Source organism: Myotis nattereri (assembly GCF_964212035.1).
Source record: "Myotis nattereri genome assembly, chromosome: 4".
Taxonomy (NCBI): domain Eukaryota; kingdom Metazoa; phylum Chordata; class Mammalia; order Chiroptera; family Vespertilionidae; genus Myotis; species Myotis nattereri.
Genome location: NC_138079.1, coordinates 95444961 through 95517049, shown reverse-complemented (window position 1 = coordinate 95517049; position 72089 = coordinate 95444961). Strand labels below are relative to the sequence as shown.

Sequence of the window (72089 nt, the reverse complement as noted above, 5' to 3'; positions counted from 1 at the left end):
CCCATTTGACTGATGAGGAAACTGAGGCCCAGAGAGGTGAAGCAACTTGGCTGGCATCCAGTTAGCGTGGCAGAGTGTAACCTCCAAAAATGGTCACAGCAGTATTTCCAATCCCACGTGCCTTTCCAGAACCTTGTTGCTCCCCACCAAGAAGCAAAGTCTATCTCTTCTCTGCCTGAACTTGGGCAGGACCTTGTGGCTGCGTCAGTTAATAGGATGTAGAGGAAGTGATGCTGAGTAACTTCCAAAACTAGGCCATGCTGGTGCTGCAACCTCCAACTGCCTCTCTCTCTCAGGATGCTTGGTCTCAGAACCCAGCCACCTGCTGTCAGGAGGCCCAAACCAACCATGTGTAGAGGCCCATGTGGAGAGAATCTGAGGCCCGGTCTACAAACAGCACCAACCGCCACATGTGTGCGTGAGGGAGCCTTCAGGTGATCCAGCCCCTGGCTTTGGAGTCTTCCAGGCGGGGCCCCAGATAAGGAAGAGCAGAGACAGGTCATCAGGGCTGTTGTGCTGTGTCCGAATGCCCAACCCACAGCATCTGTAAGCATCATGCGTGATTGTTCGTTGGCATGTTTGGGAGCACTTTGTGTGGCAGACACAGCAGCTGGAGCAGCTAGGATGTGCGGAGTCAGGGTTGGAAATTTGGAATTCCAAGCTCTGTTCACTCACGTCCCCCCTCCCCCCTCTTGCTATCTGGTGAAACCCCAGTATTATCAGCAGGTAGCAGCCTCCTCTCTCCCAGCCTCCCCAGGCCTCTGACTAATCTCAAGTGCAGTCCTTTTTGTTTGGAAAAGGAAAATCAGAATCCAAAGACAACTGTTCACAGAATGTGCAGAAGCCCCTTGGTGACAGCTGCGGTTCTTTTAACAGAGAGAGCCACCAGCCCACTGATCCCTCCCCCGACCCACCCATGCAAACAACCCAGATCAAACAAAAAAGTAATGAGAACGTCTTCTCATTCTGCCACCCATGCTGTTTGCTCAGATCACAATAGTTCATCTTTTTAAAAAAATTTATCTCTATTGTTGGAAGTATTACAGATGTCCCCCTTTCTCCTTCGTAGACCGCCTCCTCCCCACTCCCGCCTCCTCCCCATGCCTTCTTCACCCACTACTGTCTGTGTCCCTGGGTTAGGCATATATGCATATAAGTTCTTTGGTTAATCTACTCCTGCCCTACCCCCTTCCCTCTGAAAATTGTCAGAAGGCTCATCTTTTATTTATTTATTAAATATTTTTATTAATTTCAGGGAGGAAAGGAGAGGGAGAGATAGAAACATGAATGATGAGAGAGAATCATTGATCATCTGCCTCCTACACGCCCCACGCTGGGGATTGAGACTACAACCTGGGCCTGTGGCCCGACACTGGGAATCGGGAATGGAACCATGACCTCCTGGCTCATAGGTCGATGCTCAACCACTGAGCCATGCCTGCCAGGCAGAGGCTCATCTTTAAAAAAAAAAAAAAAAAAAAAAAAAAAAAAAAAAAAAAAAAAAAAAAAAAAAAAAGGTCTCTCCATTATAAACTTTTGAACAATAATAGATACAGAGGCAGAGCTGCCTCAAACTGATTGTCAAACTGCAGCGGGAAGGCCGGGGAGGGTTGGAGGGCAGGAGGTAGGGGGGTAAGAGATCAACTAAAGGACTTGTATGCATGCATATAAGCATAACCAATGGACATAAGACACTGGGGGATAGGGGAGCCTAGGGGACTGTCTAGGGCGGGGGGATAAAATGGACACATATGTAATACCCTTTGTAATACTTTAAGCAATAAATTAAAAAAAATTATTTTCAAAAATAAAATTCTTCTTAAGAAGTTAAAAAAAAAAAAAAAAGAGGTCTCTAAGGATCTGCTATGCCAGGCATTTCCTTTCCTTCCTCCCCCCTCTCCTCCCTCCCTCCCTTCCTTCCTTTCTCTCTTTCTGTCTTTTTTTTAAAAGATTGTTTATTGATTTTTAGAGAGAGAGGAAGTGAGAGGGAGAGAAAGAGGGAGAAGTGTCTATGTGAGAGGGAAACATTGTTTGCTACCTCCTGCAGGCTCCTCACCCGGGATTGAGCCCTCAACCCAGGCATGTGTCCTGACCAGGAATCAAACCAGCTACTTCTTAGTACACAGGACGACACCCAACCAACTGAGCCACAAGGCACACCGGCCAGGGCTAGGCATTGCCTTTTCTATGCCTACCTTGCCTCCCTCCAAAACAGTGGGGCCCATGCCTTCCATTTTGTTTAGCATTAAAAAAAAGAAAAAGAAAAGATGCCCTAGCTGGTTTGGCTCAATGGATAGAGCATCATCCTGCGGACTGAAGGGTCCTGGGTTCAATTCTGGTCAAGGACACATACCTAGATTGCAGGCTTGATCCCCAGTAGGGGATGTGCAGGAGGCAGCCAATCAATGATTCTCTCTCATCATTGATGTTTCTATCTCTTTCCCTCTCCTTTCCTCTCTGAAACCAATAAAGATATATTTAAAAAAGAAAAAGAAAAAGAATCACACTTCACTTCTGGGCAGGCCTAGAAGCCCATCCATGTGTCTTCAGGCAGGAGAACCAAGTTGGCCTGAATGTGAATGTGTTTTGTTCATTCTAGGCATGTGGATTAATTAGGACTCATTACAAGGTAGGAAAATAATAAAAACAAAACAAAACCCGACACCACCACCACAAAAAACCACACACAGCCTGGCTGGTGTGGCTCAGTGGTTGAGTGTTGACCCATGCACCAGGAGGTTATAGGTTCGATTCCCAGTCAGGGCATATGTCTGGGTTGTGGGCTTGATCTCCAGCAGGGGGTGTGCTTGAAGCCGCTGATCTATGTTGATGTTTCCCTCTCATCAATGTTTCTATCTCTTCTCCCTTCCTCTCTCTCTAAACACACACACACACACACACACACACATCAATCTCAATTTAAACTGTTTAGAAATAATAATTAAAACAAAGAAATGTATTCACTTTCACATCCAAAAGTTCCAGTGTATATAGTTAGACTTTGGATGAGGCTGGATCCGGAGCTCAGATAATCACACCATCCAAACTCAATCTCTGCATTCCTCAGCTTTGCCTTCTCGGTGGCATCTTCATTTTCCGGCTCTTCTTAGGGGTCCCTGGAAACTTCAGGTTCCTCATATTGAGACAGGCCAGGCAGCCAGGACAAGTGGAATGGGGAAACTGAGACAGACAGCTGAACAAAGGGGCAGAGCAGTTCACAGCAGATCCAGGAGGTCACCTCCTTAGCCATAACATCTACGCCTCAGTTGTATTTCAACCTCAGGCCCAGAGAAGCAGCAAAACCAGGTCAGTGACACCTGGACCAGCTGCAGTGACTAAGGACCCCCTGTCCTGACACTGACCAATCAGTGGAGACCAGGACCCTGAAGGAGCACTCCGAGAAAACTGATGAAGATTCTGCTGAAACCCTCCCCTGACACCCCTCCTAAGATTCCAGCCTGTAAGAGAGGGATAAAGCCTCAAGACAAAGGACCCAGCACCTGCTCTCCCTCTGGGGAGCAACCCTCCCTTCCCCTTCTCTTCTCCCACAGGCATGTATCTCCCGACCTAAACCCTAAGGGACCCCCACCAGGCTTGCAACCAGAGGAACAATGGGCAGCCACAGCTCCTCCCAGGCTAATCCTCTGAACCTGACCCCAAGGTGCCCTTTTCTCTGACTTCCCAGAGAGCTAGGGCAGCCCAGCCTCGGCTCTCCTGTTGCTTCCTTTATGCCAAGCCCTTTCTTGTTTCACTGTGCCCAGCTTTAATACATATTCTCTCATAGTCCACTGGGGACTGAGCCCTCAACCCAGGCATGTGCTCTGACCGGGAATCGAACTACGACCTCCTGATTCATTGTGAAATTTTTCCCGCATGAAGTCAAGAACCTACACACTACCGGCTGGCCCTAGGCAGACCTGTAACAATACTACCAAACCGAATGTGAGGGACAGAGTTCCTCTGCCCGATAGCACTAAAGGAATCGGGGAACGGAGCCTTGCTTTCTCTGGCTGGTCGTTCTTGGGTCATGGCTCTGCCCTAAGCCAATCACCATGGCCTGGGTAATGGAGCATACCAGTTAGCTCCCTCTTCCGTGGTCGGCAAACTGCGGCTTGCGAGCCACATGCGGCTGTTTGGCCCCTTGAGTGTGGCTCTTTCTAAGCCTTAGGAGTACCCTAATTAAGTTAATAACAATGTACCTACCTATATAGTTTAAGTTTAAAAAATTTAGCTCTCAAAAGAAATTTCAATGGTTGTACTGTTGATATTTAGCTCTGTTGACTAATGAGTTTGCCGACCACTGCTCTAGGTCAAAGGCTGTGAATTTGACTACACGAGGGATTGGAGAGAAGGGGGACACAGGACTGTTATCACAGGAAAGGGGAGAGGATTTGGAACATCAGGAGCCACTGCAGTGGTTCTCAACCTTCCTAATGCCGCGACCCTTTAATACAGTTCCTCATGTTGTGGTGACCCCTAATTTCATTGTTATAAATTGAACATAATTAAAGCATAGTGATTAATTACAAAAACAATATGTAATTATATATGTGTTTTCCGATGGTCTTAGGCGACCCCTGTGAAAGGGTCGTTCGACCCTCAAAGGGGTCGCGACCCACAGGTTGAGAACCGCTGCTTTAATACAGTTCCTCATGTTGTGGTGACCCCCAACCATAAAATTATTTTCGTTGCTACTTCATAACTGTAATTTTGTTACTGTTATGAATCGTAATGTAAATATCTGATATGCAGGATGTATTTTCATTGTTCATGACCCACAGGTTGAGAACCGCTGCTGGAGGTTGGTATTGGGGTGCATTGAGAACAAAACTTAAATATCTACAACCCTAATAGAGTCTAACAGGCCATTCACAGAAGAGAATATAGAATGGTCATCATAAACATTTGAAAAGATGCTTAACCACACTGGTAATCTGGGAAATGCAAAGTAAAACATCAAATGAGATATAACTTTTCCACCTCCCCATCCAGTGGCAATGTACATCCAGGTGTGAACAATAATATAAACAGAACCACTTTAAAATGGAGTCCGAGCTGCTATCCCAGAGGAAGTCTTGCACATCTTATGTCTCAAACCTTTGGAATGTTAAAACAGGACAAAATGACTTTGGATTGGTCTAGGCAACCTTGTCTCCCCCAAAAAACCCGTTTGTAAAAATAACGAGAAAGCAGTTATTGTGAGGACTGGACTGAAAATTAAAACAAGGTTTAGAATTAGCATCACTATGTTACGTTATCAACACCAATAGAAATGCTGTAGGCAGTTAGGCAGACATGAGCAGAGCAAGGATGACGGGCCAGGTACAGAGGGTCACCAGGATGGAAAGCCCCAGGGGCTTAGCAGTGGACAATCAATTGTAGGGTGGGACCTTGCCCCCAGGGTGACCTTTCCTCCCCTAGTATGACCGTCAGGGCCAGCTGCATTGAATAATGACACACACCCCCCCCCCCCCCTTCTCCTTCCAGCCAATCAATCAGTGGAGACCACAACCCTGAAAGGACACACCTGAAAAATTGCTGAATATTCTATTGAGATCTTCCCCTGGGACCGCCCCTAAAGTCTCTGCCCTTAAAACCCTTAGGACAGAGCACCCAATGCACTCTTCCTCCTGGGAGCACACCAGTGCCTTTTCCTACCCTTCCCCCTCCCCTCCCCCCCTCCCCCAACCCTCCCGCCCCCACACACACATTACTAGTACCATCCTCACTCCCAAGCTCCAAGGGCCCTTCCTTTACCTCCATAGCTCCTTTCCTAAGCCCGTTTCTTCTAGGAACTACTTCTGTGATTTACCCAATAAATGTTCTCTTACAGTTTGGGTCTTGCCCTGAATTCTTTCCTGGCCAGAATCCAAGTACTGAGGTTGCTGAACCCAGGTTTGGTCTGACCCCACCCATCAGACACCTGGTGCCATTCCACCTCCTCCATCAGAAATGCCTTCCTTCTATTGATGTAATTGCTCCCCTTCCCTTTATCATAAATGCCCATTGCCTTTGTCCCCTAATAAAAACACTATTTGGGCTTCTGCCAGGATTGGTGCTTCCTGAATTGTTATTGATCCCAAATAAATGCTGGTTGCCTCTCACTTTGAAAGGGCTTTTATTTTTAGGTTAGCACAGTGTTGGCAAAAGTGTGGGGATCGCGTGCTCCTACACTGATGATGGGGTACAAACTGGGACATCCTCTTGGGTAGGCAATCTAACAATATTTCTCAAAGGTTTAAATCGTCAGTTGTAGAAATCCCTAGAAAGAGCTATGAGTGCCCAAAGACATACACGGAGTGGCCAGATTATTATGACCACCTGACATTTGTAGGCAAATTAGCTATAATTTCATGCTGAAGTTGCTAGAGGGCCAGACCATTATAAATAGGGAAGCAGGTTGTTTACCACGACAGTAGAAGTGCTTTTTTCCGAAGATATGAGTAAACAATGCAATTTAACAGCCTTTGAACGTGGGATATATTTGAACGTGAGTGGCCAGATTATTATGACGACCCCCATCGTACTTCCTTGGGCCACCTTTTGCCTTCAATACTGAGGCAGTTCTTCTTGGCATTGACTCCACGAGATGTTGAAAGGTGATGCGAGGGATCTGACACCATGCCTGATGAATAGCACTGTCCAGTTCTGTGAGATTTGATGGTTGTGGAACCAGCTGCCTTATGGCTCTTTTAACTTCATCCCACAAATGCTCAATTGGATTGAGATCTGGTGATTGTGGGGGCCACCTAAGCAAGGTAAAGTCTCCCTCATGTTCTTGAAACCACTCCCGCACAATACGAGCACCGTGGCATGGCGCGTTGTCTTGTTGGAAGAAGCCATCTCCATTGGGATACGCCATCAACATGATAAGATGAACTTGATCAGCAACAATACTTAGGTATGTTGTGCCATTCAGACGTTGTTCCACATGAATTAAAGGGCCCAAATCATGCCAGGAAGACATGCCCCGAACCATAACACTGCCCCCACCAGCTTGAAGGGTTGTACTCGTGCATGTGGGGTGCATGCTTTCATGCTGTTTCCACCAAATTCTCACTCTGCCATCTGCATGATGCAACTGGAAACGTGATTGATCAGACCACGTGACTTTTTTCCAATGCTTGACTGTCCAATCCTTGTGTTCCTGAGCGAATTGGAGACGTTTTACCTTGGTAACTGCAGACAGCAAAGGTGTTCGAACAGGCCTTCGGCTTCCATATCCCATACGATGCAGTGTATGGCTAATTTGCCTACAAACATTAGGTGGTCATAATAATCTGGCCACTCACGTTCAAATATATCCCACGTTCAAAGGCTGTTAAATTGCATTGTTTACTCATATCTTCAGAAAAAAATCACTTCTACTGTCGTGGTAAACAACCTGCTTCCCTATTTATAATGGTCTGGCCCTCTAGCAACTTCAGCATGAAATTATAGCTAATTTGCCTACAAACGTCAGGTGGTCATAATAATCTGGCCACTCAGTGTATGTACAAGTGACGATGCCATCTCTTTCCCATGTTAAGGCTTGTGTTCTTTTTTTTCTTTTTAAATAGATTTAATAAGTGTTTGAAATAAGGCAGGTATGCATGGTGCCTTCCAGCCAAGAAACCCTCATAGCAGGGGCACTCCTCAAGGCCTCGCCACTGCCAGCGTTCAGACCTTGCAAGGGCCTCCATTCTTGCATCCAGATCGGCATGGCTCTCTGGGGACTGCTGGCCTGGATGCACACCTGTGGTTTCATCTGGGTCAGGCCACCCCCGCCAAGAGGGCAGAGTTGGGATGAAAAATGAGCCTGGACTATGTGGATCCCCTGGCATCACCCCAGGGAAGAGCTCGGGAGGCCAAGAACTGGAGGAGTGAAAGAGTCGGCCTCCAGGGAAGCGGAAATGATGACTCAGCTTTGGGTCATGATTTTCCTGACTTTGACTTCTTAGTCAAAGGTGTTGAGTCATCACCTTTTTGCCTTTGATATTCAGACTTCTCACTCATCCCAGCAGGGCATAGGAAGTGGGTGAAGGGAAGCCCCCAGTAGTTAGGGCTGTGCTCCCAGATGCCTCCCCCTCTCCTCACAGTCAGTGTCTGCTACTTACTAACCATGAAACTTTGACAAATCACTGAGCCCACATTCCCCACCTGTATCCTGGAGATGCTAATACCTGTCTTGTGATGTCCTTCACCTAATCAGTACTTTATTTATTTATTTATTTATTAGTATTGGTTTCAGAGAGGAACGGAGAGGGGGAGAGAGAGAAAGAAACATCAAGGATGAGAGTCATTGATCAGGTGTCTTCTGCACACCGCACCCTGGCGATCGAGCCTGCAACCTGGGCATGTGCCCTGACAGGGAATCGAACCATGACCTGGTTCATAGGTTGACAATCACTGATCCACCTCCGCCGGGCTAATCAGTATTTATTAAGCACCTCCTGTGTGCTATGCACAGGGAATATGGTAGTAAGCGAATCAGACAAAATCTCTTCCCTCACGAAGCTTACATTTCAGTGAGAAAAAAACAGCAATGAACAAATAGGTACATACAATGTAATGTTAGTTGGTGATAAGCAGAATGAAGAAAAATTAAATGGGTTAGGAGGGAGAGGGTTAAGGGGGCTGCTGGAGACAGTTCCTATTGAGTGTCTAGCTGCACAAGGCCTGGCACATAGTAGGGCTAATGAACAAATATAAATTCCCCTCTTTGCAGTTTAGGAAGTAAGCGCCACATAGTTTTCAGGACTGAAAGGACCTTCCCTCCCTGGAGAAGTTGCAAGATGACTCCCACACAGGGTTCCCAGTCACAGGACAGTGAGGAGGAAAGCTGCGTGTGTGAAATATATTTTTTCATTGAGGTGAATTCACATAACATAAAATTAACATCAACCATTTAAAAATGAACAATTAGTACGTTCACAATGTTGTGCGAACATCATCATCTACTTCCAAGACAATTTTCGCACCCCAAAGAAAACCCTGTACCCACTAGGCCAGTGATGGCAAACCTTTTGAGCTCAGCGTGTCAGCATTTTGAAAAACCCTAACTTAACTCTGGTGCTGTGTCACATATAGAAAATTTTTGATACTTATTTTATATATTTAAATGCCATTTAACAAAAATCAACCAAAAAAATGAGTTCGCGTGTCATAGGTTCGCCATCACTGCACTAGGCAGTCACTCCCCATTCTTCCCTCTCCCCAGTCCCTGACTAATGTTTGGTCACTCAGAAAAAGCAAAAAGTTTTTTTGGGGAGAGCCAAGGCACAACAAATACATTCATTAAAGCAAAATTAGTACAGGTCTTACATTTGAGGTTATGAGCAGCATGGCTGAGGTCATGCCTGCCTAATTATTGTGCCTAATAATTACCTTGACTAATTAGACCAAAGGTTTTGGAGTGTGTTTCTATTCCCAGACACTGAGTCATCAGTGACTGAGAATAAATCATTTCCCTCTATTTGTGTCTTGGATCATCCACATGGAAGCACCCAGCCAACCCCTCAGGGAAATTCCACAGGCTTCATTAATTAATATTTGGAAAACAGTATAATTTGTGTATGTCAGGCCTATAGGAACATGACATCAGTGTGTTTTGTATGTTGGATTCATTTATTTAATTATCCAACTATGCTCCAGGTGCATTTATTTATTTAAAATGTTTTTATTGATTGTTAGAGAGAGAGGAAGGGAGAGGGAGAGAGAGAAACATCGATGTGAGATAGAACCACAGGTTCCCTCCTGCATGCACCGATATGTGCTCTGATTGGCAATCGAAAGGTCCCATGACCTTTCCGTGCATGGGACAACACTCAACTCACTGAACCACACCAGCCAGGGCTCCAGGTGCATTTAATATTTATTAAGCTCTTAGTCTGAGCCAGGCCCTGAGATAAGACCTGGGGGTGTAATTAATAGTGAACAAGACAGATGGGCGTCTGTCCTCATAAACGTATAGCCTAGTGGTGAAGACAGATGATAAGTAAAACAACAAACAAAACCATCACAAACTGTCAAGTGCTATAAGGAAAACTAATAGAACTCTGCCACAGATAGTGGCAGGAGGGGTCTACTCTTGACAAATGATCATAGAAGGCTTCTTGGAGGAAGTGACCTCCACGCTGAGACCTGAACTGTGGGAAGGAAACAGCCAGGTAGAGTTGGTGTTCAGTATGTATGGGAGATATGAAAGTGGGCAAGGTTAGTAAGTGGTCATAGATTTTTGGGTTTCAATCCTGCCCTACCACGGACTTACTGTAAAATGGGAACAATTACAATACTTGTGTCATGGGGCTGTCAAAAAGACTCAGTGGATTGATAGTTACGAAGCACTTAAAGCTTTGCCTGACACGGACCCAGCATCATGCATGCACGTAAGGGCCCCAGAAACTGTGGCTGCTACCCTCCCCGTACATCCCCTTGCTCACCTGACCTCACCTCCAGCATCAGAGAAGAGGGTTTCCAGTTCTCTTACCACCTCCCAACTCCACCTGCATCTCTCCTCTTCTTCACCGAGCAAAGCTCTTCAACTCAACGAAACACAGGCTCACCCTGGATTTGCTCTGGTTCACCTCCATATCCCTGCTCATCACCTCACTGGGCCTTGCTGACAGACAGCAGGCCCCCACATTTGTTGAGGGAACAGATAGATGGAAGTGTTGTAGGCGTGGGAACAGCGCCAAGTGTCTGACCCCAGGGGTTCAGCAATCTCGGTACTTGGATTCTGGCTAGGAAAGAATTCAGAGCCAAGACCCAAACTATAGGAGAACATTTATTGGGTAAATCACAGAAGTAGAAAAAGTATTTCCTAAAAGAAATAAGCTTAGGAAACGAGTTATGGAGGTAAAGAAAGGGCCCTTGGAGCTTGGGAGTGAGGAAGCTAATGGTAACTTGCCTGAGATAGGGAGAGAGAGAGGGGGAAGGGAAAGGAAAAGGCAAGGGCATGGTCCCTGGAGGGAGAGCGACCTGGGTCCTCTGTCCTAAGGGTTTTAAGAGCAGAGGTTTTGGGGGAAGTCCCAGGGAAAGATGTTAATAGAATATTCAGTAGCTTTCCAGGTGTATCCATTCAGGGTTTTGGTCCCCACTGACTGATTGGCTGGCATTCAATGCTGCTGGTCCTGATGTCAGCGAAGGCTGGTTTAGTTGCTTATCTAGGCCTGGAGCTGAAATACAACGGAGTCCTAGATATTATCTCTAGGGAAGAAAGGTCAATGTGTCCAAACCACATGACCAGCTCTATGCTAAGGAGGAAAAGCCACTCTGGGGGCGAGGTCCCATCTTACAACTGATTGTCCTTTGCTAGGTGCCTGGGGCTTTCCAACCTGATGACCTCTGTACCTGGCCCATTGTCCTTGCTCTGCTCATGTCTGTCTAACTGCCCATAGCAGGATGTGCAATGTGGGAGAATTTGGGAGCCTTTCTGGCTTTTTTCACTTATTGTAGTTTTTGGGGTCCATCTGCATTGGGGCAAGTACAGTGTTTCTGAAGTCCCTCGGGCTGTAGATGGTGTCCACGGCAGAGACCCTTCTCAGGAACACACCCCAGTGGCTAACCCAATATTTCTCTTCTCTCAGCCCATCTTCTCTCCCCAAGGGCCAAGTGCCAGGCAGATTAAGCTCTCAAAGTGAAGGAAGAGGAAAAATACATGGAGATTTAAAGCATGAGATGTTGAAATAACCCAGTGGGAGATTATATATATATATCTCCTATATAATAAAACCCTAATATGCAAATCGACCAAACGGAGGAACGACCAGTCACTATGACATGCACTGACTACCAGGGGACAGACACTCAACACAGAAGCTGCCCCCAGCCCACAGGCCCTGACTGGCGGTGGTGGCAGCAGTGGGGGTGGGGCCGGCGAGCAGGCAGTGTCAGGCCACCAGCCCAGGCAGGTACCAGCAGGGGGCCCTCTGGATTGCCCTGCCGGTCGTCCCACAGATCAGCCCTGATTGCCAGCCAGACCTTGGGATCCCACCCGTGTACGAATTTCGTTCACAGGGACTCTAGTGTGTATATATATATATATAATATAATATAAAAATTTTTTTTGATTTGTTTTTTATTGATTTTAGAGGGAGAGGAAGGAAGAGGGAGAGAAAGAAATATTGATGTGAGAGAGAAACATTGGTCACCTCCAGCACACACCCCAACTGAGGATCAAACCTGAAACCTGGACATGAGCCTTGACAGGGAATCAACCAGTGACCTTTTGGCACACTAAACGCCATTCAACTATGGAGCCTCTCCGACCAGAGCCCACCATCTGCCTCCCTCCAGTCTCTTCTGCCTCTTCATCACAGCCACCCTACTCCAGACACCACCACTTCTTGCTGTTCTCCCAGCTGCCACAATAAAACTAACAAAAGCAAAATTTTTATTATGGAAAAATTCCAAAAAGATACAAAAGGAACGAGAACAGAATATGAAAACAATTTTAACAATTCGTCAGCTCATGGCACAGTTTCACCCACTCTGCAGCCTCCTGGAATTTTCAATTCCTCCCCTCCAGGTTTTTTTGTGTGTGTATGTGTTTTTATTTATTTTTCTTTTTATTTTTTTTTAATTTTTGGCCTCAGGGACAGGTTAACCTGACTTTTCACCAGTTTACCCTGCAGATGTATTGTCTGTTGTGGTGAAATGTTTACTCTAAGATTCCTTCAGGAATTTGCTTTTGAAACCAAAATTTTGAGACTCAAAACCAAAGTTTTGAGACCTTAAAATAAAAGGCCTCTCTTTTGCAATCTCCCAAATGGCAAGCCTCAGCTTCCAAGATTATTATCTCTGCCATGAATTTCAAAAGACTGCTTAGGAACTCTGAAAAGGCAGGAATTTGGCTCTTCCAGTGATTGCTTTTTTTGAATTGGTTTGGGTCTGGCCTCTCCCAGGGTTGTATCCAGACTGATTCAGGCCTCAACCTCACTACTTGGTTTTGGGGAGAGAGGGATTTCTTTTAAAAAGGGAATAAGCGCTAGCCGGTTAGGTTCAGTGGTTAGAGTTGGCCTGTGGACCAAAGGATCCCGGGTTTGATTCTGGTCAAGGGCACGTCCCTCCACTGCAGGCTCCTCCCCGGCCCCGCCCTGGTCAGAGTGCATGCAGGACGCAACCAATCAATGTATTTCTCTCACATCAATATTTCTCTCTGTCATTCCCTCTCTATTCCACTCTCTCTAAAAATCAGTGGGGAAATATCCTCGGGTGAGGATTAAAAATAATAAATAAATAAATAAGTAAATAATAAATATGTTGCCCATTGCTATTTTTATTGTTGTTAAAATGTAATTTTAGTGAATTTAAACGATTTCTCAGAATGTTCACAGGGGAGGTACTCACAACCCTGTTTTCCCACATGTTTTAAGCTCTTCAACTACAATTTCATACAAACTTTCACAGGCCCCAAGCTCCCAACTTGGTGGTTATTTTTCATTTACTATGTCACTCTTCTAGGTGTTTCTTCAAGAGCAGCTTCTCCAGGCTGTGCACCAGTGCACACGTGCAAACCAGTGTCCTAGATGTCACCTGAGGTCCCATGTCATTTCACAGCCCAGCGCTCCTGCTTAGCCTTGCATCATCTGGTTTCCTGGATCACCAGCATTGGCAGTAATGGTGAAGTCAGTCACCTGTTTTAAAAAAAAAAAAAGTAAGAGTTTTTTTTTTTTTTTGTGTGTGTGTGTTTTTCTTTCAGGCAGTTCCACTGAAATCTCCCAATATTTTTCAATACCCAAAGTCTCCCAGAATCAGGACTGCGCCAGACAGGATAATTCAGGCCCAGGCGCGATAAAGTCAAACTGAAGGAGAAGGAAGGGTGGCTAGTGGGGAGGGCCACCTACTGAGAATAGAAGCGCTGGTGTTTATCCTCACCTCACCCAGCAGCCTCCCTGGGGACCCAACGTGCCACCGCTGGGCTTAGCTTCCAAACGGGCAGTTTTCCTGGTGACAAAATCAGAGTCGCCTGTGTGTCCTTACAGACAGAGGCGAGGGGCCTGGTGTTTTTTTAAGTGGCCCAAATTATCACAGTTGGGTGTAACCTGATTGTTTCTTTCCATCCGCTTTTTATTTGAGAACAGTCTTTTACATTTACAGAGAAGTTGCAAAGACAGTATGTACACAGATTTCCCACACACACTACACCTACTTTCCCCCACGATTTTCTGGTATTACAAACATATCGCATTATTACTGTCTATTTGTCAGAATGAATGAACCAATATTGATATATTATTCTTTTTTAAAAATAAGTTTTATTGATTTAAGAGAGAGGGGGATATAAAGAGAGAAACATCAATTGGCTGCTCCCTGCAGGCCGCCTACTAGGGATTGAGCCTGCAACCCGGGGATGTGCCCTGACCGGGAATGGAATTAGCAACATCTTGGTTCATGGGTAGACGCTCAACCACTGAGCCACACCGGCTGGGCACTATATTGTTCTTAACTTCAGTCTGTGCTTTGCTCAGATTTCCTTATGTTTTACTGAATGCACTTTTTCTGTCCCTGGGCCCCACCCAGGACATCTGTCCATTTAGGCAACATGTTTGCTTAGATTCCTCTTGGTGTGATGTTTCTCAGACTTTGTGTTTTTTGTTTTTTTAATTGAGATATAATTCACATATTATTATATCTACCCTTTAAAAGTGTACAATTCAGCCCTAACTGGTTTGGGTCAGTGGATAGAGTGTCAGCCTACGGACTGAAAGGTCCCAGGTTCGATTCCGGCCAAGGGCATGTACCTTGGTTGCGGGCACATCCCCAGTAGGGGGTGTGCAGGAGGCAGCTGATTGATGTTTCTCTCCCATCGATGTTTCTAACTCTCTATCCCTCTCCTTTCCTCTCTGTAAAAAATCAATAAAATATATTTAAAAATAAAAATTAAAAAAAAAAGTGTACAATTCAGTGGACTTTAGTGCATTCAGAAATTGTGCTATCGTATATTTAAAAAAACAAGCCCAACCAGCTTGGCTCAGCGGTTCAGCGTTGACCTATGAGCTAGGAGGTCACGGTTTGATTCCCGGTCAGAGTATACTTGTATGCCCAGGTTGTGGGCTCGATCCCCAGTGTGGGACTTGCGGGAGGCAGTCAATCAGATTCTTTCTCGTCATTGATGTTTCTATCTCTCCCTCCCTCTTCCTTGCTCTCTGAAATCAATAAAAAAATATATTTAATGAAAAAAAATTGTGCTATCTAATTCCATAACATTTTCTTCACCCCTGTAAGAAACCACATACCCATGTAGCAGTCACTCCCCATTCTCCCCTCCCCGCAGCTTCTGGCAACCACTCATCTACTTTCTGTTTTTATTAATTTGCCTCTTCTAGACATTTCAGAGAAATGGGGTCACACAATTTGTGGCCTTTTATATCGGGGTCCTTTCACTGAGCACAAAGTTCTCGAGGTTCATTCATGTTGTAGCATCTATCAGGACTTCATTCCTTTTTATGGCTAAATGAAATTCCATTGAATGGGTTGACCACACTTAGTTTATCCACTCATTAATGGATGGATATAACCCCCTTTGGCTGTTATGACTGTCTTTATAGTTTCACAGAGTACCACTTAGATGTTTGTCCTGCAGTTGAGATCTGTCTCATGTGTTTCTCATGATTAAACTGGGGTTAGGGTTTGGGGAGGAGGACCATGGAGGTAAGTGCCCTTCTCATCACTCATATTGAGGGTGTGTGCCACTAAAATGATTTCTCACTCTTGATATGAACTTTGATCACCTGGCGGAGGTAGAGTCTGTCAGATTTCATCACTGTTAAAGTGCCCTGATTTCAATAGATAGTTGCACCAATTTTCTCTTCACTTTAACCACAAAGTTATAATTCGAATATTAATTTTTGCTGCATAGATATATTAAAGCAGTGTTTCTCAACCTTCTGGCCCTTTAAATACAGTTCCTCATGTTGTGACCCAACCATAAAATTATTTTCGTTGCTACTTCATAACTGTAATGTTGCTACTGTTATGAATCGTAATGTAAATATCTGATGTGCAGGATGGTCTTAGGCGACCCCTGTGAAAGGGTCGTTTGACCGCCAAAAGGGTCATGACCCATAGGTTGAGAACCGCGGTATTAAAGGGAAGGCTAGTTTTAATTTATTTGATTTGGATTCATACTTCAAATAAAGACCTTTTTTTCCCAATAGAAGACTTTTAATTATATTAAAAATGTCACACTGCAGTGATTTGCAGAGATTTTTAAACAAATCTTTAGTACCCAGTGTTGGTGACAATGTAGAGAAACAGACATTTTTATAGGCTATCTGGGGCAAGGGTGAATGAAGATGAGGAGGACATTTGGCAATCCAAAGCCTTGAAATGTGCCACCCAATTCCATCAATTCTACATTTAGAACTTTATATAAAGAAAATAAATATGTACACAAAGATTTGGCCAAAAACAAACAAACAAGAAACCAACCCAATTTATTATAGAATTATTTGTAGGAACCAAAGTTGAAAATAACCTAAGTGCCCAAAATAGGAAATTAGCTTTAAAATTGACACAACCCCGCAATCCATTGCCAAACAACTATTTAAAAGGATGTAAATACATGAAAAGACAAAAAAAGACATAAAAAGATTATCACAACTTATTAAGTAGAAAAAATGATTAAAAAGTGTGTACACAAAAATTCTGATTTTATAGAACAATAAAATATATATGTCTTTGCATAGAAAAAATAATGGCTCGATCCCCAGTAAGGGGCATGCAGGAGGCAGTTGATCAATGTTTCTCTCTCATCATTGTTTCCATCTCCCTCTCTCCCATCCTCTTTGAAATATATATATATATATATATATATATATATATATATATATATATATATATTTGGTCTTTATCCCTGGCTCCTGGCAAAGACCCCTAAACACCCTTGGAATTTCCTGAACTACAGGAGGGTTTTCTGTTTTTCATAGTGAGCCCCTTTATATCACACCTGGGTTCACACTAATGACATAACTTGGGGTAGAGCACCTGGATACAGAGCCTCAGGAGGGGGCTGGTCACCAGAAAGACCAAATGGTTGGCACTTGAAGCTCCACTTCAGGGAGGGGGGAAGGGGGGTTGGATATTAAGTTCTATAGCAACTCTTTTGTTGACAATCCTCATCCAAGGCTATTTTCCCATTGATTTTTTAGAGAGAGTGGAAGGGAGAGAAGGAGGGGGGAGAGGGAGAGGGAGAGAGAGATAAAGAGATAGAGATCCATGGGAGAGAGAGACATCAATTGGTTGCCTCCCCCGTGCACCCTACTGGGGTTCAGGATCGAACCCGAAACCCAGGTACCTGTGTGCCTGGGTTGCGCCCTTGACTGGGAATTGAACCCATGAACCTTTAGTGCTGGGGCCAATGCTCCAACCAACTGAGCAACATCGGCCAGGGCTCTATAGCAGCTCTTGGAGAACATTGAATGAGCTGGGCTGGTAAACACCTGGAGGTGCTGGGAGGGTGGGCTGTGCCTGGAGAGACGTGAAAGCTCAGGGCCCGCCTTCCCCCATACCTGCCCTGTGCATCTCTTCCATCTGGCTGTTCCCGAGTTGTCCTTTATAATCAAGTGGTAATAGTAAGTAAACTGTTTCCTGAGTCCTGTGAGCCCTATAGCAACATGAGAAGGGGCTCATGGGAACCCCTGATTTATAGCTGATCGGCCAGAGTACAGGAGGCTTGAACTTGGAATTGGATCTGAAGTGGGGGTAGTCTTGTGGGATTGAGCCTTTAACCTGGAAGGGGTAGGGGGTCTGACCATAATTCTAGGTTGTGTCAGATTGAATTGCTGTTGGTGTCCAGAGAATTGGGGAATTGGTTGGTATGAGAACCCCCCCCCCCCCCCCACACACACACACACATTTGGTGTCAGAAGTGTTCTGTGGGTAGAAACAGACCTTAGGAAATTCTTTGTGTCTCAATTTCTCATCTTTAAAATGGGAATAAAAATACCAACCTTATTGGGTATTTGTCAGGATCAAATAAGTTAATACACACAAAGGATTTATTATAAATATTAAAATAGGTGGAATCCCATGTGTGGTAGGGAGACCTTTATTTAAAAAAAGTAGACAACGTATTTTTTTTAATGTATTTTATTGATTTTTACAGAGAAGAAGGGAAAGGGATAGACACTTAGAAACATCAATGAGAGAGAAACATCAATCAGCTGCCTCCTGCACGCCTCCTACTGGGGATCGAGCCTGCAACCAAGGTACATGCCCTTGACTGGAATTGAACCCAAGACCCTTCAGTCCGCAGGCTGACGCTCTATTCACTAAGCCAAACCAGGTAGGGCAAGTGCTATTTTTTTAATAAGAAAAGAAAACGGGACACCCTTCCTGTGGGGAGCACACCCACGCTTTCCCCTTCCACCTCTCCTCCCCCCAGGAGCGGCACCTTTGCCTTCTCTCTCCTAAGCTCCAAGGGCCCTTCTTTTGCTTCTGTAACTTGTTTTCTGAGCCTACGCAGCCCAGCTGGCTCATTCTACTACCTCTGCAACTTTCTAAATAAACTTCCTCTTGTAATTTGAAACAAAACAAAAAAAAAGAAAAAAGAAAAGAAAGGAAGGAAGGAAGGAAGGAAGGAAGGAAGGAAGGAAGGAAGGAGGAAGGAAGGAAAGGAGGGAGGAAGGAAGGAATTTAGAGTAAATGGCTTGTGAAATGTTTCTGACCTACCAGGCCATGACTGATGTGCCCGGTTTGGACGGAGCCTGCGCGCCTGCACATGTTGGCATCCCATCATGTTTGCTTGTTTTTATGTGGTGGGCAGCCTCTAGGGGGGTCCCTAAAATCCAAGACCCTTCTTATTCATGTCCTTGTGTAACTCCCTTCCCTTTCGTGTGAGTTGGGTTTACTGACTTGCCTCAAATGAATAGCATACGGTAAGGGATGGACCCCACATCCAAGAGTAGGTTGTAAAGAGTGTCTTCTGTCTTGGGCGTCCTCTTTCTCTTTCTCCCTCCAATGAAAGAAGCCAGCTGCCACGTTGTGAGCTACCCCAGGGAGAGTTAATTAACATAACTATTACCCAAACTGCTTTCTTTCCCAAAGGGGATTATAAGGAGCCCCCTTTTAAACTCCGCCCAACCCCCCTCACCCCAGGCAATCTTTTTTTCTTTTTTTAAACATATTTTTATTAATTTCAGAGAGGAAGAGAGAGGGAGAGAGAAACATCTATGATGAGAGAGAATCATTGATTGGCTGCCTCCTGCATACCTCCCCAGTGGGGATTGAGCCCAGGCATGTGCCCTTGACTGGTATTGAACCCAGGACCCTTCAGTCCACAGGCCGACACTCTATCCACTGAGCCAAACCAGCTAGGGCTTAAATATGTTTTTATTGATTTTTAGAGGGAGAGGAAGGGAGAGGGGTAGAGAGGTAGAAATATCTATCGGCCACCTCCTGCATGCTCCCTACTGGGGATGGAGCTCACAACCTGAGCATGTGCCCTGGCTAGAATTGAACCAGTGACCTCTTGGTTCATGGGTGGATGCTCAACCATCGAGCCACACTGGCTGTGCTGTTTTCTGTGACTATAGATTAGTTTGCATTTTCTCTAATTTTATGTAAAGGGAATGAATTAGAAAACACATACAGTATTCTTCTTCTTTTTTTTCTTTTTGGCCTGGCTACTTTCAGCATAATTATTTTAGATTCATCTATGTTGTGTTCATCCATCTTGTTGCTGTGCAGTAGTAATAGTCCCCTGTATGGACATACCACAGGCTCTCTGTTCACCTGTTGATGGGCATTTGGGTTGCTTCCAGTTTAGAGCTATTACAAGTAGAGCTGATATGGACATTCATGCATAAGGATGGCTTTCTTTTCTCTTTGGTAATTACCTAGGAATGAAATACATCTGGGTATTTATCCAAAAAATATAAAAACACTAATTAAAAAAGATATATGCACCCCTATGTGTTCATTGCAGCATTATTTATAATAGCCAAGATATAAAAACAAACTAAGTGTCCTTCAGTGAATGAATGAATAAAGATGTGAAATATATATATATATATATACATATATATATATATATACAATAAAATACTACTCTGCTATAAAAACAGAATGAAATCTTGCCACTAGTGACAACATGAATGAACCTTGAAGATATTCTGCTAAATGAAATAAGTGAGCTGGCCTGACCGGTGTGGCTCAGTGGTTGAGAGTCAACCTAGAAACCAGGAGGTGACGGTTCAATTCCAGGTCAGCACTCATGCTCAGGTTGCAGGCTCGGTCCCCAGTGGGGACGTGCAGGAGGCAGCCGATTGATGATTCTCTCTCATCATTGATGTTTCTATCTCTCTCTCCCTCTCCCTTCCTCTCTGAAATCAATAAAAATATATTTTAAAAAAAGGTTGGGGGTGGGTGAGCAAAAGGGGATAAGGGAGTCAACTGTATGGTAACTGATGGTAACTAGACTTTTGGGGGGGGGGGTGATCACTTTGCAATGTATACAGATGTCAAATTATAATATTGTGCACCTGAAACTTATATACCAATTTTTCCTTCATAAAAATACAAACTCTTGAGTTATTTTTCAAAGTGATTGTACCATTTTACATTCCCACAAGCATTCTATAGGACGTTTCGCAACCCTGGCACTAAACCACTAAATACCAGTGGTCCCAGTCATGGTGGCAACTTAACCCCGACTCCCTTTACAAATGTCCGCCCCCCCCCCCCCCCCGACCACCACCACCATGGAGCAGAGCTGCCCCAGCTGAGGATCAGGAGCTCTTTGTTCCAGCGGTAGCCAAAGATAAGCCCGCCTTCAGGAGCCAAGGAAGAAACATGTGTGACCCCAAGTTTGTGAACTGAATTCATGGAAGCCGAGGTAGAAGACGGTTACAAGAATGAGGGGTGACTGGCAGCGGTACAGTGTGGCCTGGCCAGGCATTCTGTGGTTCTTCGGTTTTTGAAAAGACCAAAATGCTCTTATTTAAAGAATGAAGGTTTATAGGCATGGTGGTTAGAGCTAAAGTCAGATGATCCATTTACTTTCTATTTTTAATTTTCTCTCTGGCCCTGGAGCCTCCCAGAGCCTCCCTGGGGTAAAAATAAGTGGTGTTTGGTAATCCCGAGCTGAAAGGTGGTACTTAACTCAAAAGTACACCTGAACTCAGCTAATTTGCACTAATCACCTACCCCAGCCATGGATCAGAGGGGGAAACATCCCTATGATGCAACCACGACCAGGCATTGCAGGGTGCCACCCACGCCCAAATACTTCTTTGATTTCTAAAACCTTCCTCCCAGCCCCCTATTAAGCTGGACGGGGCCTCAGAATCCCCTGGAGGGCTTGAGAAACACAGACTGCCTGGTCCCACCGCTAGAGATTCTGATTTCATGCAGCTGGAGAGGTGCGTGAGAATTTTCATTTCTAACAAGTGTCCAGGTGGGGCTGACGCTGCTGGTCCAGGGGCCACGCTCTGACACCCGCTTTCCTATTGGAAGCCTCAATTTAAAGTCTAGCTAATGGGAGTCAAACAACCCTATGGTATGTTTGACTTTCCATAGGGTTGATGTCATTTTTTTGCACACTTGTCCAGGACAAGACAGCTCTCCCGGGAGCAAAGCATCGCCCAGCACGGGAGTCCAGACATAGTGGCCCGGTTCTTCTCATTTGGCATCACCAGCATTTTCTATCAGTGTGACATTTACCCATCTGAGTCCTTTCCTCAAGTGTAGAAAATGTGGACTCACCTTGCTTGTGACTACTGATCCTGAGCTCATGAAATACCTAAATAATGAGGCAGAACAACTAAGAGGTTGGTTATACGTACAAGTGTTCAGTGCAGAAACGTGTGGTAGTCGTCTCGAATATTGAAAGCGGGGAGGTCCTTGAAAGACGGCAGTTTGACTTTGTGACAAGACTGTCAAAGACGACACAACCCAGAGAAAAGCCTCAGAGCTCTCCAGGATGAAATCCGCTTGGTGATCAGACAGGTCCCCGCTACGGTGACATTTCTGCCTCTGCTGGAAGTTTCTTGTCAATTTGATCTGCTGATCTATGCAGACAGATTTGGTTGTACCTGAGAAGTGGGAAGAGTCAGGACTACGGTTCATTACCACGTCTGAGCAAGTGCGCCTGTGTTCCTTCAGCTACAACCCACAAAGTAAGCAGCATGGTGGCCGACGGAATCCTGCCCATGACTGGAGATAAGACAAGAACACACATTCTCATATGTGTTTCCTGAAACCATGTCAGCTATGGTTCATGTTTTATTTCACTGGTTCATTTTCAGATGGGGAAAACTTAACTTTATACTTTACTGAACTGTGCACATGGTATCTGTTTGACTTTCCATAGGGTTGATGTCATTTTTTGCACACTATTCAAAGGGAACCAGCAGATTATATCAGAACTGTAATGTCAATTCCTTTGAAGGTGGTAACTGGAGATGGAAAACTTTTGCTATAAAGTTAAATGCCTTCCCAAATCACACCTCATGGTCAAGTATCTTTACTCAGAATAGAGGTAAAGCCCAGCCAGCATCGCTCAGTGGTTGAGCATTGGCCTATAAACCAGGAGGTCACGACTCAATTACGGGTCAGGGCACATGCCCAGGTTGTGGCTCGATGCCCAGGTTGTGGCTTGATACCCAGTGTGGGGCATGCAGGAGGCAGCCGATTGATGATTCTCTCTCATCATTGATGTTTCTGTCTCTCTCTCCCTGTCCCTTCCTCTCTGAAATCAATTAAAAATACATTTTTTTAAAAAAGAATAGAGGTATATTTTTAAAAAATGAAGTGGCAAAAGGAGTCTGAATATTCAGTCTTTGTTTAGGTCCTAAAGTAATTGATAACCCACAATCAACAAAATATTCCTATAAGGTCCTTTTGCCATTTATTTCATTTGTATAGTTTCCATATGGAAAAAATCTCCAATGATTTGATTTCAATGTATATAATTTACACTTATGAAGCTGTCACTATTTGTACTGTTTAAATTCCAGTGATTCAGAACTCAATGTCTTTTTCTGTCTTACAAAATCAAGCTTTAAATGACAATGTCAAATAAAGTTAACCGTGTATGTTAGAGATAAAAAAAATAAAGTCTAACTATGGCAGTGATCTTCAACCAATGTGATTTTGTGCCCTCACCCCAAAGAGACAAATCTTGAGACATAACTGATGTGGGGGGACTGAAGTTGGCATCTAGTGGGTAGAAGCCAGGGATGCTGCCAGCACCCTACAATACACAGGACAACCCCCACAAGAATTGTTTCACCCAAATGTCAATAGTGTCAAGGTTGAGAAACCCTGACCTATAGGGGAATGCTTAAAGAAATTAGAAGAAAATTTTCACAAGAGAAAGATATTACCCAGCCATCCCTTAAGAAGAATGCCCCTTAGACCTTTGTAAAACTTGGGGAATTGTTCCTGATATGATGTGAAAGAAACAAATAGGATAAAAGGGGTGTTTTCAACCTACCAGCTGTTTCTTTTAAGTTTCTTCAGACTTTATCACACTATCTTGTCTGTTTCTATGTTTACGTATACAACCTCTGTCTTCATTTCCTGGGATGTAAGGTCCTGGTATATTTTAGGAAAGCATTAAATAGTTGGTGGACACTCGGATGGGTAAGCCTGATGTCTTTTTTTAAATATATGGTTTATTGATTTTAGAGGGAGAGAAAGGTAGAAATATCAATGATGAGAGAGAATTATTGATCGGCTGCCTCCTGCACGCCTCCACTGGGGATCAAGCCTGCAACCCGGGCATGTGCCCTGACCGGAAATCGAACCGTGACCTCCTGGTTCATAGGTCGATGCTCAATCTCTGAGTCACACCGGCTGGGCAAACCTGATGTCTTGGAAGAAAAATCAGTGCTGTGCTGGTAAGTTTAATAACCGACTATCTGAAAAGAAAATCCCTCATTTGTAGCATTTGCTTATTTCCATGGTGTAAAGACTCCCACTGTGGCTGATTTATCAGCTCCCTCACGGTGTCACTGACAAAGGAGTTGGGTAAGTGTACACAGCTGGCTTGCCACACCCATAGGAGCCAGCCCCAGCACAACATTGGAAAGAATTATATTAATCAAAAAAGGCTGGAAGGGAAAATGCTAAAATGTTAATGGTGGAGCAGTGGGATCATGCATATATTAGAAACCATTAAGCCCCAGCATAATAACTAATGAATATGTGAGGATGGCTCCTTGTCTAGTTAATGTCCTGCAAGAAAGACTGGAATAACATGCCCATTAATATGACGTGGCTCCCAATTTCTGGTCTCTATTCAAATTCCAAACTCCTGACTGAGAGAATCAGCTGACACAATCTATGTCAACTGTGGTGGGAGTGGGGGGATATACCTATTTGGGGCAAGTAGTGCAGGTGTTCAGGTTCTGAACTGCATGAAGGCAGCATATTTGGGCCCATGGACCCCATAGACACATATGAACTTGCATAAAAGAATGCAGATGGGCTCAGAGGTTTGGGGCTCTGAGTCCCGAGGCAGTGGGGTAACACCCTTTGTTATAAACCCCATGGACCGATGGCCATGTATGCACTCTGGAGAGCACATGGACACGCGGTCCTGTGATGCAGACACATGTGACCTCCTCATTTCTCAGATCCCCAGTTCTGCCCCCTCAACCCCAGCACTGAAGCTGTCGGCTGTTCAACACGGAGGAGAGGGCACTGGGGTATTGAGGTTGCTGAGACATGGAAGTTCCGGGGTGCCTTCAAGTGGGTAAAAGTGAGGGTATATTTGACCCTCAGCAAGGCTGCTGCCTACATGGCCACGGAAGGCACTGAGAACTCTTTTAAAAGATCATTGGATACTCAAGAGAGTTAAAAACATATGTTCAGCCCTAGCTGGTTTGGCTCAGTGGATAGAGTGTCGCCTGCGGACTGAAGGGTCCCGGGTTTAATTCCAATCAAGGGGCACATGCCTGGGTTGTGGGCTCAATCCCCAGCTGGGGCCGTGTAGGAGGCAGCTGATCAATGATTCTCTCTCATCATTGATGTTTCTATCTTTCTCTTTCTCTCCCTTCCTCTCTGAAATCAATACAAATATATATAATAAAAATAAAAACATATGTTCGCACAAAAACTTGCACAGAAATACTCATAGCAGTCTTAGTTATCCTAGCCCCAAAAGTGGAAACAATCCAAATGACCATGAATGGATGAATGGAAAGGGTGGTCTATCCATACAATGAAATATTATTCAGCCATAAAACAAGAATGAAGAACTGATACAGGCTACAACGTATGTAAACTTCAAAAACACTGTGACCAATGAAAGAAGTCAGACACAAAAGGCGACATGTTTTATGACTCCATTTCTACGAAATACCCAGAATAGCAAGTCCATAGGCAGAAAGTGGATTAGTGGTTCTCAGGGGGTGGCGGCTAAGGGAATGGGGAGTGACTGCTGGTGGGTATGGGGTTTCTTATCAGGGTCATGAGAATGTTCTGGAATTAGATAGTGGCGATAGTTGTACAACATAGTGAATATACTAAAACCACTGACCTGTACACTTTAAAATGGTGGACTTAATGGTGTGCAAATTGTATTTCAATAATGAAAATAATTTGAGAGAGGTGCACTTTGTTCTAGTTTGCACATAGGCTAGACATGTATGGGCTGACAGTGGTCCCCAAAACAAAGCATCTAGGACAGCGGTTCTCAACCCGTGGGTCATGACCCCTTTGGAGGTCGAACGACCCTTTCACAGGGGTCGCCTAAGACCATCCTGCATATCAGATATTTACATTACGATTCATAACAGTGGCAACATTACAGTTATGAAGTAGCAACGAAAATAATTTTATGGTTGGGTCACAGCATGAGGAACTGTATTTAAAGGGCCAGAAGTTTGAGAACCACTGCTCTAGGAGTTCATCTTGGTGACCTAGGCATGGGGAGCAGGAGGTCGCAGAAAGAGAGCAAGCTTCTTTTATGGAAAGACAGTGTGGCAGACCCCAGTGGCACCTGCCAGTGTCTCCTTGGCTTTCGCCGTGCCCGTGAACGTCATCCCTCGGTTAGTTTCTATGGTTCTCTGGCTGAGGCCTTGCTCCAGCTGCAGAAGTGTGCTCAGCCTGCGCATGGGGTGGCTGGGAGTGCTGGGACATTAACACCACCCACCAATCTCAACCAGGGATGGACCCCAGCGTCCTCACTCCTGGAGGTCCCCAGAGGGATAGAACCCCTACTGCCCACAGCAGTAACTTGCCCACTAGTACACCCCGAATTGGTTCCTCTCCTTCCCTGTCTTTGGGTCACCTCTCAAATCAACTACGTGCTCTCTGATCCTTGTTCCAGGTTCTGCTTCTGGGAGAACCCAACCTAAGTATTTTTAAAATTTCTTTCATAGCAGACACGATATTCTCCTCATCAGAAAATAAACATTTTTTTTCAAGTCTTGAGATATCTAAGAGCGATCACCTCATCTCTGGAAGAACATTCTAGTTGAAGGAGAGGTTGAGGTATTTATCAAGTGCCTACCGCATGCCAGGAACTGGCCTAGAGATTGGAGATGCAGAGATGAACAGGGCAGCGGGCAGACATGGCCTCTGCCCTCATGGAGCATTCTAGTGGCCGTGAGGAGATTTGCCTCGTTCATCCCAAGAGTAGGAAGTATTCACCATGATGAGAAATCTGGGTGAAGTGGGAAAACGCGATGGGGGTGTGATTGGCCCAGCTGGTCAGGGAGGGCTGCTCGAAGGAAGTGCCATTTGAATGGAGACCTGAGTGACAGGAAGGAGCCTGACAGATCGAGGGCCTGTGCTGTGAGAACAGCCAGCAAGTGCCTTCCTACTCAAGATGCAGTCTGTGGACCAGCCGCCTTGGCATCGATGGGAGCTGGTTAGAGATGCCGACTCTCCGGTCCCAGCCCAGACCTACAGAGCCAGGCTGCATTTGAACATGATTCCCAGGTGATTCCTGCGAGTCGCAGAGAAGGGGATTGACTATGAGGGCCTGCATTACTGGTGTTTCAGGATGCAGGTGTGACCAGGAGCGAGGCTCTGGGATGCAGACATCTTGCCTTACAGAAGCTGTTTCTTTATTTGTGACACCTGTGTTGGCAAAGCGACCTGGGCCTTTTGTTTTCAGAGCTGTTCCACTTTTTTATTTTTCGAATTAAAGAGTCACATTTATTGCAATCCAAGTGCCACTTTTTTAAAAATTATTATTAAATCCTCACCAGAGGGCATGTGTAGTGATTTCTGAGACAGAGAAAGAGAGAGAGAGAGAGATAGAGAGAGAGAGAGAGAGAGAGAGAGAGAGAGAAAGAGAGAGAGAGAGAAACATTGATATGAGAAACATTGATGTGAGAGAGAAACATCGATCGGTTGTCTTTCGTACACACCCAGACTAGGAATCATACCCATAACCTAGGCATGAGCCCTGGTTGGGAATTGAACCCGCAACCCTTTGGTTCCGGCAAGTGCAGGACTCAGCAGGGAAAGGGCGCAGAGGACGATGCTCCAACCAACTGAGCCACGCTGGCCAGCAGAGCTGTGCCACTTTTAAAACACTTTTCAGGAAAATCAAGGAATCATTTAGCAGTCAGAGCAGGAGACCTGAGAAACAGTTTACCACGAAGGGCCTTTCATGGTGATATTACCACTATGCTGAAGCAGGCCTCTAACCCGGGCTCTAAGTACCGCCCGCAAGGTTGTGTCAAGTTGGGAAGGCCACAGGCAATCTTCTGAAAATGCATTTATTTGCCTGTGATTCGCCCCTCAGATAACAGAGGTCACATTTTTAACCTGAGTACTATCTGATAACCCACAGAACTTGCAGCTACAGTTCCAGGCTGAGGACGAGCCATGAAGGAACATGCTGTTCTGATGGGGAAAAGTTGCATAAACAGTGGTTAAAAGCAACAAGACACACACACAGACACACACACACACCTCAAAGAAAAACCCTCAAGTCCCCCCAAACTACGGAGTATTACATTTATTTAGCACTGTGCAAATTACCATGAGCGTTACATTACATAAGGAGTAATAAATTGTGTTCAGCTGCTGGTACAGAGAACTGACCACAGTTGCTTATATAAACTAGAGGTTTCTTAACTCTGCTTAAAAACAAGTCTCACCCTGGCCAGTGAGGCTCCAAGATTAGAGTGTTGGCCAGTGTATCAAAGGGTCTCAGGTTCGATTCCGAGTCAAGGGCATGTACCTAGGTTTCGGGGTTGTTCCCTGCCCCCGGTTGGGGCAGGTGTGGGAGACAGCTAGTTGATGTGTCTCTCTCACATTGATGTTTCTCTCTCTCTCTCTCTCTCTCCCCCCTCCCCCCCTTCCTTCCACACTCTCTCTGAAAAGCATTGGGAAAAATATCCTCTGGTGAGGATTAACAACAAAACAATCTAGAGCAGTGATTCTCAACCTGTGGTCGCCACCCCTTTGGGGATTGAATGACCCTTTCACAGGGGTCGCCTAAGACCATCGGAAAACACTTATATAATTACATATTGTTTTTGTGATTAATCACTATGCTTTAATTATGTTCAATTTGTAACAATGAAATTGGGGGTCACCACAACATGAGGAACTGTATTAAAGGGTCGCGGCATTAGGAAGGTTGAGAACCACTGGTCTAGAGGTAGCCCTAGGACGACCACAAACTCATCATAGACTTCCTCCTTTCTGTTCCACTGTCCTCAGCGTATGGCTTCCTTCCTCAAGGTTACCTCATGGTCAAAAATGGCTGCTACAGCCCTTGCTATTTTGTTTGTGTTCCAGGCAACAGGAAGGAGGAAGTACAAGAGCAACAGCGCAAGCCAAGTCAGTTCCCTTTAAATAGCTTTCCTGGAAGCCCCACCCAATGACTTCCCCTTATTTCATCACCCTCCCTCAGTTGCAAAGGGGACTGGGAAATGTAGTCCTTAAGCTGGGCACATTGCCCACTTGAATACAATTTAGGCTCTGTTAGTAAATACTTGTGGAATGGATATGGGGAAGGGACTGAGCCAACTTTGTTATGCACATAATCTTCCATTATATGCTCAGGGGTTTTTTCTGTTTCTTTTTTGTTCCTTTTTATTGAATTTATTGGGGTTATATCTATACTAATAAAAGGGTAATATGCTAATTAGACTGGGAGACCTTCTGGGAGACCTTCCAGATGTCCTTCCGGACAAAGACATGGTGGCGGGGTCGAAGCAGAGGCGGTTAGGGGCAAGCAGACTGGCGGGGGGGGGGGGCCGTTGGGGCGATCAGGCTGGCAGGGGGGTGCAGTTGGGGGTGATAAGGCCAGTGGGGGGGGACAGTTGGGTGCGAGCAGGCTGGGGGGGGCAGTTGGGGGTGAGCAGATTGGAGAAGGTGCAGGCCTGGCTGATGGACAACCCCCCACCCCATGCACGAATTTCGTGCACCCAGGCCACTAGTTAGTAAATAAAATTATGTAGGCTTCAGGTGTACAATTCTATAATACATCATCTATATATTGTGCTGTTCGTTCACCATCCCAAGTCAAATCTCCTTTCATCACCATTTATCCCCCTTGTACCCTCTTCTACTCCCCCCAGCCCTATAGGCTTAGTTTTGAGAAACCCTTAGGAAAATTTCCCTCATGAGGTCTGAAATTTTTTGACTCTTTGGGCAAAAGTTTTTTGTTTTGTTTTTTAATCTTATAGATAAAACTTGTAGTCTTTTCATTTCTTTTTAAGACAGGTAGAATTTACTTGCCCAAGTATAACAAGGGAAGAAGAACATATAAACCTTCCAATTTCTGCTAAAATCTCCTTATTTAATATTTAACTTTATTTACTGTTTTTATTTACAACAGAGTTTAGAGAGAAAATGTCCTTCAGTTTACCAAATGAGGTAAGAGAATTTTGGCTGGGTTCAATCATGAGCTTGCCATTTCTGCCCCAGGAAAGGAAGTAAAAAGAGGTCAGAACACATTTCTTTCCCTGCTCAATCCTGCACTTGGCAGAACAGTCATCGACTTAGTTGTTGCTGTGCAAGAGAGCTGTGAAATGTGAGTGGTGGGCTCCCCAGGCGAGCCATGACACCTTTGAAGTCTAGGACTGTAGAGTCAAAGAATTTCACCTTCAGTAGAGTTCTGAATGCAGCATGGGTAAGACCTAGATGTGGTGTTTTTTTGTTGTTGTTGTTTTGTTTTGCTTTTTAAAATATATTTTATTGATTTTTTTACAGAGAGGAAGGGAGAGGGAAAGAGAAACATCCATGAGAATCACTGATCTGCTGCCTTCTGCACGCCCCCTACTGGGGATGTGCCTGTGCCGGGGTTCACGTCCCAGCATCAAGAAGGGTTCAGGAATCTGTAAAAGGGGCTGTGCGTAGATGACATAGGAATCCAGAGACTAATAAAGAGTCCAGAGACAAGTTATAATTTTGAAAGGCATTGGGGGTCAGAGGACCATCAGCTAAAGGAACTGAAGACTCCCTCCTTGTCTAGGACCCTTGCTTTTATTAACACAATTTGTCCTAAGGCAAGGTTGAGGTAATATACTTCAAAGGGTAAGGTTTCAAAGGGTACAGAGTCCATTGTCAGAATGGGGAAATTAGCCTACGGGCTATCCAGGTGTTTGGCCAGTAGGAGGCAATAACATGTAGATTAAGATGCCCTTTAACTGTCTGGCAGCCACAATCAGTTTCCTATTCAGGTTTGGGGAAATGCCTTTAGCCATTCCCAACAGGTGACTACATGTGTGACTCAACCCTGTTGAGTCCCCAAGTCTCATCAACCTTTTGATGAAACTCTCGAAATTATGACATGCTGGAATTGGTTTCCAGCATGCCTGCAACCAAGGTACATGCCCTTGACCGGAATAGAACCTGGGACACTTCAGTCTGCAGGCCGACAATGTATCCACTAAGCCAAACCGGTTAGGGCTAGATGTGGTGGTTTTAAAATATGTCCCTAAATTCTATGACATTCCTCCCTTCAAAAGGTGGGACCTAATTCCCCTCCCCTTGAATGTGGCCCAGACTCAGTGTCTTGCTTCTGAGGAATAGAATGTGGCAGAATGATGCTATATGACTTCTGAGGCCAGGTTCTCCACCCCTCCCCCAACTTCCCCCAAAATAGCTTCTGCCTGGTGTCTCTCAGCTCACCCACTCCAAAGGAAGCCAGCCACCATGTCTTGAGTACACTCAAATTGTCTGAGGTCTCTCGCCAACAGCCAGCATCAACTTGCCAGCCCTGTGAGGATACTATCTTGGAAGTGGATCCTCCAGCATCAGTCAAGTCTTCAGATGACTGCAGGCCTCATCAACACCTGATTGCAACCTCATGAGAGAGCACCCATGTCAGAACATTCAACGAAGCTACTCCTGAATTCTTGTTGTTTATTGTTGTTTTATACCACTGTTGGTTTGTTATGCAGCAGTAGATAACTAATACACTGGACATTAAATATTATGAGAGGGAATAAATGGAGGGAGATATTCTTTTTTGTTGTTGTTAATCCTCACCTGAGGATATTTTCCCATTGATATTTTTTAGAGAGAGTGGGAGAGAGACAGAGAGTGAGAGAAACATCAATGTGAGAGAGACAATGGATTAGTTGCCTTGCATATGTCCCGGCCACGGCCAAAGATGGAACCTGCAACCCAGGTATGTGCTCTTAACTGGAATCAAACCTGGGACCCTCAGTCCACAGGCTGATGCCCTTTCCACTGAGCCAAACCGGCTAGGGCTGGAGAGAGATATTCTTTGTTGGTTTCTGCCTCTAGGTTTCCTGAAGCTTCTCATTTGTGATTAAAATAATCAAGTAAATCCCTGGCTGGTGTTGCTCAGTGGTTGAGCATCATCCTGTGCACCAAAAGGTCAACGGTTTTATTCCTGCCTGAAACATGCCTAGGTTTCAGGTCCAGTTAAGGTTGGGGTGCATGTGGGAGGCAACTGATTGATCTTTCTCACATTGATGTTTCTCTCTGTCTCTCCCTCTCCCTTTCACTCTCTCTTAAATCAATAATGGTCCAGGCCAGAGGAAATAAAATCACACTTGATTCCAGAACATCTGAAAATAGACTTAGCCACCCCATGATGTGGTAATTGCATGAGAATGCAACTGACAAACTGGAGGACTTTTGAAAATACAGATTCCTGAGCCCCACTCCTGGGGGCCCGGGGACTAGATTCTGTAGCTTTGATCGGGCCCCAAGGACCTATATTTCTAAAAAGCCCCAGGTAATTCCGAGGAGCAACAATTTCACATAATCTAGAGCAGTGATGGCGAACCTATGACACGCGTGTCAGAGGTGGCACGCGAACTCATTTGTTTGGTTGATTTTTCTTTGTTAAATGGCATTTAAATATATAAAATAAACATCAAAAATATAAGTCTTTTTTTTTACGATGGTGGCAAATATCAAAAAATTTCTATATGTGACACGGCACCAGAGTTAAGTTAGGGTTTTTCAAAATGCTGGCACGCTGAGCTCAAAAGGTTCGCCATCACTGATCTAGAACCATATCTAGGCTATTATGAAGCCCACCCGCCTGCGTATGGGAGAATTTTCTAGAAGAAAACATCCTCCTCAGCTTCAGGTTGCCTCATTGTTCATTCTACCATCCTGGTTCCCTGCAAGATCAGACTGTGGACCAGGAATACCAGATTTCTCAGTGATAACGTTTGGATTTTTTTTTCCTCTCCAAGAGACCTTCTCCCAAGGTCATCTCCTTCCTGCTGTCCTTGCCCCAGCAAGGGGTGGAGATTCTGGAGACACACTGCCTGAGGTCCAATCCTGGACCTACATGCCTCCTGGTTTTACATGAGTTAGTTAACCTCTCTCTAAGCCTCGGTTTCCTCATCGTAAAAGGGGGCAATTGATGGATATGGATCAGGGTTTCTCAACCTCACCACTACTGACATTCGACCAGATAATCCTTTGTCGTGGAGCACTGTAAGATATTTAGAAGCATCCCTGGGCTCTACCCGTTAGATGCCAGTAGTACTTCCCTCGCCCTCAGCTATGACAACCAAATATCTCCAGACATTACCAAGTCCTCAGTTAAGAACCACTGATCTAGGTAAGTTAGTTCTGTGCATGGTGCGTAGCAAACATCATGACTATTTTCTCTTTTCAGAGTGCAACACTATTAGGTTTAAGCAATGTTTTTTCCTGCGTTTTTTTTTTTTTAGATGCTACTTGCATTTTTGTGACAAAATTATTTTTTACAATTTAGGCAAAATGTTGAATCTCATGCTATGTGGATTCTAGTCATTTAAAAAAAGGTATGTGATGCCCTAGCCACAAGCCTCAATGGTTGAGTGTGGACCTATAAAATAGGAGGTCATGGTTCAATTCCTGGTAGAAGCCTATGCCAAGATTGTGGGCTCAATGCCCATTAGGGGGTGTGCAGGAGGCAGTCAATCAATGATTCTCTTTCATCATTGATGTTTCTCTCTCTCTCTCCCTCTCCCTTCCTCTCTGAAATCAATCAAAATATATGTATTTTTAAAAAAAGATATGTGAGCAGCAGCAGCAAAAGAAAAAAATAGATAAATTGTACTATATCAAAGTTTCCACCTTTTGTGTTTCCAAGGATGCCATTCATAAAGTGAAAAGACAACTCACAGAAAGGGAGAACAATTTGCAAATCATATATCTGATAAGGAACAGGTATATCTAGATTATATAATGAAATCTGACAACTCAATAAGACAAAGACAATCCAATTAAAAAATGGGCAGAGGGCCCAAACTGGTTTGGCTGAGTGGATAGAGCGTTGGCCTGCGGACTGAAGGGTCCCAGGTTCGATTCCAGTCAAGGGCATGTACCGTGGTTGCGGGCACTTCCCCAGTGGGGGGTGTGCAGGAGGCAGCTGATCGATGTTTCTCTCTCATCGATGTTTCGAACTCTCTATCCCTCTCCCTTCCTCTCTGTAAAAAAAATCAATAAAATATATTTAAAAAAAATAAAAATAAAAAACGGGCAGAGGAATTGAATGGCTAGAAGAAAAACAAGTGACCAATAAGCACATATAAAGTTGTGGGCTGTCAAAGATGAAGTGGTGTGTGACTTCTGACGCTGTGCCTGAAGGCAGCAAAATGGACAAGTTGTGTTCTTTCCTCTGCTAAAACCTAAATGGGCAGAGCTGCCCTTCTCATATCCCACTGCAACAGAAGTGAAACGCAGGCATCAATTCAAGGGTGCACTTCATATGTCAGCATTGGTCCTAACCTTGGACAGGGCACGTATTCAAATATACAAAAACACTGCTCTTATTTAAACATGCTTGTTGACTTGCATGCTGTTGAATGTTAAATAAAACGTTTTATTTTGTCTTGTTATTTGTACTGCCTTTTTGTGCTTACCATATTGGTTACTTCTCTCATGGTTTTTGACTCATGCCCGTGAGTCTAACTTTGACTTTTTCTGGCAGTAATTAATCTTTGAGACCATTTTACCGCCTACTCTGATGAATGCATGCTTTATAACAGAGAAGCTATTGGTAGTATGTATTCTCTTGACATTCTGTTTGGTAGTCAAATAGATGAGGGGAGATGGGCTGCCATTTTCATTTTAACTCAGTTATGTCAACAAATAATCCTGGAGTGTGGAAAGCCTTTCTAAGCCTGATGCAAAACTCAGAAGCTATAAAATAAAACCCTTGTCTATTTTGAAAAAATTTGCAAGAAAAGTGAAAAAAAAAAAAAAACACAGTAAAAAAAAATGACACCCTGGGAAGCTGGACTAATCAAAGTGTGACCATAAGGAGGCCCTTTTTTCATTTATTTGATCAGCAAAGTGAAAAGTATTTTATAATAGTCACTACTGACAAGTCTAGAAAAATAGCACGCTCATATTTATTGGAGGCAATGACTAGTACTCTGCCTTTCTGAAGGGCATTTTCTTTTTTTAAAATTTTATTTTTAATCCTCACCCGAGGATATTTCCCCACTAATTTTTAGAGAGAGTGGAAGAGAGAGGGAAAGACAGAGAGAAATATTGATGTGAGAAAAACACATTGATTGGTTGCCTCCTGCACACGCCCTGACCAGGGCCTGGGCCAGGGAGGAGGGTCCTTTGGCCCTGATGCTCTATCCACTGAGCCGAACCGGCTAGGGCTCTGAAGGGCATTTTAGAAGTCTCATAAAATATTTGAATCATATACCTTTGGCCCTAAAATACTATTTCTGAGTATATATATTTGCTCACGTATCCATGTACACACATGCAAGGATGTTCACTATAGCACATATATACAAGGATATTCATTATAGCATTGTTTATCGTAGTCAAAGACTGGTATGATCTAAATTCCATCAATTGGAACCTGTTTATAATCAATCCATACAATAAAGTATTGCACAACATTTTAAAAGAATTTATGTCCTGATGTGGAAAGATATCCAAATTATGTTAAGGGAAACAAGTATGCATAATAGTACAAATAAAATGATCACCTTTTCCTTTAAGAGGGGAACATACATACCACTTGTGACATACACATGGACACACCTAAAAATTACAAGTTATTTATTGGAAACAGGATTGAAGATCTGGAATGAGGTAGGTAGAATGATTTTTACTTTTCCATTTATATTGTTCTGTACAACTGGAATTCTTCAGTTGAAATATGGAGTAATAATAATAACCCCACCAATGAATACAGAAAAATACAGTGTTTTCACCAAGTGATACTACTTTGTGGCATTTATACAAAGGAAGTAATTGAATGAGTGTGCAAAGATGAATGTACAAGGGTGATGAGTAAATGTAGTACAAAAACACAGAAAACAGCCCAGCCAGTGTGGCTCAGTGGTTGAGCATCGACCCATGAACCAAGAGGTCCATGGTTTGGTCCTAGGTTCTATCCCCGGTTGGATTCCCAGTCAGGGCACATGCCCAGGTTTCGGGCTCGATCCCCAGCCGGGGGCACGCAGGAGGCAGCTGATCTAGTCTCTTATCGATGTTTCTATCTCTCTACCCATCTCCCTTCCTGTCTAAAATCAATAAAAACAAATTAAAACACACACACAGAACACAACCCAAATGCCCTTTAGCACATAACTGTTAAATACATTATGATGCACCCACACCCTGGAACGCTATGTGACTATTAATAAGAAGGAATGAGGCTACTATATGGAAAAGATATCCTAGGTGTATTCTAAAATAAAAGGTAGGTTTCCTAATAAGCTGTGTAATACAGCTTTTATGTTCAAGTATTGACATATACATATTGAAAAGTCTGCAAGAGTATGAAATATAAAAGGGTACATTAATCCACTTTTCTTGAGTCATCATTCTCTAGTGACTTTAAATGGAGGTAAAGTTTCCAGATCTTAGCTGAAGGAGGCCCTATTGGCGTTGTTTCAGACGGGCCTTCTCATTCCAAGGTTGGAGGCTAATCAAGGAGCGCTTTCCCACGCGTCTGTATTGAGTGAGTCGCTGTACTGGCGCGTACTCAGCTCTTTCTTCCCTTATTCTCATTTCATCCTGAGAGCAAACGCTCTGAGTTTCTGTCATCCTCTCCATTCCTGATGCTCAGGGAGATGGAAGTGATGTGCCCAAGGTTACTCGGCTAGGAAGTGTCTGTACAGTTACTGAGAAAACCAAATGAGGTAGCAGCAGAAAAAAAGAAAATTCGATTCAAACCAGATAAATCCGGGTTCTTCAAGCCTTTTCCACTTCTGAGCCTTTGAGTCTGTGTCCCCTGCTCTGAGGGGCCTCTTCCTTCCAGGAGCCCTTGTCAGTGCTTCAAGGCCCAGGGAAAGTGCTTCCTCTCCCAGGAAGTCCTCCCAGATTCCATCGCCCTTTTATCCTCACTAATCTGATTTTATGCCCTCATGGCAGTCAGCGCAGACTGCTTTTCAGAGTGCCCTCCTGTGAGCCTCATCCCCACAGCTCTTGCAGGTTGGCCATGAGCACCCACCAAGTGCTGATGTGTAATAATGTTGCTTAGATCTTTTCATAAAGGGTAGTTTAGAATGAAAAAAAATCATCCAGGAGCCCGGTCTCTAGAGTTATCTTCTGTGTGTGTGCTTGAGAGAGAGAGAGAGAAAGAAAACCTTGGCAGGTCTCAGAAAATATATTAATATGCACACAGATTAACCTATTTTTTTGCTGTATAACTGAAGGTTTTCAGATTTTATTTTTGTATTGCAATCATTATTGAAAAAATGTTCATAGTATAGAATAAGTTGTGTTTGTAATGCCTGTAAAAATAGGTAGACTCCAGTGATGGCGAACCTTTTGAGCTCGGCGTGTCAGCAGTTTGAAAAACCCTAACTTAACTCTGGTGCCGTGTCACATACAGAAATTTTTTGATATTTGCCACCATCGTAAAACAACGACTTATATTTTTGATGTTTATTTTATATATTTAAATGCCATTTAACAAAGAAAAATCAACCAAAAAAATGAGTTCGCGTGTCACCTCTGACACGCGTGTCATAAGTCCGCCATCACTGCTAGGCTGTGTGCCTCGAATCCGGATGGACAAAGTGCCCTGCCCTTCGGGGGGCCTGATGAACTTAGGGTTCCCCGACAACCCTTACTTTTGCCTGGCACGTCCTTTCCGCCATGGCCTCCATCCCCCTTGTTTCCTAAATCTCTGTTTTCAGATCCAACCAGGAATCTGCCCAGATTCCTGCTCTAAGAACTTACTTTTTGGTGAGAGGAGCATACTAAGGAAACAGACATATCAATAGCAGATTGTTCAAGGTGATACAAGGTATGAAAAGACAGCAACCGAGCAATGGGAGAGCGGGGGAGGGCGCCGCTTTGAAACAGGCTGGTCTGAACGGGCCTCGAGTAGAGCCCCGGGGATGACAGCCAAGGGGCGGGGTGGGGGTGGGGGAGCGGGGAGGAAAAGAATCGGAGAGAAAACTCCCAGGGCAAAGGCCCTGAGGCAGAAAAGCGCTTAGTCCCCGGGAGGACGGAAAGGCGGCCCGTGTGCTGGAACCGCACGAGCGGAGCAGCGGCCGGCGTGAGATGAACAGAGGCGGCGGGGCCGAACCCTGCGGGGACGCGATGGTCTCCGGGAGGAGGTCTGATTTTATTCCAGGGGCGGTGGCTTTAAAGCCACATTCGTAGGAGCGCAACCCGGCAGCTGGTGGGAGATGGTGCTGCACGCCGACCTCCCCACGCCCCAGGGCTCCTGGCCGCCGCCAGCGTGACCTGCAACAGGGCCAGTTCGCCTCCGAGCGGTCCACGCCCATTTACGTGGCTGCCCGTTCCCCAGACCCTGAGCCCGGAGGCTGCCCCACCGGTACCCGCGGCGCGCAGCCCCGCCCCAGGTGCGCACGTGGGGGTGGGGGACGCACAGCCCTGCAGGCGCACAGCCCCGTGCGGGCACACAGGTGACAGGGCTGTTGCGCGCGGCCTGTTAGCGAGTCCGCGCAGAACTTTCCCCCTGGAAGCGGGGCCTCCCACTCAGCGCGGCCACGCGGGTTCCGGTCGGAGGAGGCGGGGGCTGCCGCGTGACGCCAGCGGCCGCACGTGGGCCGGGAGTGTGCTGTAGGGACAGGTGCGGGGGCTGCCCGCCTCACTCGCAAAAGCTCAGACGCGCCAGGGCCTCGGCACCCTCTCCTGTTCGGCTCTCGGTTTCGCGGGCCGGCTGGGCGGCAGCTGCCGTCCAGTCCAGAGACGTGTCCCCGGAGGACGCGGGTTGCTCGCGGTGGAGGCGGGGAGATGGGCGGCAGAGAGTTCCCCATGCTCCCCGTGATAAGCTCTGTAGGTGTGGGCCGCCCTGCAGGACACAGGAAGGGCCCGCCGGCCTGCAACCTGGAAAATTTTTCTTTGGGCTCTGAGGTTCGACTTGCCCATCTAAGAAATGGGACAGTGAAATACACAGATGGGAAGCACTTTGCACACTTGGACAGAAGTTGGGTGTTTTATTCAATTCCTCCATTTCCCTCCTCCTTGTGGAAGCCCAAGGGACCGGACTAACCAGGCTGTCACCCACCACGCCCTTCCAGCCCCGCGGCCCAGTGGCCGGATCCAATTTTGCGTCTCCTAGGGCCTGGAAGCACCGGAAAAACCCCCGCCCCGGGTGCGGTCGCAGGGCCGGTCACGTGACTCCCGCTGGAGGCCCAGGGGCTGGGGCAGCGGGCAAGTGCGCATGCGCACTTTTTTTTTTTAAGCTTGGACGCAACCACTGTCAGCTCTCCCCCCTCTTTCTACGACTTCACCCTTCCCGACGTGCTCTCCCTTTCCCCCGCCGATTGGTTATGTTATGGCAGACAGGTGGAGGAACCAATCACGGGGCTGTGTTCAGACACCGGCACGCGGAACAGGTTGTACCGGACCAATGGGAACCCTCGGAGCGGACGCGCCCCAATTGGGCAGGGGAGGGCCCAGTGGGCGGTGCTTCCTCAGTCGGCATGTGGGCGGGGATCAGCAGCCGCAGAGGCGTCGACGGCGGTGGCGACGACGTTCCTTAGTTTTCGGTGTGGGCTCATTGGCGCTGGCACGGCTGCTGGGAGGGCTCGGTTGTCAGCAGCGGCGGCCCTACGGCGGGGGGCCGCGGCGCCATGGGGGGACGGTAGACGGGCTCCGACTCTAGGGGCGAGAGGCGGCGGCGGTCCTCCGGCCCTCGGCGACCTTCGGCGGGGCCCAGGGGTGGGGAGGCCCGGGGCGGGGGTCGTCCCGGGCAGCGCGGGGCCGCGGGGCGGGGCTCGCAGGTCGTCGGGGAGCAGGAGGCCTGGGCCGCCGCGAGGAGCCGCCGCCGGCCGCTGGGCCCCGCCACCGGGCCGCTTGACGACGACGCTTCCGCGGGAGCCTAGCCTGAGGAGGACGCGGCGGCGGCGGCGGCGAGGCCGCGGGAGGCCGCGGAGGATGGAGGAGCGGAAGGAAGAGGGCGAGGCAGAGATTCAGGAGCACGGGCCCGAGCATTGGTTCTCCAAGTGGGAGCGGCAGTGCCTGGCCGAGGCCGAGCAGGACGAGCAGCTACCCCCGGAGCTGCAGGACGAGGCGGCGGCCGGGGCGCAGCCCGAGCACAAGCAACAGAAGCTGTGGCACCTCTTCCAGAACTCGGCCACCGCCGTGGCCCAGCTCTACAAAGGTGAGGGCCGCCGCCGCCATCTTGCCGCCGCCACCTCGGCCCGACCCTCGGCCGAGGGCCCCCCCGGGCGGCCTCCCCTGCCCGGCCGCCGCCCCGCTGCCCCCTCCTCACAAGATGGCGGCGCGGAGGCCGGGCCGCGGGGGCGCCGGGGGGAGGCCGGGGCCGGCGCGGGGGAGGTCTGCTTTGGGGGCCGGCCCCGGGGAGGCCGCCCGCTCCTCGGGCCTGGCTGCCGGGGGGCCCGGGCCGGGGAGGGCAGGGGAGGAGCCCCCAGTCACAAAATGGCGAAGGGAGGCGACGGGGCCGGCCCTATTGTGCCCGAAGCCGGCCTCGGGGCGGGGACAGGGCACCTCCCTGCGCCGTGGCTGGGCCTCGGGCTGCGCCCCGGACCCCGAGGCTCCCCTTCCACCCCTCCGCGGCCCCCTTTTCTGCCTTCCTCCCAGTCACTGTGGGATCCCGAAACCCTGGAACAAAATGGCGAAACCTAATATGGCCGTTCCTGAATGATTGACGCCCAAATAACATTTCTTTCTCCGTTTTTTTTTTTTTTTTCCCTCCTCCCTTTTCCCACTTTTACAGACCGAGTGTGTCAGCAACAAGGACTTTCTCTCTGGGTCCCCTTCCAAAACGCAGCCACCGCCGTCACCAACCTCTACAAAGGTAAAGATAACCTTGCGGCATTGCCGATGAGGGGAAGGGCGCCTGCGTCAGGGCGAAAGGCCCGCGTTCCAAGTGTGTGGGCCGCCCGTACCTGGACCCGCACTGCCGGAGTGTTTGCTCCTGTACCCAACGATGAACCCCGGGTGTCTTGCAACTTGGAAATGGGGCTATTCTAGCGAGATCGAGGATCTTCAGCTGGGGGCGATTTTGACGCTCCTCCCCTCTCCGCCCCCCCCCCCCCCCCCGTGCATTTGGTTACGTCTAGGGGCGTTTTTGAATGTCATCACTGGAGGGGCTGCTGAATGTCCTGTTGGCTAGAGGCAGACGCGTTACCCTCACCGCACCCCACCTCCAGGCCCCAAATGCGCAGGTCAAGAAGCCCTGAGCTGACTGGGTGAGAGGAGCTTCTCTTTGGAAAAGGCGCCCAAGGGAAGAAAGTTTATGGTTTTGCGCCACAGCGAGGTTGGGGGGGCGGGGGGGCGTGTGGAGAATTGTAGGCACCTTGTGGAAAAGATGCTTGTGATGGACAGCTTAGCGCATGATCGTCTGCAGCATTTGTAAGTGCGTTGTAAACTAGCTAACTGAAATAACCTGTGCCCATCTCAGCACGCTGCGCTTCCCTAGCAACTTCAAGTGTTTATCTTGGAAACTACCTTGTCTCTACTGGTACAGTATTGACAGGAAATCTGTGATCTGAGTGTGAGTTAAGAGTTGTGTTTTATGGTAGTGCCTTTCTGGAGTTAATTTTCCTCTTGTGTGATGACACGGAGATATGTTAAAGTAAACGTTCTTGCCCATTGTGCTCTCTTCCTGACAATGGGTTGAGATTTTGTGTCTTACTGATTTTGAAGATTGGGAAATTTGGGTTTAATTTTTGGGGGGTGGGGCAAGGTTTCTATGGAAAAAGGATTTGAATTTGACTGTTAATCTTAATAAAGATATGATTAAATGCTTTCAAACTTCTAGAAGCTGCTGGTAACAGTAATGGAACGCATTGCATTTCAAAATTATCAAAATAGGCTGTGGAGTGACTTGATTCTCAGATTCTTTTTTTGTGTGTAAAGAATGTGCAAATGATGGTAGCATTCTATAAGAAAAATACTCCATTGTGAGATTTTGTGGGTAGAATTTGCGTTTTTTTGATAATGTAAACTGAAACTGGTGAGTAAAATGTTAATTTTAGGGAATGAGGAACCGATAGTCCAGGCTTATCAAAAAAAGGGAAACAATTAAAACGTGCCCCAGTGATCAACTTTGATTTTATTGTTAATCCTCATCTGAGGATATTTTTCCATTGATTTTTCTAGAGAGAGTGGGAGGGAGGGAGAGTAACAGAAACAGATATGAGAGAGGCTGTCAATTGGTTGTTCCCCTGCACATAACCTACAACCCAGGTACAAACGAACCTGCCTCATGCTCAGAAGTACATCAGCCAGGGCGAGTTCCTTAAATTTTGACTCCTGAGTAGTTTGCTAACAGGAATATTCTCTGGGATGGCTCTTGGTTTCATCCAGACAGGGAAATTTGAAGTAAGACATAGAACTCATTTTTTAAAATACTCAGATTTCTTGGGGTATAACTTACATGCTTTAAAATTACCCTTTAAAAGATGTAACCTTGAGCTTGACAGACACTGTTAAGAAATTCTATCTCCACCACAGTCCCTAAGCAACCACTGATCTGATTGTTGAATATATGGTTTTTCCTGTTTCCATAATTTCATAAATAGAACCTTACAGTATGCAGCTTTTGTGTATGGCTCCTTTTGCTGAGATTGAGTTCACATTGCATGCATTAATAAAAGTCAGTGCCTTTTTTTCTTTTTCGTTTTGTTGAGTACTTTCTGTTGTATGATGGTACCATGGGGTATCCATTTGCTTGTTGCAATTGGCTTTTTATTTAAAGGGGAAGGCAACACATTTTTAGTGCCGTGTATGTGCCAGGTTTGCCTAGGTCAGTGGTCGGCAAACTGTGGCTCTTTGGCCCCTTGAGTGTGGTTCTTCCACAAAATACCATGTGTGGGCGCGCATGTACAGTGCGATTGAAACTTCGTGGCCCCTGTGCAGAAGTCGGTATTTTGTGGAAGAGCCACACTCAAGGGGCCAAAGAGCTGCATGTGGCTCGTGAGCCGCAGTTTGCCGACCACTGGCCTAGGTTATACAAAAATAGGAATGCTTTCTAGTTGTGTTTTTTTTTTTAGTTTTTGGTGCTCTTGTCTACAAGATTCTACTTCTTTAGGGCTAAAGCTGGCAGTTTTCTTTAGTGCAAATTCTTCATATAAGTAGATGGGCTTAGAAGCTGAACTTTGAAATCTCCAGTTGATTACTTGATTTACAAAAAGTCTATTAGTTTTATTTGTTTAGAAACAATGTAATATTCATTTATTTAGAAATAAACATCACCTGAGATTCTTACATTATTGCAAATGCTGAATTGCAAATGCTGAATTGTTAGACTGAATTACTCTTACTTTGTATTTTATTTTTGTTAAATGCATTCCTTTGTACCTGATAGAAAAGGTAAGTTGTGGTTTGTGGAGTTTGGTAGTGTAGCAACATTTTTTATCTGATTTAAGGAGAGTGTGGATAGTGCTCTGAAGTTACATTGTTATTCCTTTTCAGGGTGTGGTGTAGAGAACACAATTCAACTGTAGGAATAATTGAATACCGTAAATAGGTCTAAAAATTGGCAAGGTAGTGTCACAAGTGTATGCAGCATTAAGTAGTGGTAAATTTCAATCAGAATGTTCACAGTTCTGATTATTTAAATGTAATTTACAAGGGGGGCGATTTGAGGGGATCTTTTTAATTGGGTGGTGCTCCTGTATTTTGTATGATTAAGCAATTAACCTAGCAAGCTAAAAAATGGCTCATTTTGCAGCCTAGGGGTAGCTTGGTACATTCACCAACTTCTTCATAATCTCTAAAAATGAGCACATTGGAAGGTCAGAAATGAGGTTCAAGCCTAGAAGAGGGCCCCTGTGGTCTTACGAAAAATTGAACATTATGTTGGTTAGGCAGAAAATATAGCTGGAAGGATTTGGAGGAGAGTGAGTTTTGGGATATGTGAGTGGACAGAATTCAACAAAATGGAATGATGCTTCCTTCTCCACAAAGTAGGGCCAGACTTTGCCAGCCTTTTTTGGAAAGGGGAAGGAAAATCTTGATGCTGGTTCTTGTTTTTATGTTGATTCGATAACTCTTGCTGGTTCTCGTTTTTATGTTGATTTGATAACTCTAAAGAGGGCGATGTTCGTTCAGTATTCAGTCAGGTTGTGTCTCCTTTGCCTAGTCTAGTGCATTTTTTTGATGTTTTCAACTAAAGGGAGTGAAAAGTTACTGAGGTCATTTTAATATATTTCAGGTTGATGCTTACTGGGAAATACTGGCCAAGCCTGTGTGTTGCTTCTTAATTCCACCACCCACCCACCACATTTTCTTGGGTGATTGATTTCCAGTCTCTGTCTTTTGACTCTTCATTAGGAAAGTACATATTCTCCTTATCTAATTCCAGATTCCTCCTTCATGGGGCTACTTGTTTAGGTTGTCTTCTAGGACAAGGCCATCCTAGGAGCCTCACACGGTCAGACTGAGGTGTCAGCTGGTGCTCAGCTCTTCAGCAGCCCCTATAAGCTAGTGCTTTTGATATTAACCTGTACAGCCACTTCTTTGTTTCTCTCAGTTTGTGAAGGTTTTTCTTCTTTAATTCTTTTTTTTTATGCTATGCCTTGTTTGCCTCTTTGCATTTTAAAACTGCTTCTGAAACTTCAGTTGCATGCTGAGTTCTACCACATGTTGAGAGCTTTCTCTTGATTTGTTTATATTAAAGATGTTCCTGGTCTCCCTGTTAATAGCATTTGCTCCAGGCCAGCAACCTTATGGAGTCTACTGCTGGATTATCTGAGTTCAGAATTTAGACTTAATATAACATAGCAGTAAACTTCTGGAGACAGACAGTGGAGCAAGATGTTTACCCATTGTGCTCCTTCATTTTCTTAACTGTAAGTGGCAGGGATTAGTCTTCACAGCTTAGTACAAAGCTCTTAGTTTAGTGCTGGCATATAGTGAGTATTCAAGTGTTAGGGTTGACTGTTGGTGATCAGGTTTTATTTTTTCAGATGTTTCTGGCTGTGGGCAGTACTGAAGAGGAAGGAAAGATACTCTAATTTATTTTTTGTCTATACTTTTTTTCTTGTGTTGGAATAAACTACATGGTGTGTACTTTACTTCATTTTCCCCTAAAATGGCTAAGTATAATAAAATTTTCAGGTGAAAAATAGTATGCTTTTTGAGACATCTTGGTGCTAAATTCTGTTTATAATATGTTGTCTCACTACAGTGGGCCATTTTGGATATATATGTATTATACACACACACACACACACACACACACGCAAATATATACATATAAACTGAAAGTGAACTGAACAAACTGAAAATTTGTGGATTGATATATAAGCAGACGGGCAGACAAGCATATGCTGCCTGAAGACAGATACTGGGATTTCAGCTTTTTACAATTTTTGGAGCTTGTTTGTGACTATCCTTGCTGCAAAAACTATTGAACTTTAAGACTTTGTACAAAATGCCTTAGTATGGATCACAATTAGAAACTCTGTCTTAAATTGTATTAAACTTGTAAGGAGCAGTAGTAGCCTCAGTTATTCCTAATATTGTTATTAGATTCTGTCTGTAATTTTTTAAAAATATATTTTTATTGATTTCAGAGAGGAAAGGAGAGGGAGAGAGATAGAAACATCAATGATGAGAGAAAGTCATTGATCAGCTACCTCCTGCGTGCCGCCTACTGGGGATAGAGCCCACAACCTGGGCATGCCTGGAATCGAACCCAGTCCGGAGACCGATGCTCTATCCACTGAGCCAAACTGGCTAGGGCAGTGGTCGACAAACTGCGGCTCGCAAGCCACTTGCAGCTCTTTGGCCCCTTGAGTGTGGAGTACCCTAATTAAGTTAATAACAGTGTACCTACCTATATAGTTTGTTTAAAAAATTTGGCTCTCAAAAGAAATTTCAATCGTCGTACTGTTGATATTTGGCTTTGTTGACTAATGAGTTTGCCGACCACTGGGCTAGGGCTGTTTGTAAGTTTTTTTGTTTTTTAATATATTTTATTGATTTTTTACAGAGAGGAAGGGAGAGGGATAGTTAGAAGCATCGATGAGAGAGAAACATTGATCAGCTGTCTCCTGCAACACCTCCTATTGGGGATGTGCCCGCAACCAAGGTATATGCCCTTGGCTGGAATCGAACCTGGGACCCTTCAGTCTGCAGGCCGATGCTCTATCCACTGTGCCAAACCGGTTAGGGCTGTTTGTAAGTTTTTATAAAAGACAATAATTTTACTTAATGTGTAAAAGGCTGTTTTGGCTGCAAAATACCAGAAAAATACAAGTTAGGCTGGCTTCAATGGTATGGACATGGATTGGCTCCTCACTTGGAGGGTGAGGTTGACTGAATTCAGTGGCTCAGTCTCCCTGGCTCTGCAGCTCTGCACTCTTGTGTACTCACACATGTATGTATGAGCTTTGTCTTCAGGCTAATTACAGTAAGTTGGCAACTCACATCTTAGAGCCACTCAGTAAAGCTTAGAAGAGCCAGGAAAGTTTTTTCCCCAGGAGCTACTAGCAAATGACTTCTACAGTTTCTTGGCCAAAATTGGGTCACATGCTTACTCAGAGCTCAGCATCATAGCCACAGTTTGAGATTGTGCAGATTAATTAAGGACTAAACCACATGTTCCACCCCTTGAGCAAATTTGCTGCAGAAGCTTCCCTAAGAGCTATTCAAACAAAAACTTGGAGGGCCTTTAGAAAAGGAAGAAGGATGGGATGCCAGGCAACTGTGGCTGCAATGATTCTTCCTTGGTTCCTGCCCTTTGTTTTGTGTGGTAGGTGAAGATTAAGTAAACATGTAATTAGCTAGAAGTTAGTGCTTATTTTTGGATACTACCTCTTTGGGGGATACATAGTTATTTTCTTAAAACAATTTTATTTTGGCTATGACTCAGATATTTGTTTCTTTTTTAAAAAAACGTTTTTTATTAATTTTAGAGAGGGAAGGAAAGGGAGAGAGAGCTCAAAACATCAATAATGCATGTCCCACACTGGGGAATGAGCCTGAAACCCAGGCATGTGCCCTGATCGGGAATCCAACCAGTGACCTCTTGGTGCATGGGTCAGCATTTCAACCACTGAGCTGAGGCACACAGAGCAGGGCCAGATCTTTGTTTTTGATTACCCGCACCCCCCCCAGACTGTTGGGTTAGTGCAGATTTGATTCTTAAGTATTCCTTTGAAGAGTTGCTTTGATGTAGTGGTGTGCTATTCTGGTTTGTAGATCCTCTAAGGCAGGGGTGGGGAACCCTTTTTTTGTGCCAAGGGCCATTTGGATATTTATAACATTATTCGAGGGCCATAGACAGTTAACTTAAAAATTAGCCTCCTATATTTGATCAAACAATAACTCACCCCTAGTGCTTTCACAAGGCCAGATCAAATGATTTATCGGGCCTTACGTTCCCCACCCCTGCTCTAAGGAGAATGGAAAATGGCTTCTCTATTGTTGAGGAAGAAATACCTTGTAGAAGTAACTGTGCCACCTAACTTTGGGTAAGGCCCTTGGAGCATCAGTTTCAGTTCCTCAGTTTATGAAATTGGAATATTTGCTTTGGTGGACTCATAAGGTTTGTGAGTATCAGAAAAACAATGAATAGTGAAATCTGATTAATTTTGTCAGTGTATCATGTAAGGAAGTGTTGCATTTGGTCTTGACCTCAGAAATCATTTGCCAACTGCCTCATTCCAGTGGTGGGAGGATTAGACTTCTAAAAACCTCTCAAATTAAAATTTCAGCTGCTTATATTCAAACATTTTTAAAAAAATATGAAATGTGGGACATCTGACTGCCATGAATCAGTATTTCTTGAATGAGGATATGAATGTGTTATGATTAAAGGTTAGATTGACATTTTGTGATGCCCTTGGGGTTTGCCTAACCTTCAAGCTTAATGGCCCTTTTCCATGGTGACATTGGTGTCAGATGGTATTGGACCAAAGACTGTCCCCCACTGTTTCTTTGAGATGTACTTTGAGAATTTGGGTAATATTGTCAGGGTTCAGATGTATTCAAAGCAGTCTAGCTGAGAGTTTTCAGGAGGCCATCCTGTGTGTTTATGTTTAGCTGGATACTAAATTAACCTGCGATTTAAATTAAAAGCTAATCTAGTCATGCCTAAGATTCTCCAATAAGCATTTAGGTTTTTCCTACTTAGTTGAAGGTATTGCGGGAGGGTTTTTATTTTCAACCAAGTAGCTAAAGTCCTAAACATAGGACTATATTTTAAATGCTCTAGTGTCAACATGAGATTTTCTATTTAGGGAAAATAACAGGTTGGATTAATCTGGGTGGGAAAATAATTGGATTTGTTTTCAGGAGATGTTGTTAATGGTATAAAACTAAGCTATGTCCAGGCAATGCAAAAGCGTGTACCAGAAGACCTTAAATGTTATATCTGCTTTTCTCCTACTCTATCTTCTAGTAGGTAAAAGTCACAAAATGCCTAATTTTTAGTGTGCTCTTGGTTTGGATATTGAAACTTGTGCAGAATTTTTGAGATGAAATGATTTGTCAGTTGCATACACTATAAAAGAAGTTCACAACTAGTTATATAACTCATCGACACCAGTGAATATTGAGTTTTCCAACTTTCTTCAAATCTGATTAAATCATGAACTCCTTGCAGATCTAAATTTTGAGACTTTATTGTGCCTTTAATCAGAACAAACCAAAACTTTGTTTGCCAAGCTCTTTCTTTCCTGGATTGTCAGTTTCTTTAAACTAAACCACCTTACTGAAAGTTTGTAGCAGGTGTAGCTTCTCTTTCTTGCTGTCTGTTTTGTCAGATGTACATTTACATGTCTGCTTCATCTTTGTGCCATCAAAGCCTGCTTTGGGTTTGTTGTGTCCCTTTCATGCTTCCAACTTTTCCCCCTCTGTATATCTAGTTCTGGGCCTACCTCCATTTAGTTCTTGAAAAATGAAATTTCCTTAGTCATTGTGTTTGGAAAAAGAGAAGCTTCTCCAGTTATGAACTTGATTACAATTCTTTTAGGTGTAGGGCAGGTTTTTAGAAACCTGGGTTCCTCTAGGTCAGTGATGGAGAACCTTTTGAGCTTGGCGTGTCAGCATTTTGAAAAACCCGAACTTAACTCTGGTGCCGTGTCACATATAGAAATTTTTTGATATTTGCAACCGTAGTAAAACAAAGATTTATATTTTTGATATTTATTTTATATATTTAAATGCCATTTAACAAAGAAAAATCAACCAAAAAAATGAGTTTGCGTGTCACCTCTGACACGCGTGTCATAGGTTCGCCATCACTGCTCTAGGTTCATATATTTTGTGTTTCTTCTCCCTTCTTCTTTGGGATGGGCTTAGTTTTCTTGATGACTTGATTTCTCTTAAAATGCTTCCATTTCTTCAGAAAACTTAAGGTCTAGACCAGGGGTGGGCAAACTTTTTGACTCGAGGGCCACAATGGTTTCTTAAACTGGACCGGAGGGCTGGAACAAAAGCATGGATGGAGTGTTTGTGTGAACTAATATAAATTCAAAGTAAACATCATTACATAAAAGGGTACGGTCTTTTTTTTTTTTTTTTTTTTAGTTTTATTCATTTCAAAGGCCCGCAGGCCGTAGTTTGCCCACGGCTGGTTAGACACAGCTTAACAAGGTCATCTTAGAATTTTTATCTACTCCTCTAAGTCTTTAAGATTGAGAGGTGGAAAAGTGCTTTATTGTCCTCTTAAATACAATTTGCCTTTAAGATGGAGTTCATGCTTCCTTTTTGTTTATGTGAAATAAGAAATCAGAAGACATTGATTCATGTAAGTTGGCCATTATTCTGGTAGTGAAATACTGGAGAAATGACTTCATTTTTGAGCTGCTTTTTATATCTGTAAAATTAGAATCTACTTTTTCAAAATTGGGATGGAGTTTTAATATTTTTAAGAGTGCTCCCATGGACAACTTCCCTTTTTCTTTTTAACTTTTTGGCAATAAGGAATGATCATCTGGTAAGGAATAACTTTTGTAATGTTCTGCTTGTGTTGCCCTCTTTGCCGTCTTTTTTTAATAATAGAAATTCATACAGTTTAAGAGCCTCTGTGATGTCTGAATTCTTGTTTTTCTTTTTGGGACACTGCTCTTCATTGATTATTGCTACTCCTTTCAGAATTTATCTTTGTAGCAGGCAAGGGATTTAAAAAGAAAAAAAGGCCATGCTGGGCCGCATGGCTCAATGGTTGAATGTACATCTATGAACCAGAAGGTCACAATCCAAATCCTGGTGAGGGCACATGCCTGGATTGTAGGCTCGATCCCATTGTAGGGTGGGCGGAAGGCAGCTGATCATTGATTCTCTCATTGATGTTTCTCTCCCCCTCTCCCCCCTGCCCCCCTTTCCTCTCTGAAGTCAGTCTGTAATAATAAAAGTGTAATATGCTAATTATAGACCGAACATCTTTCCAGACTACCTCCCAGACGAAGCCGGGGGTTGCGAAGGAAGCCTGGGTCCTGGGTGCCTGCCGGCGGCGGGAGGGAAGCTCAGGTCTTGGGTGCCAGAGGGAAGCCAGTGCTGGCAGCCGGGGGAAGGAAGGACTACTCTTGCATGAATTTTGTGCATCGGGCCTCTAGTAAAAATATTTCTAAGAAATTACAGGTAGTTCTTATTTATCTCTGGATCTATTGTAAAAGCAAATTCTTGCTTAACACGAAAAATCATCTACATTTCTTAGCCTTTTACTGATTTCAGAGAGGAAGGGAGAGGGCGAGAGAGAGAGAGAGAGAAACATCAGTGATGGGAGAGAATCATTGATCAGCTACCTCTTGCACACCCCACACTGGGGATCGAGTGCAACCCAGACATGTGCCCTGACCAGGAATCGAACCGTGACCTCCTTATTCATAGGTTGATGCTCAACCACTGAGTCACACCAGCTGGGCTATTAAAGATATACTGGTGGTTTTCTGCTGCTTGAGTAGCACAACTAAAAATAAATTTCAGGGATTGTTTTCTTGAACATTCTGGTTCTTTATATAAGGGGGGGAAATCTACAGGGAGACTGGGAGGCCAGAAATTTTAAGGCAAGGTCTTTTGGAATTGGAATGGTTATGAGTTTATGGAAAACTGTTGGGTACTGGAGTAGAATGAAGCTATATCTAGGGAAATGAGTGAAAGCTTTTTGTTTCCACCGTACTGTTCAGTTTTGTTGAGTAGTCGATCCGAATTAATTTCCCCCCCGTTTCTAAAAAGTTTGCTGCTGCTTTCAGTATGTTCCCCCGGTCAGTGCTGAACTGGTCAGTAGGAGTGCATCTCCAAAATAACATGATGAATGCTGCTGGGTGAGCGAGGCCTGATTGATATGCAATGTTTAGTCATCCATTGAACGATCCTATTTAGAATTCACGAGAATTCACTTTTTTTTTTTTCTGAAGGAGAGCAGTATAGATTAATGGATAAGAACCACAGTCTTTTGAGCAAAGTTCTAGCTCTTGTAGTATATATTATTCTGTGACCTTCGTGAAGTTACTCAGGCGCTCAATTCCTGTTTTCTCTTGCAATAAGGGGACAGCAATACCACTCTCAAGATACGGATTTGTATGAACCTTTTCTCAGGTGAAGCTGAGTATAGATAGTACTAATAAACATTTAATAATTTACCCATTGTTAGCATTATTAAACGAACTAGTTTCATAGCAAGCTTTTTAAGGGAATAGCAATTTAAAGATGGAAATTTGGCTAATAAGTAGTCTCTCTTTTTATTTAAGTTTTGTAAAGAACATGGCAGAAGCTCCAGGACTATGTGATATGTTATCTGAATTTAGAACATTATGATTAAATGTGATGTATAACAAACAAAAATATAATTCAGTTTAATAGATTACTGATAGATTTAGAGCGCTCCATACTTCATGATACTCATTTTGGTTAACTTGTAAAATTTTCTTTTTTTTAAGTGCAGCATGGTTCTACTGATCATCATGTATCATTTTCTTTTTTCCAACAGAAAGCGTGGACACCCATCAGCGAAGTTTTGATATTGGAATTCAGATTGGCTATCAGCGACGCAATAAGGATGTGTTGGCTTGGGTTAAAAAGCGCAGAAGAACTATTCGTAGAGAAGATTTGATCAGCTTCCTGTGTGGGAAAGTTCCTCCACCACGAAACTCTAGAGCTCCCCCAAGACTGACTGTTGTGTCCCCTAACCGAGCTACTTCAACGGAAACTAGCTCATCTGTAGAGACTGATTTGCAACCCTTCCGGGAAGCCATAGCTCTGCATGGTAAAGCCGTTTAAACATATTTCTTTGGAAAATGGTTAAGAGTGTGCCTGTGGATCCATTTTCATATTTAGGTTTAGGTCCAGATATATGATTTTTTTTTTCCCATTATAGTAACTACTTGCTCTAGAAATGTTTAAATAGAATGGAAGCTAAGAACATATATGGGCAAATTTTTTAATATTAGCCAACCCATTCTAAAAAATGTTTTTAGAAAGTTAGTTTGAGCTTACTGATTTTACAATAACAGTCTTTTGTAGCATTGATTAGAATTTATTGCTTTACACTTATATTGTACATGTTTTCTTACTCTCTGAGGCAAAGAGGAAGTTCTTGTGTTCTAAGAATTCTACCAGAGTAATAATTTCCTGGAGGAGCCTAGTCAATGACAGGCTGGTATAGCTCTCAGGGGAACTTCTTTTGACACCCTAAGTTCATGTGCCTGTAGAAGGTGAGAGTTGTGATGATGAACCAAGTGGGAGTGGGTAAATGGAAGAATAATCAACTTCCCTTATGTCTATTGTCCCTTAGGTTCCTTTGCTTTGTTAGGCAGACTGTCAGAGGACAGGTCCACTTCATTAATTATTGCTACCATCTCCCCAGGCCAGGCTTGTCATAAAAAAGGCATTCTTGGCTGAGGGGTTTAATATTACTGGAGAAGTCTGGGTATGTATGTAGTCAATGAGTCTGTTGTTGCTTGTTCTCTAATACAGACTTTCAAATAGAACTAGGAGAAATACTTCTATAGGACAACATTTAATACTGCTATAAACAATAAAATAATACTTGATTGAAGCCAAGGTGAAACATGGATTGTGCCAGTGACTAAGCATATAGAAGTGATTAGTGAGTCCTGTTAAAAGTTAACATTTGGGCCATAGTGTAGGTCATTTAAAACAAAGTAAGCTGGTAATAAAATTAGTGGAATATACACAAAGGGCTTCTGTATCCTTGAAACTTTAATGCTTATAGAGATTTTTGTTCTCTGTGGCAAACTTTGATTCCTTATCTTAAAACTAGAACATGGGATTTGAAAAATTTTTGCTCCCTACCCCCCATTGTGAGTTAGTTTAGGATAAATTAAAAAATACAAAAACATTTATTGCAGGAAACTATGATGTATGGATGTGCTATTTACTGCTTGCTCTTTCTAATAGAGTGGAATAGTTACGCCATCAGAACTTTCGAGACTCAGGCAAAATACAGATTTATCTGTTCCTATTGAATTATAGTTTCACATCTTTTACCATTAATTTGGAAAATTTACTCAAAGTATAGAGTTTGTCATATTAATTTTATTTAAAAAATATTTTAAATTGATTTTTAGAGAGAGTGAAAAGGAGAGCAAGTGAGGAACATCAATTTGTTGTTCCACTCATCTACGCATTGATTGGTTGGTCCTTATACGTACGTGCCTGACTGGGGATTGAACCCGCAAGCTTGCTCTAACCAACTGAGCTACCCATCCAGGGCTGTCAGATTAATTTTAATGCATTTGATGTAGTTGTCTTAAGTCTTTTGCTTCTTTTTTTATCAAGCGAATTTATGACTCGATATTTCTACTGTTAAAAGTGTCTTTTTCTGTGTTAGGCAATATTATACTTTAGAAGATAGTTTTGAGAAACGTAAGAGCCACTCTTGTTTTCAGTTTTAATGCAGTTATATACAGGGGTAGGCAAAAGTAGGTTTACAGTTGTTCATTTGGAAAATAATACAATAATTAATAAATAACAATAGACGAATAATCTCTGTTTTGCATACTCAAAACTGTAAACCTACTTTTTGCCCACATTGTACAAAGGGCGAAGCCAGCCTTCTTCCCAAACAGCAACTATATTCTCCAACTCCCCTTACATTTTTTTAAATTGAATCTGTTCAGTTTGTGATTCAATATTTTACTGAACTTTCGGAATTTAAATAATAGGTTTAAGAAGGGATTCTTTATAGTTTTAACTTAGTTTAAGTTGTGAGGGTTTAAAAAAGTTTACTTACAAAGCTGTGTAGAAAAATAATCTTTTCCTTCAATAAATTTTCCAGTAAATATAACAAGTAGTGCCAATCCAGAATATATCGGAGACTAAGTGGGCTCTTATTACTAGGGTCCATACACTGAATTAATGTAGTTAAAATTATGTGTGTTGTGGTAAAGTAATAGGGCCCCTTGAAAGAGTATACAGAAACATAATTGATACTGAGTTTTGTGCTCTAGTGGTTTTAGAGAGCATCAGCCTATTGGAAATACTAGTCTGATTTGAGTGTTTCAAGTAATTTGAATTATTTTTAATGGTAGGGTATTAACTAAATTGTAAATACAGCTTAATGACTAACTTAGTAATGACTCGTGATCTGTTTTATTGAATAGTCTGTAAATTGAAGTGAAAATTGTTCAGATGATCTTTTAAAATGTATTTGAAACATCTTAATTAGGGCACATGCTTGTCAGAATTCAGTTTTGCATATAATTTGCTTAGCCAAATACAATTGAAGGAAGAATTAAATTCATGAAGTTTGGAATGCAAGAGGGGGCATAGGTAAAAATAATTGGTATATTGAGGCAGACTTTTTGAGTGTATAATCAAAGCAAACATGAGTGTAGGTCACATTGATTCACATATCATGTCCTGTTCATTTTTACCAGAGGATAATTACCTTTCTATTTTCTTTTTTTATTAAAGGACTAGAGCCCGGTGCACGAATTTGTGCACCAGTGGGGTCCCTTGGCCTGGCCTGCACCCTTTCATAATCCGGGACTCCTCGGGGGGATATTGGACTGCTGATTTCGGCCCGATCCTTGCAGGCCAGGCTTAGGGACCCCACTAGTGCATGAATCCATACACCGGGCTTCTAGTATACATATAAGATCTTATGGTTAATCTCTTCCTGTCCTCCCCCTCCCCTCTTCCCTCTGAGATTCATTAGTCTATTCCACGTTTCCATGTCTATGCATTGAGCGTCTGCCCCCTGGTGGTCAGTGCACGTTATAGGTACCAGTCGAACAGTCGCTTAGGCTTATATATATATATATATATATATATATATATATATGTAATATTTTTTATTTTATTTATTTTATTAATTTTTTACAGAGAGGGATAGAGAGTTAGAAACTCGAAGAGAGACATCCATCAGCTGTCTCCTGCACACCCCCTACTGGGGATGTGCCTGCAACCAAGGTACATGCTCTTGACTGGAATTGAACCTGGGACCCTTCAATCCACAGGCCCATGCTCTATCCACTGAGCCAAACCAGTCAGGGCTAGTTTTTTCTTTATCAGCTTCTAATTCTCACCTGTACCAAATGCACCCAAATATACCTAAAATATGTTCTTTATTCAAAGAAAATGGCAAAGATGTACGATATCTGTAGAGTATTTCATGTAGACAGTGAGGATGAGATCCCGCTGATCAGTACCCTCATCAGCTTTAGACTTTATACAGTTTCAATCAAAAGTGCATCAGTTAATGGTTATCAAACAGTTTCAATAAAAAATGTCAACCAAGGGGTATTTGAGGCTTAAAAACTATAATCCAGTGCATTATTTTGGAACTTATTTTCTATGTACTATGGGATCTAGTCATCTGATATTAAATTCAGAGAAGTCAAAGAAACACAAGCATACACTAAACTGATTAGTCCTTTAGTCCTTGTCTTAACATTATCAAAAATATACTGAACAAATACTGGACAAATTTACTGAGCGCTGACTTAATGCCTGCCACCTTGTTTTTATTTAAACATATTTGAGATAGACCAAAATTATCTGGACCTTTTGTGGTTCTCTATCTTTCTCATTGTCCCTCTTTTAGTCATCCATTCTCTTCTAGAAATTTTCCTTTGCTTCTCTTCTTAGGCTCTCAGACTTTTCCTCAGGCTCTCCCACTGACTTTAAATACTTCGAGGGCCATCTCAATCTTAATTTTCAAAATTTATACTTCAGTTGAGACCCTCCTTACTGCCAAATATAATGTGCACCATTGTCTTCTGGTGGACATCTCCACAGGTGTCCCACAAGCATCTATCTCAGATTTCAAATTAGAGTCATCCTTCCTGCCCCAACCACAGCAAACACATGTCTTTTCCTCATTTAACCATACAGCAGACATGTACATGCAGATTTTATAAAGTCTCTGGGCATGTATAAATGAATGGAGTGCTTTCTTTTCTGTTGAGGTCAACACAGTTGTATTAGATAATAATTTAATGTTTTGAACCCCGTTATGTGTAAGATATATCTGGGGCAGTCTGGCTATGGATTCAGAAAAGGCTCTCTGGCCGTAACCGGTTTGGCTCAGTGGATAGAGCGTCGGCCTGCGGACTGAAAGGTCCCAGGTTCGATTGCGGTCAAGGGCATGTACCTTGGTTGCGGGCACATCTCCAGTGGGGAGTGTGCAGGAGGCAGCTGATCAATGTTTCTCTCTCATTGATGTTTCTAACTCTCTATCTCTCTCCCTCTCTGTAAAAAATCAATAAAATATATTAAAAAAGAAAAAAAAAAGAAAAGGCTTTCTGGAGGAGGTGAGACCTGGGCTCTAGGAATAACTTCCTGCTCTTATTTCCCAGTCCTGAATTGACCCATTTACCAGTCCATCTTTCCTGGGGCCATTGGGAGTTGATCTTTTGGATCTCTTCTCTTTACTGAAAAAATAACCTTTGTTTTCCTATGGCCTATAGGGTGAAGTCAGAACTCAGAATGGCATTGCAAGGGCCTTATGACTTGGTCTTAACCTTGGGTCAGGTATCTTAGTCATATTGTTTGATTTATTAAATACCGCTATTTTCTTTCTGTGTCTATCTTCTCCATTCTCTTCTGAAATTTTCCCTATGCCTGTTTATCCTTTCAGATTAATTAAAAGTCTCTTGTGACAAAGCTTTCTTTCAATTCTCATTTTCTCAATCTTTCACTGAACAGTATCTTTATCTTTGCTCTTCCAGTTTGAATTGTTTCCATGGCTTTTCCTTCCATTAGACAGGGGTACCTTAGGGAAGTGGCCTTGTTTCACAGCTTCTGGCTTTAATAGAACCTGGTGTAGATGTGTTCTGGGCTTAATGCTGGTTCAGAGGTTAGGTAAATGGGTGCAACACAGTGTGGGCAGAGAACCTTTAGAAAGAGTTAAGGATACAGCTCCCTAGATGACTACAATATGGGTACACTAACTGGTGTTCCTTAGGAGTGCTACAAAGTAAACCTAAATTAGAACAACCAAGACTTGGAGTGGGGCCTGAGGATGACTCATAATAAGAACTATACTTTTAATGTTTACTTGGTGTCAGCACCCCACTAATAAGGAGGGTCTCCTTTAATCCACACTCTTACCTTGAGTCATTGCCATTTTATCAGTGAAGAAAGGTTTATTTGGATAAAATGGAAGCGGTCAGTAAGTAGTAAAATACATATTCCAATTCTGTCTGAATATCTAAATGAATGTTCCTAACCACTGTGCCTCTGTGTTTGTACATTTGGGGTTTCTCTACTCCCTCCCCTTGGTAGGGCTAGGGGATAGGATGGGATAGGTCTCCAGGCCTACTTTTCTAAAGACATCAGAAAATAACATGAATTTGTATCTTTTGGTGTTTTCCCCATAAGGAAATGTGGACAAGTAGGCTTGAAGATCAATGGCTGTGACCATTTAAACTTTGTATACAGGCTGCTTTCCCAGTATGACCTTGGGCAAGATGGTTAGCCTCTCCAAGGCAGTCTCCTTTGTTGTAAAAGGTGTAATACTTCCTTAATAAGGTGATGTAGTAAATGAGAAACTACGCAAAGTACCTACCCTTCCACAACACTGTGTAAGTGTTCTTTGACTTGAGAGGAGCAGGACCTTTGGTTAGTTCTAAGTCCTGTGAGTGCTCTCTCTGCTCCTGAATGCAAATTTAGACTTAGAGTTCCAGTGGCATTCGGGGATACTTTTTCCCCTCCCTTTTTAGTAAGGGTGGCTTTTTAAAATTTCAGAAATCACTCCAGAGGGACAGGGATAACTTGCAAATTACTGTTAATTACTTACATTACTTGCTAAGACCTTGAGCTTGTTTCATGTTGATATAAATCAGTGAGGTTGGTGATGTTCTCTTTCTACTGTACGGGGAGAGAGAGTCTGAGTTGGCATGCCCAAGGTAGTGGTTGTATCTGAGGGTTGTGTCTGGGAAAGCCTTAGATTGAAACCTAGTGTCTTTATTCTGAGTTCTGTTTGTCATCATGGGATTTAGGTGTTGTAAGGGTCCAGAGTAAGAATGGGACATGCCTTCATATAGGGAGAAGATGGAGACCTGGATGGAAGAGGAAGCAGGATGCCAAGTCAGACTTCGCTTAAACTTTATTCAAAGCCTTGCTCTCATTCAAATCATCTCATAGGTGGTCTTTGTAGGTTTCTGGCCCTGGTTCAGACTATTCCAGAAAAATCAGAGACACTTTATTTTAGTTCCAGAAGTCATTTTGATAATCTCTACTGCTGTACTAGGAACTAACCCTACTGGGCCTGGGTTAACCCTTTGTAAAATTCATCAGTTCAAACTCAAAAGGCCTCTAGCACAATAGGGTCTTGTGTCTGGTGGGAACCATTGCTATTAAGTGGCATTTGGCTTTGAAATGTCACCTTGTCCAATTTTAAGTTTGTTTTGTTTAAAACAAGTTTAAAAAAATACAGTGTAAGTGCTGGGAGGGACTTAGGCAAACATAGGTAGTCTAGCCTTTAATACAAAACGAGAATTTGAAAAAAGGAAAGAAACAAAAGTAAAGTTTTCTTTTTCTTTTTTTTAAGAAATAACTTTGTGAGATAACAGTACCTATTTAGTGAGTATTGAAGTCTAAAGTCTTTGTTGTTGTGTTTTGTGTGTGTGTGGATGCAGTGTTATAAAATTCTGACTTTTGCAATTAAATTCCTTCTGTGGAAGGTTGTAGTCATTTAAAAAATAAAGTATTATTCTGTAGCCTTTCCTATTGTCCAGCATTTACTGAACATGGTAAATAGCAAGCGATATATTAGAGGGGCTAGTGGTAGGAGCAGGCTGATACAAAGGAGAATCAAATAATCTCAAGGAATTTCTAGCCTAATAGAATTACATTAGACAGTTTGAAGTTTATAAACCCAGGCAATCAGATAGAGGGACAGTGCCAACTCCTTAGGAGTTAATAGGCTCCAATTCTGTTTTCTCCCTAACACAGTCTTTCTCAGAGGGTTGTGGAGATCCTTATTCTCATAAATTACTAAATTATTTGACAAATCCTTGGATCTGGAGAAACTGGGTATAGGGCCTTATAAGAAAAATGTAGTTGTTTGAAATTGTTTTCAGGGATATAAGGTCAGCTAGGAATTTTTACCTAGAAAAAATGTAAGGTAAGTTCTTAATTTGTCATACTTAGATAAAACTGAGTAAAACTCTTCTTCCCCTAGAATTTAAGGGAAACTGATTCTGGGCAGCCTGAACCACAACAGGATTGTCTTTCTCCTTGAGCACAGGTTTTGCAGCTTTTGTTATTTTGTCATTGTTAGGCCTGTGTGCGCTAGAGTGATAATAGAAGTTACTAAATCTTCCTCTTAAAGTTTCTTAGATAGTTGAGGTCTGTTTGGTACATTTCGGAAGAAATTTAAGTAATTGTACTTGGTTCTTCTCTGTCTCTCCCCCTTCTCTGTCACTCTTCATCTCTTCCATTTGTAAAGCTAAATATTTAGACACAAAATTTGACAGTTGAGCACAACAATTTAGATAAACTATTTTAAAACTGATGGTATGTTATAAAAGAAACTCCTTGGAACTGTCTGTTGCAGAGGACTATTTTGAACTGACCTGTGGGGGATTTTTGTACATCCACCCTTTAAAGTCCCTTTTCTCCTCTTGCCCAACTTCTAGCACAGTGTGTGGAGCTGTAGATTCTTAATAAATGCTTGAATGTTGTGGTCTGTATCTTCTTGAATAACAGCTGTCAAGAGTTAACAGTAAAATGTTTTAAGAACTTACTTGGAAATTAAGATATAAGAGATTAATGCACCAAAGCCGTCTCATTTCTTAATTGCTTAAGATCGATTATTTCAAAGACTATTCTTTAAAATTCCTCTTAAGGCTGGAATTTCTAAACTAATGACCATTGTTCAGACCAGCCTCTGAGAACAAGAATAATTAAGGCAATTAAGATAGCATTAAAATTTTTGATGAAAAGTTGGCATTTTCTGTATGTTAATGTTAGATATAAGTTGCTGAACTTTCTGGGGGTCTAGGACTTAAAGCTTCCAACATCAATGGTACAAAATTGCTTGAACTTGCAATAAAATTATTATGGCCTTTTTTTCTCCATTAAGGTGAAAAAGGAGTCCATATAGATAAAGGAATTCATGTAGCCATGTCTCAAAGCCAGTTTACTCACCTAGTACTTCTTAAAAAATCCATTGGTAGTTAATGAAGGGATTTAACATTTGAATTTATTATTTTTTTGCTAGTTTTCTGATTTTATTAATACTAATTTCTTGGAAAATTGAAAAATTTCCCAAAAGTAAATATTCAGTATCTTGTTATCCAACTATACAAAGATAACAGCAATTAAATGTTTGGTGCATTTTCTTCCAGTCTTTTTTCAATGTATAAATATTAAAATTATTTCATAGTTGAGATCATACTGCAATATGTGGTACTGTATCTTGCTTTTTTTTCATTTTAACATGAGCATTTCCCCATGGCATTAAAACTGTCTTTGAAAAATTGAAAGCATTTTGGGCTGTCAGCGTAACTGAAAATGTTTTCTTGGTGTGACATGTATCTTTGTAATTGATTTGATTTAGTGTGCTTTGCTTCAATAAAAGTTCAGTATTGCAATTTACAGATTGGGGTGGGGAGTGGTCTACTTCAAATTAACAAAATCTTCCTAGTGGAATTTCTTTTTCAATGAGTGAACTCCCCCTGGTGCATTTAAAACACCACACTTACACACAGTGCTTTTTGCTTAAGCCTCTGAACACAACTTTGTGAAAAGGGAGGGCTATCCATTTGACTAGTGCAATTCATTTCATATGCAAGAATACCAGTTTCTTAGGGTTCAGTTAGGATATTAACCACTTTGTTCTAGTTGTGGGGATTTCAAATTCCCCCCTTTCTGCTGGAGGTGAGAAAACTGGTGGAGCACATCTGCAGAGGGTCCTGAACCTGTCTTGCTGAGTGGATCAACAGTAATAACAGTCTGCCTTCTCTTTCAGGGCTATCCCTCACAGGGCTGGGGGTGGGGAGGGGTGGGGTGGGGTAAGGTGGGGCGGTGGTGGTGGTAAGCAAATAGAGTGTAGACCTGGCTTCCAGGCCAGAGGCTGCTGGTGGAGGAAGGAGGTGGATTGGTTCTGCATTTACTCTTTCACTGCCTATGTGTGACCTAACTATGTGTTGGTAAACTGGAATCATGTAATTCTCAAAATAGGATTTTCTTATTATGCTAAGCATGAACTTGATATGAAAATAATAGTCATGTGCTGCTTTTAACAATTTACCATGTAACCTAGATTCCTATAACCTGGACTTGTAACTTTGTTTTAGCTCCAGTGGGAGCTTTCTTTTCAAAGTATGATTAAATTCTAATTTTTTTCCCCTCATTCCTTCACTAATCATTTAAAATGGATGCAGAAACTTTAAAACTGATAAAGTTTATCTTGTATTAAGCAATTGAGACTTTTCTGTCTAATCATACTACTTGTTCTATTGCTTTTTGTCAATTGATATTCCTATAGCCCTTTTGAAAAAGTGTGTTTTTGTTGGGTGTATGCCCTTGGGCTATACAACTTCACTTTTAGTTCTGAAGCATGTTTAGATTGTCTGTACTTGTATAGGCCTGATTGTTCATGTGGCTTAGCTAAGGTTTTCTAAAGCATCTTCTAGTAGCTGTCATTGGTTTATTAAATAAAATTTGGGCTGTTTACACATTTTTTTTGGTTGTTAATCTTAATTTTTTTTTTTTTTGACACTTGGAAAGTCTTTTTGGGGGAAGATTAGTTAAATTTTGAAAAGAAATCTCACTGCTAAGAGTAGGTTATGTTGCACATTGTAAGTTTACTTCAGCTGTCAAACTAAACCCAAGTCAAACACCCAACAGAAAAAGATAAATTTTGTGGAAGTTACTGGGGAGTTTTCAAATTGATATTTACGCTCATCTTTTTCATGGAGAATGGCAGGGTGTGCCTGTTCACTTCTGATGGAGTGACTCATGAGCCTTAGGTGTTTGTCCTTACGCGTTAAATCATACTGCCATGAAACCACTACCTTAAGAGGAGCATTGGGGTGGGGTGGATTTCTTGAAGTTTGTGTGTGTGGTTTCAAATGATATCCTGAGTTGAATTACTGCAGTAGTTTAGTCTATCGCTGAAGGTCCAAATTTTGCAGTATAATTACCTTAAAACCTCCTGCATTATGAAACAAGTATGATGGTTATTATTTAAAGTATTTGGACATCTTTCAGTAGTATGTTGTGAGGATTGAGGTTACAGACACAGCTTTCTTGAGTTTACAGACTTGGTGAAAAAATTTTAAAAATGCCAGTAATTTGGGAATAATTGAATTTTTAAGTTGATGGGAAAGCTTTAAGTGAAGAGGGCTACTTGAGTTTATTTTCTGGTGTTGGAGAAGTGAATAAACATAAACAGCTTTGGATTTCAGTGGGTTTCAAAATATTGGATAGGACTCTGAAGCATCATTGTTTTCAGAATTCAGTGAATGTTATGTGCCAGGCACCGTATTAAATTTATTAGCTAGAGTTGAAAAGATAGTTGAATGATGGTATGATGCTACTGTGCTATTCTAGAAAATGAGACTGAGATGCTGCTTTCCCTCCTTTTATTTTTTTAATTAGCATGTGTGGGCTGGGAAAGGAGGAGTACAGTTCCTTTTGCAAATGTTAAGTTTGAGATGAAACTTAACAGGAGAAGCGGCTTTCCTTTTTAACATTTATTTTTAGTAAATCCGTGTGGGCTAGGGAAGGAGCCCAGTTCTTTTTGAAAATGTGAAGTTTGAGATGCCCAACAGGCAGTTAGAAAAATGGATAGGTCCTTGAGCTCAAGAGAAATGTCTGCTCCTGTGGCGCACTGATTTGGAAACTGGGTAAGCGAATGGGTCACGGCCATACCAACCTGTGGGTCAGAAAGAGGCCCACACAGGCCACTGAGGAAGGAGCAGAGAGTCTGAGGCAGGAAGGAAGGGGAGCCTGCAAGAGACTATAAAAAGCAGAGGTGGGAAAACCAGGGAAGAAGCCCTCAGAAGGGAGGTTTGAGACCAGATAGGAGAGGGGCTCGGTTCGGCTCGGCTTGGTTCGGCTCATCTCCCACTGCTCCAAATGACATGCCTATAATGTCTGGCTTCCCTTTGCTCCTTTCCTATTATTACTAACTAGTTAATTACAACGGTATCAGAGGCACTGGAAGAACCAGTGGGAAGCAGATGTTGGAAGGTAGGCCCAGGCCCAGCCATTGTAGGAACTGCAAATTCTCAGGTACAGGCAGTCACCATTCAGTCTTATGGGGGCAGAGGAAGGCAGAAAAGGAGAGTAATTTCAAAGAGATGGGGCCTAAGGCAGGCTAGGCCCTACTAGACCCTAAAGTCACTTCACACTGAAATACTTTAGACTTTTAAGAGGGGGCAGTATAACAGTGAATAGGAATATGGAATCTACTTGAGTTTAAATCCCAGTTCTTGTTTTATTAGCTGTGTGATCTTGGGTGGCTCACTTAATCTTGGTGTTTCATCTACAAAATGGATATAATACAGGTGTCATAGGGTTATTATGAGGATGAAATTGAAAAGTGCTTAGTGTAGTGCTGGACACAGTAAGTACTCCAGTATTTGTGCTTGTACTCGGAAAGGTGGTTAGAGCTTAAAAGGGACACGATTAGATTTCCTCTGGCCATCAGTGGGAAGGGCTGGATGTGTTGTCTACAGGGAGAGCAGTGAGGGGACAGGTTGGTTAGAGCAGTTTAGAAGAGAGGTGAGGGCTGCAGAAACGTGCTTAGCATGTCGGAGGTGGTTGAGTCTGTGGGCTTAAAAGTGTTTACAGTATTTGTAGAGTGAAGAATGTCAAAGGGAATTTAATAGGTTTGATGTGGTAGGAGGCAGAGAATTCTTTTTCAACTTAATGTTCACATTTAATTCATATTTACAAACCATAAAATTAGAAAGAATGGGCCCCTATGAAACCAACCTCTTCTTATTCTTTGGAAACATTGATAATACTATATCATGTTATATAAATTTAATCAAGCGACAGCAAAATCCCATGGTGATGCTAGAATAGCATAAGGGGAAATTCGTGAGAAGAAATACCTACTGCCAATGGTGTTAGGCTTTTAAATTCAGTGCTGTGGTTATGTTTTCTTGTCTCACGCCTTTTACAGGTTTATCCTGAACATTTAGGAGTGGAACATGTTAGCCTCCTTAACTGTTCAAGAGTAAAGAATTGAATGTTCAGCAATGAGTGTTAGGTCTATTCTGGATTTAATAAAACTTACTGTGCAAGCAAAGCAGTAGGATTTTTTATGGTTCTCTTGCCTTTCCCCACTGGATTATAGATGATAATGAGTTAGGTTGTCTTAAGGGGGTATCTAACAAATAGAGTCCAGAACTTGAGTAATCAGGCAGTCCAAGTTGTCCAGGGCAGACTTGTTTTTTTAAAATATGTTTTTATTGATTTCAGAGAGGAAGGGAGAGAGAGATAGAAACATCAATGATGAGAATCAACTATCTGGCTGCCTCCTGCACACCCCCTACTGGGGATCGAGCTCGCAACCTGGGCATGTGCTGTGACTGGGAATAGAACCGTGACCTGGTTCATAGGTCAACGCTCAACCACTGAGCCATGTTGGCAGGCCAGGGCAGACTCATTTAGTACTTGATGTCCCAGCAAAATTTATAGCAGTGAGCCCCTTTTTTGGGTTTGATAGTGGATGTTTTGGATGATAAATTATAAAGTCACCTTATCTAGAAGGGGATGTTGAAAGCTCACTTAGGCCTGGAATGATTGCTTGTTCCCCTTAGTGCATGTACACACACACCATCACCCTAGACGCACAGACACATCAGAGAGAGGGATCTGTTGGAATGGTGACTTTGAATAATTGAAATTATTTAAAACAAGCACCTTCTGTCTTCAGCTATAAATTACATATACAGTACCTAGCTAAGAAAGAGGGAGGATTTCATGATCTGTTTGTACACCTAGCATGGTGCTTGCTACATATGCTTCCAATAGTTGGTACCTACCAATATTGTATTGGTAGTATTACCAATAAAACATCTCATATGAAAGCCAGACAATTCCTCTTTCCAGAATAAAGCTTTGCTCTCTGGGGACCCCTTACAAAAAATGTCAGGCATCCTTTGACACTATGACAACATTGAAAGTAAAGTGGGTTGCTTTCAAGAGGGTTGAATAATTGAGCAACTCTAAAACCTTTTTTCTTCTTCCTAGGTCTTAGTGGTGCAATGGCTAGTATAAGCGTGCGTTCGAGTACCCCAGGCTCTCCTACACATGTAAGCAGTGGATCGAATGCTAGTCGAAGGAGAAATGGACTCCATGATGTCGATTTGAACACTTTCATATCAGAAGAAATGGCACTCCACTTGGACAATGGTGGAACTAGAAAGCGTACCTCAGCCCAGTGTGGCGATGTCATTACAGACTCACCAACCCATAAACGCAACAGAATGATCTAAACTGAAAACATTTTCACACCCACCATGCTGCTTGAAAGCCACTTGATCCTCAACATATACTATTATTGCAAAGGAAACATGAGGCCATCTTCCCTTGTTCACTGTTTCTAAGACAAGTGAATTCTATAGTGGTTGCCATAAAAGGAAGTTCTAGGTATTTACAGTAGATGCCTCTTGTAACCATGGCTTTCTTAAAACTATAATCCTAGCAGAGGACATCAGATATTGTGTAGTTAGCAAGATCATCATAGGCAAACATATATCCGTTCCAAGGCTAAAAGTGACCTTAACTGTATTTATTCTCAAAGGGAAAGGAAATATCAGATGTTTATTTGGTTATAGAATGCTTTTTCCCCCCTCCATTTCCTGCTGTGTTGAGTATTTTGCTTCAACAGTATTGCCAGGTTCCTAAAATTGTCTAAAACACGATTTGGCCTCCTCGTCAAATCTGCAGGCTTCCATTTTTGCACAGCAGCACTGTACCATGCACCTGATTTCTATATAGTAAGTGTGCAACTTCTAATTCTTGGACTGTGCCCTGTTTTCAGTTTTCAAAGCAGTTGCTAATTCTGGTGATTGTGTGATGTAAAGAGGTGCTATGATGGTCATGCAATTAATACTTAATATTGAATCAATACACAGAACTTTATTGGATTCACTTTGTGTGTGTTAGTGCTCTAAAAGTAGCAATATTTTAATCGCCCCCAGTTGAATGAACCCTTTAGGCTTAAACTCCAGTTTTAAGACAAGTACTGCTTCCCATGCAGGGTACTTATTCTTATGGTAAATGTAAACATGTAGACTGCACTCAAGGTGACCTAAAGTAGAGAGGTCATGAAATTTGAGAGTGGGCTTCCTTTTTGGTATAGTATTCATGAGAAGGGAGATGGATGGTGGGAGTGTAGGTATTCCAGCCTTTCTGTCCTGTTTTACATTTTTTATGAGTGCCCTACATTGTGCAGTTTCCATTGGAATGGGTGGCAGGTTAAAATAGGTCTTGATCTGCTTACAGTGTGATTACAACTTAAATAGCAAAACCCAACTCGAATCCCTCTCCTAAAAAGGGCAGTTTGGAATCTCATTCTGGAAAAGATGGAATCGCATGGAGGTTCTCTAGATGTTAGGTAGACCTAAATAAAAGTTCTCACTAGATTCCTCTTTTGAGTAAAATATAAGACCTCTTGTAGCTACAATGTTTTAGAGCATGTTTCATCTTCATTTTTAATATCTCGAACTGAATGATAGTCTTTTTTTAGATGAAGAACTGATGTCAGCCTGCCAGGTACTGTAATTTATTCTACCATATTATTATATAATATATATCAAGTAGGACAGTGAAAAAATGTTTCCTTGCAAATTTGTAGTTCAGTATCAGTTACTTCTTTTATCCTTAAAAGACCATTGCAAATCCAATGTAAGGGTTTTTCCAGTAATTTACTCACAGCACTTTGTTAAAGTCTGCAATTTCTTCAGCCATTTAATATCTTTATGTGAAAAAACTTTGCTAAGTTAACCATAATATTCATCGACTGGGTGGGATGTAAACAGAATGTTAGAAATGTGTGAACTGGAGTTCTGTAACCATTATATATAAAACCTTTTATTTAAAAAAAAAAAGTCAATTCCATGCTAAAACTAGGAATGAAAGATATTTCTAAATTTTGGCAAAAGTGGATTATTTTTGTTTTAATATTATAGCAGGAAGAATTATAGCAATCTCTCATTTTACCTGAAATGGACAAACCTCTGTAATATGAATACTTTCAAGCTGCCCTTGGGACTATACAAAGAAATGCAGTTGGAGATATCTGTTTTTCTGTCGTTGTAAATTTAGATTCTGGAGTTGGGGTTTGGTGGTGTGATAAGTTGCTCACATGTGGCCAGAACTCTTCCTAAAGGATTTTTTTTGAGATTGAGGAACGCATATTTAATCTCCCCTTTATGCCTTGGTTCTGTCTAGTTCCTCTTTCCAAGTTGAGTGACAATTTGGGGGGGGGGGGTTGTTTTAGTTGGTGCTCTGACGCTTAATCTCAGTACCCTTTACTCTTGATTGTCAAATTTTGATAAAATATGTGCCATTTTCTTTGGTAAGAGAAAGCAGGTCTTGTCTGCCAGAACACAATTTATATGCCTTATTGGCTCCATTAAACTTTTTGAAAACTTTAGCATTCGTTACTTTTTTCCATTGCATTTAATCACTTGTAACTCCCTCCGTTTCTATCCCCTTGCTTTCTCCTGTGCCACCTGAGCACAGACTAACCCCGAGACCTAGGTTAGAAAGGAAAATTATTTCTTAGCAAAAGTTAGTTCTGACTGCTAGATTTTTAAAGCCTTTCTTTGTACCATTTTAGATATAAAACGAATCATGGAAGTTTGCATATATGTGTGGTACTTTTAAAGTAATGATTTTTTTTCTCCCCCCAGTCTCTTGAGAACATTGTAGGCTGAATTTTAAAACTTAACACTTTGCTTTTGGGGAACAGAATCTCTTTTCATCTTGAGATTATCAGATTCTTTTAGACATCGTAGCTCATTAGTTCTGTTCCTTTCATCCTAACTTGGCATGAGTGGGTTGAAGTCATCCTTACACTGCAGTGTTCTGAGCATGGCTGAAGCATTAAAACCTTAATTATAATGTCTGGTATTTTATAGAGTGAAATTAATGGAAACATTTGGCTGAATCTGAAGACCTGCAGTCAAATTCTTCAATGTGGTTTACCCAACTGGAGTAGTGGTACACACCTTAAATCATTCAATGAATAAATATTTCAAAAAACCAAAAAACCATGGGGCTTGTCTGCAGTTTTGTTGTGTTCATCACATCTGAATAACTCTTTGTAATCAAATGAAGTCCAGGCTTTTAAAAAGGAACTAGTCTACATTTTTTCCCCTAAGGGCTGTTGGAACTCAATCAACTTGAGTAATTGCGGCTTTGGGTCTCCAGGTTTCCGTACAGCAGTGAAAGGTGGGCAAGCTCTCTGTATAGCAAGGACATGGCCAAGGTCTGTCTGATGGTGAGGGTGAGCCAACCTGAGTGCAGTGAAGGTGCAAGATACCAAGAGGTGATTTGGAAATGGGGCCTTTAGTTGGGGATATGGACAGCACAGTTAATTTTAGAAAATGTGTGAACAAATCCTTAAATTTTTGGCATGATTACTGCCTAGATTGTTTGAGGCATGTAGTGACTTAGTAAATCTCATTGCATTTTATTTCATACAACTGTCACTTTGTCTATTAGGTTGATTCGTTAGGGTGTCTAGTGATGAAGTTGGGAATCTTCAGAAATACATTCTGTCCTCTAGGAATGGAGTGACTTGGAAGGTCCCTCCAAACAAGGTAAAAAACAAACCCATGTTTGTTTACTTAATATTTTAATGTTTGTTCATCTTGACCTGAGGATATTTTTCCATTGATTTTTAGGGAGAGTGGAAGAGAGAGGGAAAGACCGAGAGAAATCGATGTGAGAGAAACACATTGGTTGCCTCCTTCATGAGTTCCGACCAGGTCGCGGGCTGGGGAGGAGTATCCATCCAATCAAGGTACCTGCCCTTGACCGGAATCGAACCCGGGACCCTTTGGTCCTCAGGCTGGTGCTCTATCCATTGACCCAAACTGGCTAGGATAAAACCCATGTTTATTAAAGTTAAACTTAAGATTTATTATTATTTTTTAAAATATATTTTATTGGTTTTTACAGAGAGGAAGAGAGAGGGATAGAGAGTTAGAAACAGCAATGAGAGAAAAACATTGATCAGCTGCCTCCTGCACACCCCCCGCTGGGGATGTGCCCGCAACCAAGGCACATGCTCTTGACCAGAATGGAATTGGGGACCCTTCAGTACGCAGGGCCGACGCTCCATCCACTGAGCCAAACCGGTCAGGGCTAAACTTAAGATTTATTAAAGAAGATTATTCTGATCAGATGTTTATAGTGCCTGCTCTCCCCCACCCCTTTTCAAAGTTGTTAAAACTTCAACCAGTTCAGATGACCTTCCAGACTCCATATTAGAATCTTTCTGAGGTGTGTGATGTTTTAGTGGGGACAGTATTTTGGTTGATATTCCTTGTCTTGGACTAATGCATTTGACATGGTGAGATCCAGGGTTTTACTTCCTGTGATGGGACATGCATGTTTTCTTAAAGTTCAGCAGATAGCAGCCTGTGACATGAGAGAGTTTTCAGGATTCAACACAAACTTGTAGCCCTTAGCAAAACTCGGAAGTTTCATTGACGCTATTCCAAGTTTCTGATGTCCCCTCATTTTATTTATATTGAATTAATAATTTAAAGAAATCTGAAACTGCAAAAATTAAGCCACACAACTGGTTATAGTGTATGCATGTCTTTCTGCATGAAATATATGTGCAGATGTTTTATGACCTAACAGTACTTCATTGTATGGGTGGGCCTTAAGGGAATTACAGTTTAATTATTAGTATACTGCACAGCAGTGAATATTCTAGTTTTTTTTTAAAAAAAATACTTTTATTGATTTCAGAGAGGAAGGGAGGAGAGAGAGAAACATCAATGATGAGAGAATCATTGGTCAGCTGCCTCTTGCACACCCCACACTGGGATTGAGCCTGCAACCTGGGCATGTGGCCTGACCGGGAATGGAACTGTGACCTGGATCATAGGTCCATGCTCAACCACTGAGCCACACTGGTCAGGCAATATTCTAGTTTCCTTAGGTTTCTATAGGATATATTTCTGTAGGTAAAATTGCTGGTTTAAAGGAATTCAAATTTAAGACATTGATGAATCCTACCAAAGTACTTTCTGCAAGGAACAGTTAAACTGTGGACAAGGTGACGACAAGTGTGCCTTTGTCCCCGTGTCCTAGCCGAGATTGGCTAAGTATACTACTTGCAGGCAGAAGGGAGCTTATATTTTCATTTGCTTTTTGCCCCCTCATATGGAGAAAGAACCTTTGTTTGAAATTATGTGGATTTGAATGCTGACTTAATTATGTGTGGGTACCTGGGCCTCCCTGGGCTCAATTGCATCATCTGTGAAATAGGTATAATCTAAAAAAAATGACATGAAGCTTGGTGATCTGGATTCCATGAATAATTTACATTTACTTTTGTAATCTGTCTTCCTTCAGGGGGCCCCTTGAGGACTGGAATGGCGGAACAAATTAACATGAATTTCTGTAAAAACAATGTTCGATGTTCGTATACAGGTCCTTTTATAACTTGTCCTCCTCCACCCTCCTCCCAGGTAAAATCTGACCAGTTTTGGAGAGTAATCTTCCAAATCACTTTCTATGTTTATAAGTATGATGTCAGTCATTCTGGTTAATGGGAATTTGGAAGCTACAGTCTTGAAAGTAGACTGATTTCACCTTGTTTTGGTGCAGTTTGAAACCAGCCCGGGGGGGGGGGGGGCGGGGGGTAGGTACCAAATACACAGTGACATTTGTGTGCTGTGAAAGCTGTCCCTATGTCAGTAAGAGACTGTTTTTCAGACCGGTTGAATGCCTGCCAAGGAGATGCCACAGACCAGCAACTACAGGCAGCCTAACCGTAGTGCTCAGTGCTCACGTAGGTCGGGGTGCCGTGTCTGGTGAACCAAAGTTGAGGTGTTTGGTGTGTGCTGCAAGGGCTTTGATGCAGCTCCCTGTTAGCACAGCTGTACACGTTAGTAGTGAGGGCTGTGACATCACTTCTTTTAAGTCTGGTGGACGTGTTGCTGAGCTGCTGGAAGTGTGGAGCTGCTGTGAGCTTCAAAAGTCCTAGTTTTTGTTATTTTAAATATATTTTTATTGATTTCAGAGAGGGAGAGAGAAACATCAATGATGAGAGAGAATCATTGATTGGCTGCCTCCTGCATGCCCCCTACTGGGGATTGTACCCACAACCCCGGACTCTTAAGTCCACAGGCCAACGCTCTGTTAACTGAGGCAAACCAGCTAGGACTCTCCCCATCTTTTTTCCCAAGGTGGTGTCGTAACCACAGTGGCAGTGTTGATTTCATGGCGCATCTAGAAATTGATGACTGCTGAGCAGTTTTGGTTTGTTGTTTGAGGGTTCCTAGGTTAACACAGAACTGTTTGCTAACACGATTACATTCTGTATATTATGGCTTATTTCTTGCCCATCTCAGTGTTGCTTAAATATTTTGTACTGTGGTCCACAGAGATACCTCCCATCAAGACCTCGTGTGCAGACGCACACATCCACCATAAGTAATACGAGTTGTAGAGAGCTGTTCTCTTACCCATATCTGGTGCACTGGATCCTAAGTCCTGCCATCCGCTTACCTCTGTTTACATTTAAAATATTACAGTATGCTATGCTGTATGTGAACTACTGCATTGCTTCCACAACCAGTTTGGAAACCTGGCTCTCTGGAAGGCAGCTCCCTGCCCTTTGTAGGTACTTGGACATTTCTTGAATGAGTGAGTAGATAAAAGGTGACTTGAAGAAATTTCCTAGGTTTTCATGAAGAGTCCCTATTTTTCCT

At 43.1% G+C, this 72089-nt stretch overlaps 1 protein-coding gene and 1 pseudogene across 2 annotated transcripts; both read left to right on the top strand.

Moving 5' to 3' along the window:
- The first annotated feature begins 21330 nt into the window (after nt 1-21330).
- Nucleotides 21331-22181, top strand: LOC308518550 (mitotic spindle assembly checkpoint protein MAD2A-like; annotated as a pseudogene). Its single transcript has 2 exons — nt 21331-21344; nt 21534-22181. The product of its transcript is annotated as a mitotic spindle assembly checkpoint protein MAD2A-like (transcript).
- Nucleotides 22182-39551: 17370 nt separating this feature from the next.
- Nucleotides 39552-67778, top strand: HAPSTR1 (HUWE1 associated protein modifying stress responses). The gene is made up of 4 exons (XM_081090209.1): nt 39552-39937; nt 40514-40594; nt 51683-51958; nt 65377-67778. The coding sequence occupies exons 1-4, from the start codon at nt 39712-39714 to the stop codon at nt 65619-65621; spliced, it is 828 nt and encodes a 275-aa protein (XP_080946335.1). The 5' UTR covers nt 39552-39711; the 3' UTR covers nt 65622-67778.
- Nucleotides 67779-72089: the final 4311 nt, after the last annotated feature.

What these genes read in the sequence shown, in the direction of transcription:
- HAPSTR1 (XM_081090209.1), top strand. Translation starts at nt 39,712, where the DNA reads ATGGAGGAGCGGAAGGAAGAGGGCGAGGCAGAGATTCAGGAGCACGGG. An exon ending in CGTGGCCCAGCTCTACAAAG is followed by an intron (nt 39,938 to 40,513) that starts GTGAGGGCCGCC and finishes CCACTTTTACAG; the next exon opens with ACCGAGTGTGTCAGCAACAA. An exon ending in CGTCACCAACCTCTACAAAG is followed by an intron (nt 40,595 to 51,682) that starts GTAAAGATAACC and finishes TTTTTCCAACAG; the next exon opens with AAAGCGTGGACACCCATCAG.